This window comes from Polyodon spathula, chromosome 31 (genome assembly GCF_017654505.1).
Source record: "Polyodon spathula isolate WHYD16114869_AA chromosome 31, ASM1765450v1, whole genome shotgun sequence".
Classification (NCBI taxonomy): Eukaryota; Metazoa; Chordata; class Actinopteri; order Acipenseriformes; family Polyodontidae; genus Polyodon; species Polyodon spathula.
In genome coordinates this window covers 2,027,081-2,097,521 of record NC_054564.1, presented here as the reverse complement: position 1 = coordinate 2,097,521, position 70,441 = coordinate 2,027,081, and the positions used below count along the sequence as shown (strand labels likewise).

The following is a 70,441-nucleotide window of genomic DNA, read 5'->3' as shown; positions in this document are numbered from 1 at the left end:
AGCTTCTTCTGCAAGTTTGTTTTTCCCTTTACCTTTCGCGTTTTGTAGTTTATTGATTTTCCTAAAGTCACAATTGAACAGCCGTGTTCCCAAGTAAAAGGACCGCTTTCATCTATCTGAACACCTTCACCAGTCCTGCGTTTAAACTCCTGAGAAGAACACGGTCCCCTGAAGGTACCCGACTCTTCATATTTAATTTTTCACGTTTTATTTTACTTGTTAATGTTTCCACTTCGTCGGTTTGTTCGCTCGCCTCTTCCTCAATCTTTTTTTTTTCAACACAAGTTTTTGTTCTGCGTCGCAGCCAATCACACGGCTCGCAATCTTCAGCGGCTACAGGCCAACGAACTGCGCACCAATCAAAAGCGGGATTACCGGAGCCTGTAACCTATCAGATAAAAATGTTTTAAAATAATGCGCCACTCCCCCAATCATAAATTGACAGGGTTGTTACTGCTCCTTTGACCAATAGGAGGATGAATAAAATAATAGAATTTGCAGGTATTCACCCTGCCAATCAGTGGGACAGAATAATAACAGCAATCAAAACCGACCAATCGGACAACTAGAGAAACGTACCTTTTTTTTTTTTTTTTTTTTTTTACCTGTCACTCATTGTGCTGGGTCGTGATCGGTCGTGTTTTCAGTTCTCAATTCAGTTATATACTGTTTTATACACGAAATATATAATTTCTAGCTCATTCTAAAACGATTCCAACATAGTCTTTTAAGTCAGTACCGAGTTATATAACTGCACTGTATTGAATTAGCTGCTCTCAGATCCCCAGTACAGCACTGAGTTCTCTATACTAGACTGTATTGAATTAGCTGCTCTCAGATCCCCAGTACAGCACTGAGTTCTCTATACTAGACTGTATTGAATTAGCTGCTCTCAGATCCCCAGTACAGCGCTGAGTTCTCTACACTAGACTGTATTGAATTAGCTGCTCTCAGATCCCCAGTACAGCACTGAGTTCTCTATACTAGACTGTATTGAATTAGCTGCTCTCAGATCCCCAGTACAGCACTGAGTTCTCTACACTAGACTGTATTGAATTAGCTGCTCTCAGATCCCCAGTACAGCACTGAGTTCTCTACACTAGACTGTATTGAATTAGCTGCTCTCAGATCCCCAGTACAGCACTGAGTTCTCTATACTAGACTGTATTGAATTAGCTGGCTCTCAGATCCCCAGTACAGCACTGAGTTCTCTACACTAGACTGTATTGAATTAGCTGCTCTCAGATCCCCAGTACAGCACTGAGTTCTCTATACTAGACTGTATTGAATTAGCCTGGCTCTCAGATCCCCAGTACAGCACTGAGTTCTCTATACTAGACTGTATTGAATTAGCTGCTCTCAGATCCCCAGTACAGCACTGAGTTCTCTACACTAGACTGTATTGAATTAGCTGCTCTCAGATCCCCAGTACAGCACTGAGTTCTCTATACTAGACTGTATTGAATTAGCTGCTCTCAGATCCCCAGTACAGCACTGAGTTCTCTACACTAGACTGTATTGAATTAGCTGCTCTCAGATCCCCAGTACAGCACTGAGTTCTCTATACTAGACTGTATTGAATTAGCTGGCTCTCAGATCCCCAGTACAGCACTGAGTTCTCTATACTAGACTGTATTGAATTAGCTGGCTCTCAGATCCCCAGTACAGTACTGAGTTCTCTATACTAGACTGTATTGAATTAGCTGCTCTCAGATCCCCAGTACAGCACTGAGTTCTCTATACTAGACTGTATTGAATTAGCTGCTCTCAGATCCCCAGTACAGCACTGAGTTCTCTATACTAGACTGTATTGAATTAGCTGCTCTCAGATCCCCAGTACAGCACTGAGTTCTCTATACTAGACTGTATTGAATTAGCTGCTCTCAGATCCCCAGTACAGCACTGAGTTCTCTATACTAGACTGTATTGAATTAGCTGGCTCTCAGATCCCCAGTACAGCACTGAGTTCTCTATACTAGACTGTATTGAATTAGCTGGCTCTCAGATCCCCAGTACAGCACTGAGTTCTCTATACTAGACTGTATTGAATTAGCTGCTCTCAGATCCCCAGTACAGCACTGAGTTCTCTATACTAGACTGTATTGAATTAGCTGCTCTCAGATCCCCAGTACAGCACTGAGTTCTCTACACTAGACTGTATTGAATTAGCTGCTCTCAGATCCCCAGTACAGCACTGAGTTCTCTATACTAGACTGTATTGAATTAGCTGCTCTCAGATCCCCAGTACAGCACTGAGTTCTCTATACTAGACTGTATTGAATTAGCTGCTCTCAGATCCCCAGTACAGCACTGAGTTCTCTATACTAGACTGTATTGAATTAGCTGGCTCTCAGATCCCCAGTACAGCACTGAGTTCTCTATACTAGACTGTATTGAATTAGCTGCTCTCAGATCCCCAGTACAGCACTGAGTTCTCTATACTAGACTGTATTGAATTAGCTGCTCTCAGATCCCCAGTACAGCACTGAGTTCTCTATACTAGACTGTATTGAATTAGCTGCTCTCAGATCCCCAGTACAGCACTGAGTTCTCTATACTAGACTGTATTGAATTAGCTGGCTCTCAGATCCCCAGTACAGCACTGAGTTCTCTACACTAGACTGTATTGAATTAGCTGGCTCTCAGATCCCCAGTACAGCACTGAGTTCTCTACACTAGACTGTATTGAATTAGCTGCTCTCAGATCCCCAGTACAGCACTGAGTTCTCTATACTAGACTGTATTGAATTAGCTGCTCTCAGATCCCCAGTACAGCACTGAGTTCTCTATACTAGACTGTATTGAATTAGCTGCTCTCAGATCCCCAGTACAGCACTGAGTTCTCTACACTAGACTGTATTGAATTAGCTGGCTCTCAGATCCCCAGTACAGCACTGAGTTCTCTATACTAGACTGTATTGAATTAGCTGCTCTCAGATCCCCAGTACAGCACTGAGTTCTCTATACTAGACTGTATTGAATTAGCTGCTCTCAGATCCCCAGTACAGCACTGAGTTCTCTATACTAGACTGTATTGAATTAGCTGCTCTCAGATCCCCAGTACAGCACTGAGTTCTCTACACTAGACTGTATTGAATTAGCTGCTCTCAGATCCCCAGTACAGCACTGAGTTCTCTATACTAGACTGTATTGAATTAGCTGCTCTCAGATCCCCAGTACAGCACTGAGTTCTCTACACTAGACTGTATTGAATTAGCTGCTCTCAGATCCCCAGTACAGCACTGAGTTCTCTACACTAGACTGTATTGAATTAGCTGCTCTCAGATCCCCAGTACAGCACTGAGTTCTCTATACTAGACTGTATTGAATTAGCTGCTCTCAGATCCCCAGTACAGCACTGAGTTCTCTATACTAGACTGTATTGAATTAGCTGCTCTCAGATCTCCAGTACAGCACTGAGTTCTCTACACTAGACTGTATTGAATTAGCTGCTCTCAGATCCCCAGTACAGCACTGAGTTCTCTATACTAGACTGTATTGAATTAGCTGCTCTCAGATCCCCAGTACAGCACTGAGTTCTCTATACTAGACTGTATTGAATTAGCTGCTCTCAGATCCCCAGTACAGCACTGAGTTCTCTATACTAGACTGTATTGAATTAGCTGCTCTCAGATCCCCAGTACAGCACTGAGTTCTCTATACTAGACTGTATTGAATTAGCTGCTCTCAGATCCCCAGTACAGCACTGAGTTTTCTATACTAGACTGTATTGAATTAGCTGCTCTCAGATCCCCAGTACAGCACTGAGTTCTCTATACTAGACTGTATTGAATTAGTTGGCTCTCAGATCCCCAGTACAGCACTGAGTTCTCTATACTAGACTGTATTGAATTAGCTGCTCTCAGATCTCCAGTACAGCACTGAGTTCTCTACACTAGACTGTATTGAATTAGCTGGCTATCACATCCCCAGTACAGTATTGAGTTCTCTGCTTTACTGCATTCAATTTGTTAAGGTGACTGCAATAAACAATTCAGCCAGCAGGCGACTCACTTGGCCCATTAGTGTCAACCATTACAAAAATAGACTGCAGTTTAACCAAACTCATTTACTGGTGACTTCAGCAGCCACATGCAGACTGAAGCTCCTGAAATGCATGACAGGCTCCTGACCAAGCCCGCCCCCCGCGTCACTGAACACCTTCAATAAAGAGAGAAGAAGACCACTTTGTCGAATGAACCTTTATTTCATTGTCGTGGACACTGGGAAGAATCAGGTACAGAAAGTGAAGTCAATCCCAACAGATCATTATCCACCCCGAGCTGGCCTCACATCACAAAGACAAGCAGCACTGCGGGTTCAGCCTCTTATATTTCATCACAGTGTGGGTGACAGTATGACTCCAGATTCACTGGGACAGTTTGTGGCAGTTCAGGTATTCTAATGCATTCAGGTGCATTGTACCGGTCTCTCTTTCTTCTTCTTTAAGAGATGAACACCACAAGTACCAGATTGCATTATCTTAAAAAGGAGGTGTTATAAAGGATGTGTTTGTGTACAGTGTTCCTGTGTCCCTGTGTGTATGTCAGTGTGTCTGTTTGTATATGTTTGTCACATTGTGTGTGTGTGTCTGTGTTTGTGTCTGTTCGCATGGTATGGCTGTGTGCCTGTGTGTTTCTGTGTAGGTTGCTGTGTGTCTGTGTTTGTGTCTGTTTGTATGGTATGGCTGTGTGCAAAACATGTTTCTGTCTGTTTGCACGGACACACAAAGACTGTGTGCTGTGGTACCATCTGTGTTTGTGTCTGTTTGACATGGTATGGCACAGACAAAACGTGCCATACCGACACACGTGTTGTTTGTTTGTACTATTACCATGGCTGTATGGCTGTGTGCCTGTGTGTGTCTGTGTTTGTGTCTGTTTGCATGGTATGGCTGTGTGCCTGTGTGTGTCTGTGTTTGTGTCTGTTTGTATGGTATGGCTGTGTGCCTGTGTGTTTCTGTGTAGGTTGCTGTGTGTCTGTGTTTGTGTCTGTTTGCATGGTATGGCTGTGTGCCTGTGTGTTTCTGTGTAGGTTGCTGTGTGTTTCTGTGTTTGAGCCTCCATTCTACTTCTTGACCTTGCCCTGTGCTGCCACGGCCTCCATCGCCTTGCGCACTGTCTCCTCGTCTCCCAGGAACTGCATGGGTTTGATGGGCTTCAGATTGGCGTCCAGCTCGTACACGATGGGGATGCCAGTGGGCAGGTTGAGCTCCATGATTGCAGCGTCAGACATGCCTGTGAGAGAGGGGGAGACAGAGCCACAAACCGGGCAGAGCATTAGAACACCACCAGAGGGTCCACCCCAGCTCTCACCAGCAACAAGAACACTGGAGCACTGCACTGGAGCACTGGAGCCCTGCACTGGGTCTCACGGTTCATTGGGCAAGTGTTGCTGAAATACTAGCCACTTGATTTGTAAATCACAGCAAAGGTAAAAAAAACAAGCTTGATGAAAAGCAGAGGAAATGAATATGAGAAAAGGAAGGTCAGCTATGAGGCCAGCATTCAACACAACAGCATTTCAAGACAGAGCTAATCTGAACGATCAAACAGATACGGGGACAAAGGTTAAGTCGTTTCAAGATCACTGAAGAAAGCGTAACTGGAGAAGAGTGTTTACTTCACTTAGATTCACTATCTTTTAGGATTGTCCAGACGGGCAGAGTGGTCTCCTCTGCTATACCTCATAATTTTGCTTGCTTGTTTTGAAGTTGCTGATGATAAAAACAGATCAATCTTTTCTTCAATTTGGATTTGGAGTGTATTACTCAGACTGCTACTAGCAGTTCTTTGTAAATGTGGTCCCTTCCTCCCTGTGCCTGCACAGACTCTTCTGCTTTGCGCCCTCACTCTCAGAATGCACTGCCCTTTCAGCGAAGGTCACAGCCGCAACCCAATCTCCGGTGTGCTCTTTATTGAAGAGCGGGGTATTTATAGAGCCAGCCGTCAGCTGGGAATGTGAGGGGCTGTAAAGAACAAACCACTCTGTACTGTAACTAGCACTGCTGTACAGTATAATACACGACACGTACAGCTGACTCAAATGGTGCAGGAGTGTTTTATTGTGAGCGCTTTGGATGGGCAAGTGGTTAGAGAAACAGGCTTGTAACCCCAAATCTCGGCTCACTCACTGACTCTGAGCAAGTCACTGAAACTCCTTGCGCTGCGTCTTTGGGGTGAGACGCTGTTGTAAGTGACTCTGCAGCTGATGCATAGTTCACACACCCTAGCCTCTGTAAATTCATAATAATAAAAAAAGCACACCTATACCATACGAGAGGCGGCCTACTGTGCATACTGACTGGATATGGGGAAACTAAAAAAGAAAGATCTCGTTGACCCTTTATCCACGACCGTGCGCAACATAAAAAGATGCACAGGACTGTTCTGAAATGGTGCGGAGACTGGCTTCCTGATTTACAGTATGCGCTGCAGTACACTATTGGAAGCTATCAGGTTTCTGTACAGCATACGGTATTATAAGTGGGTTGTAGCTATGTGAATTAGGGCCCACTGTTTCAATCTATCTTTCCTGGTGATGTTGTTATGGTTGCATACCCTCCAGGTGCTTGACGATGCCTCGCAGGCTGTTGCCGTGGGCAGCGATGAGCACTCTCTTGCCCGCTTTGATCTGCGGGGCGATTTCCTCGTTCCAGAAGGGTAGCGCCCGGGCGATCGTGTCCTTCAGGCTTTCACAGGTGGGCAGCTCACCCGGCTTGAGCCCTGCATAGCGCCTCTCCTGGGGGGGGGGAGGACAAACGTTACATCCAATCACACACACACGCACACACACGTACCATGTTCATATGCAATCTACAGAGACTCAAGCTACCCGTTCAAGGATTCTCACATTTGGAGCACCTAATTATTATATCCCTGATTTTCTCCCCAATTTAGAATGTCCGCTCACAGAAGCAATTCCCCACATCACTCTTTACACCCAGGAACTTGAGAGCAGACGTCAGCAAGCTACCAGTCTCTGGAGGAGAAGGTCTAGCCCTACAGGTGTCTGCCCGGGATCACCAGGCTCCTTGCCAGCAGGGTGGGCTGTAGCATGATGAGAAGTCACAGTCCCTGCAGGGTGCATCACAGCCATAGCGACGCTCCCTCTGGAATTCTGATGCATCACCTCGGATGTTTCCGTCCGCAAAGAGAACCAGCAGCGTGCAACACACTCTGCAGAAATGGCTTGGAAATAAAACCCTCACAGACACACACCTTCGCACTGGCATTATACCAACATGGGAGACGTTTACTTCCAACTCAGCCTCAGCCTTAGCTCCGCCACCCACACACTCTCACCCCCCTCAATCCCTTACCAGAGCACCCTCGGCCTTAGCTCCCCCACCCACACACTCTCACCTCCCCCTCGCCCCTTCTCTCCTCTCTTCCTTCCTCATACCCTTCTGCTCACTCACCATGCTGATGCTCTGGTAATAGGCGTGCTCCTTGTCCATGGGGGGAGGCGGGATGTCGAAGGAGCGCCTCCAGATCTTGACCTGCTCCTCCCCATGCTTGGCCGCAGTCTCTGCCTTGTTGAGGCCGGTCAGACCCCCGTAGTGGCGCTCGTTCAGCCTCCAGGTGCGAATCACCGGCAGCCACATCTGGTCGGTGCCCTCCAGGATGGCCCAGAGTGTGCGTATCGCCCTCTTCAGGACGGAGGTGTAACACACGTCGAACTGGTAGCCTGCGTCCTTCAAGGCCTTAGCACCGCGCTTGGCTTCCTCCGTGCCCTTCTCGCTGAGGTCCGCGTCGAACCAGCCGCAGAAGCGGTTCTCCTGGTTCCAGCTGCTCTCCCCGTGACGCACGATCACTAGGCGGTGGGCGGCTGCCATTGCTGTCTTGGAGTTCAAGCTTTAGAAGTTTCTGGAAGGGTGCGAGGTCGCAGCGCTAGCGTTTTATCTGACAAGCAAGGAAGCCTGGTTGTAATAAAACTGCTCAGCTCCTTTGATTTGCTTGCTGTAATGGAAAGGAAGTCTGCATCAATCCTCCACAGTGCCTGCAACCCTCTGCTGCCCTTGTGTCTCCCGAGCTGCCAATGAGCTCACAGACAGCCTGCCTTCCCTTATATACCAGCAAAGTTACAGCCGTCTGGGAATCCAGCCAATGAACTGCCAGCCGTAGTCTTTAAAAACTCTCTCAACCAATCATGGGCCGCCCTAGGCAGGGAAGGTCAGGGGTCTCCTGCAGGGTGAAAATAGCAACTTGACTTTTAAACGCCAGGGAAATCGAGACCTGGGTGCACATTACAGAAACATCCTAGCTGCCAATCCTATCTTAGAGACAGGGCGTCCCAAGTATGAGTTTAGGGGAATTCGTGTTACAGAACAAGGACTCCTAACTCGTTTTCCTCTCAAGATAGGAAGTAGTGTATTACAGAACGTTGCTAACTTGTTCTTTTCCTATGTTTTTTTTTCCCTAATATTTAGGACACACACATATAGTGTCATGATCAGACAGATACTTCAAAATACAATATTAGTTTACAAACACATGCTAACTAGTTTTAGGCTACAGTAACGGTTGTTAATCAAAAAGCAAACAATATCTGGTTAAAATGCATTCATTTATTTATGTAGCTATGTATTTATTTCTTTTATTTTTTGTTATACACTGTAGGCCTACCTTCAGTAAATGGGATAGATGCATCACTTATCCTTCCTGAGCTTTGTAATTATTTTAAACAGATGGAGATTTCATAAAAGACCTAGGAGTTTTTGTTGACTCAGAAATGTCTTCATCTAGACAAAAGGCCAACAAGGTGCTCGGATACATTGTGAAAAGTGTTGAATTTAAATCAAGGGAAGTAATGTTAAAACTGTACAAAGCACTAGTAAGACCTCATCTTGAATACTGTGTGCAGTTCTGGTCACCTCGCTATAAAAAAGATATTGCTTGTCTAGAAAGAGTGCAAAGAAGAGCGACCAGAATTATTCCGGGTTTAAAAGGCATGTCATATGCAGACAGGCTAAAAGAATTGAATCTGTTCAGTCTTGAACAAAGAAGACTACGTGGCGACCTAATTCAAGCATTCAAAATTCTAAAAGGTATTGACAGTGTCGACCCAAGGGACTTTTTCAGCCTGAAAAAAGAAACAAGGACCAGGGGTCACAAATGGAGTTTAGACAAAGGGGCATTCAGAACAGAAAATAGGAGGCACTTTTTTTACACAGAGAATTGTGAGGGTCTGGAATCAACTCCCCAGTAATGTTGTTGAAGCTGACACCCTGGGATCCTTCAAGAAGCTGCTTGATGAGATTCTGGGATCAATAAGCTACTAACAACCAAACGAGCAAGATGGGCCGAATGGCCTCCTCTCGTTTGTAAACTTTCTTATGTTCACTTTAGGGTTAAAATTGTATAATGAACATAAGTTCTTAAACTTTTTATAAGCTACTCTATTTAAAAAGCTCAGATTAGGCAAATTATGAGTTCAGTTAAGGGTTCGATTATGTAATTGAGAGCTTGGTTGGAACAAAAACCAGCAGGGCAGTGGACTGGGATTGAGAGCCACTGACCTAACGCACCCAGTAACACCGTTGCGTCTTTTTCATTGAAACACCCCCTCCTAGCTTGACAATCCAGCCTGTGAGTGCCATCTAGTGGATTTAACGAGAATTGCAGCTCAATTAAAGGTGCTATTGGACAGGAGGCGCAAGAACAAAACGGCAGCCCGCAGCTGACTCTGTTCAATAAACTGAATGATGTAATTTGCACGCAAGAGATTATTGCACTAAACCCCTCCGTGTCCACAGCACTCAGCAAACAACAGCAGATGCACGCCTTTAACTACCCAGCCCTGGGGTTTAAAAAGTGCTGGGGCCCCACCTCTCTCTCCCTCTCTTCAGTGGTGTTAGATTATGTTTAATTGTCTTGACGTTTAATTATTTCTACTTGAACCATATTGGGAACGTTTGCAACCAACCAAAGCAGTCGTCATGAGAAACCATCCGTTAGACTGCTGTTCGTTTCTTATCACACGATTACAGATTGTAATGTTGTTGAAGCTGACACCCTGGGATCCTTCAAGAAGCTGCTTGATGAGATTTTGGGATCAATAAGCTACTAACAACCAAACGAGCAAGATGGGCCGAATGGCCTCCTCTCGTTTGTAAACTTTCTTATGTTCTTATTAATGTGAAGGAGACTCCTGGATTTAAATATTGAATACAATAACCGTGCACTACACACACCCCACTGTACAAGCTCAGGACATATTTGACATGCACACAATAATAGATGGGCTTCAGCGAGTTACAGGAAAATAATTACCATCTACTGTGGCGTCATAAATCCCCTTGCGATGCTGATATTAAAGAAGACGCGGTTCAGCGGGTCACTCGGGTGTTTTCTTAGGCGTTGTGTCTCGTTATCCGTTAGCGCTTCAGCTTTGTTTGTTTGCTTGCCTTTGCCTTGTTTTAATTTCCCGGTCCTCTCCAGTTTCTCTGAGATACCAACGCACCGGCTTCACATCTGTTTTTAAACGTGTTCTCATTGTGTTGATCCTTAATGAACATTTCTGTGCTGTGGGTGTGTCGAGTGATTGAAAACGAGACATTGTTGTGTTTGAATTGAAAGTGTCGAGGAGTCCAGCTGGTCACAGTTCAAGTATTACTTTTTGACGTAAAATAAAATCGAGAAATATTCAAATTTCAGCATCACAAGAGCCTATCAATTCGCGTCACATTCACAGTGTTTTTGAAGTCATAATGCCAGTGTAACTGCTATTTCCCTATAAAACCCTATTCTTGATTCTATGATTACAGGCTACTACTGACGACAGCACTATCCTGTAATCCCGATTGTGACGACAGCACTATCCTGTAATCCCGATTGTGACGACAGCACTATCCTGTAATCCTTATTGTGACGACAGCACTATCCTGTAATCCCGATTGTGACGACAGCACTATCCTGTAATCCCGATTGTGACGACAGCACTATCCTGTAATCCCGATTGTGACGACAGCACTATCCTGTAATCCCGATTGTGACGACAGCACTATCCTGTAATCCTTATTCTGACGACAGATAGGGATGACATTTCTAATTACATTTCTAATTTTTTTAACTTTTTTTAAAATAGCTGACAGTTTTAAAGTGCTTTGAAAGTTCAAGAAGGCAATTTTCAAACGGAAAGCTTATTTGTTAAAATAATTATTCATGCCTTGCTGAACACAAGCAGCGATGGAGCTCTGAAATTGTGGTCAGTACTTCCTCCAAACTGCAAAACCATGCCGGTAACAAAAACAGCGGAGAAGACAGCGAGGAAGAAAGTCTGTGTTGCAGACCCATCCAAAGGCCATTCACACGAAACGCAGCCTCCTGCATTTTTAACATAAAAGTCAGAGTGAAATGTTATGAATCCGATGACAGCCAAAAGAAAAATCCAAGATACTAACCGACAGCGCCTAATTATTATTAAAAAATGAATCGTTTGTGATTTTTTTTTGTAAATAAAAGATTTGTTTAATTTGTGTGTGTGTTTCTTTTTGTGCTGGTATTATACAAAATAAAATAGACGCTACTGTACTGACAAATTCAGATAGTAAAAAGCGCCTGGATTTGCGTGATGTCACAGATCTCCTTGGTATTTTTACCATGCGATTATGTACAGTCGCTGGTTATTCTCTGTATAATACATGTGTGAAGGCTGTATCTGCATCCTGAGCCATTAGAAGAAAAAACACAATGCCACAGTAGTGACGTCAAAAAGTGACAAGTCCCCTAGTGGAAAATATACTTGAACTGTGACCAGCTGGACTCCTCGACACTTTCAATTCAAACACAACAATGTCTCGTTTTCAATCACTCGACACACCCACAGCACAGAAATGTTCATTAAGGATCAACACAATGAGAACACGTTTAAAAAAAGATGTGAAGCCGGTGCGTTGGTATCTCAGAGAAACTGGAGAGGACCGGGAAATTAAAACAAGGCAAAGGCAAGCAAGCAAACAAAGCTGAAGCGCTAACGGATAACGAGACACAACGCCTAAGAAAACACCCGAGTGACCCGCTGAACCGCGTCTTCTTTAATATCAGCATCGCAAGGGCATCCGTGGATTATAAGAAACAACAGACTGGCTTCTTCAGAGAGTTACAGGAAAACAACCCCATCTCGGGTTTCTGAGAGAGTTTAGAAACTCTGCCTTCACTCTCGTAGTTTAGGACGTCACAGAAACCCTAGATGGAATTATTTTCTTGTAACTCACAGAAGCCCATCTATTGTATTTATTAATATCCCGCCGACTCGAGAAACTCGATTATATATATATATAATAAACCGATATATTATTATATTATATATATATATATATATATATATATATATATATATAGCGTGATTTAATTGGACTCAAAAAGTTTCTAGATTGGGACAGACAGACAGATAAAAAAAGTATTATAATCTTAAGATTGTGATTCAAAATTGGTATTTTTGTTAAAGTTCTGATGCCACCACCTTTGAATGTAAACATCAACCTCTCTTTTCAACTTTCACCCGAGGAAGCCTCGGAGGCTTTGAGAGCTTGCGATTTAACAACGTTTTAGCTAGTGCAATAAAATGTAGCACCTCTCCTTCGCTTTGTCTGAAGATGTTTCTAAAATACAGGAACAAATATTAACCGCTTTACCTTCAATGAACGTGGAATCTCAGGCGGCGCTGTACCACCGGTCGCCAGCAGAGGTCGCGACGGTGTTCAAATCATAACATGAGAGAGAGAGAGAGAGAGAGAGAGAGAGAGAGAGAGAGAGAGAGAGAGAGAGAGTTGTTTTTATAACGTATAATATAGTACGTGACGATGCTACCTCATAGCACAAGTGTTACATAAATTGATAACCTTAAAAAAAAAAATTAAAAAAAAAACAATTGGAAACTTTTGACAAAAGGAAATTAAAAGTTCTAAAAGAACACAACAGGGGACCGTTGCGAAACTTTTTCTAAAAAAGATACCTTTCCGCGATATGTTCATTAACTAACTAACTATCTAATATCTTATGTATAAAAACAGAAAACCAAAACAAACAAATTGTTTGTTTTGGGGGTTTTTTTGGGGGGTGGGGGGGGGGGAGCTTAGCAGCGATTGTATGCGGCACGAACGCGAGAGCCAGCTGTATCTTGTTTCGCTATGTTTTTGTAAATATGTATATCCATTGTTTTATAATCCGCAGATGTTATTGATTATATGTTAAGGGTGAGAAATCAGGCAGAATTGTGTGTTTTTAAATATGTGAGTTAAGTGTAACGTACCCAATTTATTACTCATAGCAGAAAGAGAGCTAATTAGCTGACATTCACACAAAGCGGCAGGAAATATCACGTTGCTTTTTCATCTCCACGAAAAGCCAGATTTTCCACAACATGCCTGCATATTACGAGTCGCCTACGTGTTTGCCATGATGTCACCGTGTCATGTGACCCTGCCCACCAGCCAATGGAAAGAGGGAGAGCGACAAACAGAGAGTGCGTGTTTCTGTACCTGCAGCTGAAGCCAGTGAACCTCACGGGACTAGCAGGCGAGCATCAACGTCTAGCACTTTGAAACGTGTTAATACCATTGAATCACAAACGTGTTAATACCATTGAATCACAATATACACTCAGGAATACAGAAAGGCACACTGATAGATATACAGCTAGGAATACAGAAAGACACACTAATAGATATACACTCAGGGATACAGAAAGACACACTGATAGATGTACACTCAGGATCACAGAAAGACACACTGATAGATATACACTCAGGATCACAGAAAGACACACTGATAGATATACACTCAGGAATACAGAAAGGCACACTGATAGATATACAGCTAGGAATACAGAAAGACACACTAATAGATATACACTCAGAGATACAGAAAGACACACTGATAGCTATACAGCTAGGATCACATGACACACTGATAGATATACACTCAGGGATACAGAAAGACACACTGATAGATATACACTCAGGGATACAGAAAGACACACTGATAGATATACACTCAGGGATACAGAAAGACACACCGATAGATATACACTCAGGGATACAGAAAGACACACCGATAGATATACACTCAGGGATACAGAAAGACACACCGATAGATATACACTCAGGGATACAGAAAGACACACTGATAGATATACACTCAGGGATACAGAAAGACACACTGATAGATATACACTCAGGGATACAGAAAGACACACCGATAGATATACACTCAGGGATACAGAAAGACACACTGATAGATATACACTCAGGGATACAGAAAGACACACCGATAGATATACACTCAGGGATACAGAAAGACACACTGATAGATATACACTCAGGGATACAGAAAGACACACTGATAGATATACACTCAGGGATACAGAAAGACACACTGATAGATATACAGTGAGGATCACAAAAAGATAGATGGGTTCATAGCCAGACAGCAATGTATGGACTGACAGACAAGTAGACTGACTGAGAGACAAATGGTTACATAGATAGATAGATAGAAAGATAGATAGATAGATAGATAGATAGATAGATAACATTCATACATAACATTTAGATAGATTTTAAATGTTAATAGCTAATAATTAGTCACAAAAACTTATTCATCATAGGAATCAATTGAATTTTTAAATTAATGTTAGCATGAAACATTTCTACAAAAGAAAAAATAAACATTTCAGCACCTCAAAACTGAGCCCACGGTACAAATGCATTCAAACTCCTGCAGCTGCCTTTTCTGTTCTGTATACCTTGCAAAACTTACTCTTCAGTTGTGGATTCAACATATTGTAATTTTATTAACACTGAACACACTTTTTACATCTGCCAGCAGAGCGATCACATGACCTTAACACTGCCCTATCGTCAGAGCTCTTGCTGTACATAAAATGTCATTGCTCCAGAACACAGTTTGGGAAGCCGTGTTCTAGAGGATCCTTGCTTTTAATTAGGGAGATGAATGCCATGCTCATAGTATTAGGGAATACAAATTTAAAATACAAGATATAAATGAGACTCTGCCTGAAGGTGACTGGGAGAGCATCTGAAAAAAATCACATTTTCAACCTCTTACTTAAGACAGAAACTTATTCTGTTCAAAATGATTCATCAGAACTATTACATGCCCTTCAGAATGAAAGTCTCTACACCAGACACTTGTTGGGGGTGTCAAGGAAAGATAGGTTGTGTGTTTCGTAATCTATGGGAATGTCAGGAGATAAGGTCCTTGTGGAATCAAATTATTATTCATACATAATATGATACAAATCAAGATTCCAGAAAGACCATCTCTATTAATATTGGCACGTACATCTAACCTGAATTTGCATAGATATTTGAAAGGGCAATGCTTTCACCAGCATAGTGGCAAAGACAATTATTTTGTGTCACTGGAAATAATCCAAACCTCCCTGTGCTGCAGAACTGTGGAATCATCTGATAGCAGTGACATCACTAGGAGGCATGTTTGAGAACCCCTGTGACATCACAGGGGTCATTTCATTTCTTTTTAAAGTCACCAGGATGTAATGACTGAACCTGAACATTGAGGTATGAAGGTACACCGCCAGCATGAAGACTGCTTTGCTGAAGATGCCTGTATATTTCAGAGCTCTATCAAACCGCTCTTTAAGAGACACTGCTCACACTGACCTGCTCTATTATGCAGTCACATGAAGCTCTGAGTGGGATACAGCAGATGATGCAGTCTGGGCTTGAAGCATTTAGCAACACACACACACACACACATAAACACACACATACAGACACTGACACACACACACATAAACACACACACTGACACGAACGCACACACACAGACACAATGACACACGCACACACACATAAACACACACATACACATAAACAGAGACACTGACACACACACACATAAACACACACATACAGACACTGACACACATACACATAAACACACATACTGACACGCACACAGACAGACAGACACAGACACACACTGACACTGACACATACAGACACACACACAGATACACACACTCTGACACACACACACACACACACACACACACACACACACACACACACACACACACACACACACACAGTGTCATGACAGTGCGTGTGGTGGATTGTGGTCAGTGACTGGCCGGTTGACCGCAGACACCACAGATTTTGACCTCTCTACCAAAGGGGGAAATCCCTGTAAACAATGACTGATAAACCCCCGTGCAAGAGAGGCGGGATTTTAAAGGTGTCTTTGTGATAGCAAATGCATTCAGCAACACTAGAGCTTATAGTCCCAAAGTGTACATGAATACTTACCTGGCTTTATTTTAAAGGGCACTTTTTATTATGAACTGCTAGTTTTTGGTTGATGCTAATGTAGTTAATCTCCCCTTCAGCATAAACGCACCCACTAACCTCTCAACTACAAGCTTGCTCTTTGGCTGAGCGGAAAGGCATTAATCTTTGAACCATATTGATTTGGGGGTTTGTGTCCAGCACTTGGCTTCCCATTTAATTCAATGGTCTGAGATGCCAATTCATTCCAGTTAGCTGGTGCTAAGTACATCGGTAAGAAATACCACATAGATGAAACGGTGGCAGTGTGTTCCAGGGGACAGGTTAATGGTTACACACTGAGGCAGTGTGTTGCAGGGGGGCAGGTTAATAGTTGCACACGGAGGCAGTGTGTTGCATGGGGACAGGTTAATAGTTGCACACTGAGGCAGAGTGTTGCATGGGGACAGGTTAATGGTTACACACGGTGGCAGTGTGTTGCATGGGAACAGGTTAATAGTTGCACACGGAGGCAGTGTCTTGCAGGGGGACAGGTTAATAGTTGCACACTGTTGTACCAGCTGTATTTCAAAATTACACATTGAGGCCACAGAGGAGTTTTAAATTTGTTTCTTTAAAGCCACCAGGATGTGATAACTGAAACACTGAAACAGAACATGATGTTCAAAGCGAGTCTAGGCAACAAGAGAGATGTTTGTAATACCCTGAACCAAGTGGGTCTTTCAGCGTTACTGTGTTCCTCTGAGCATTGCTGCATGGAGGTCTTGTGACATCAGAGCTGGGGGTGGAACGCCCTCACCACGTGAGCAAGAGGAAGTGACACAGGGTTGCTTCCTGTAGCAGAAACCACAAGCCACTTCCCATGTGCGAGGGAGGAAAATGTGAGCGAAGGGAAATGTGCTGTGATACCTAACTGATCTGATATAAACACTGTGAGCTCTGCACAGCAGCACTGTTCAAATCAGCAAAACAGGAGCCACCCTCCCACACCTTACTCATTTAGATTGGGGTTGATTTCTATAACTGTCACACAGAGGGCTCTGTTTTAATTAGTTGGGACAAATATACAGATATTCTGACAAACGCTGATTAAAGTGTGTGTGTGAGTGAGTGAGAGAGGCTGGGTGTGTGTGTGTGTGTGACTAAGAGAGAGAGAGAGGCTGTGTGTGTGTGTGTTGTGTGTGTGTGTGTGTGTGTATATGTGGTGTGTGTGTGTGCGTGTGTGTGTGTGTGTTTGTGTGTGTTGTGTGTGTGTTGTGTGTTGTGTGTGTGCGTGTGCGTGTGCGTGTTGTGTGTGTTTTGTGTGTGTGTGTGTGTGTGTGTTTTGTGTGTGGTGTGTGTGTGTGTGTTGTGTGTGTGTGTGTGTGTGTGTGTGTGTGTGTGTTGTGTGTGTTTTGTGTGTGTGTGTTGTGTGTGTGTGTGTGTGTGTGTGTGTGTGTTGTGTGTGTTGTGTGTGTGTTGTGTGTGTGTGTGTGTGTGTTGTGTGTGTGTGTGTGTGTGTGTGTTGTGTGTGTGTTTTGTGTGTTGTGTGTGTGTGTTTTGTGTGTTTTGTGTGTATCTAATATGGTACCTAATTATAATATTATTTACAGTCCGAATTCAAAAATTTTAATTACTTTCAAATGTTCCTAAACTTTTGAAAGAATATTCAAGCACGAAAACCCATGACGTACTATAGCGGCACATAATGGCTTACCGTACAGTTATAAATCAGTTCCAGGCCCTCCATCATTATTGACAGACTCCTGGAACGCATTATAAAGTATCGTCTACCAGTTAAGTCAGGTTGTACTAATGACTCAATAGGTTTGACAGACACATCTGTGCTTGTTACTTATACACTGGGGCGAATCAAGCTCATTGTAAAGCATGGAATGGGTGAAACTGCAATTTAATAGGAGTCTTATTTCTATCCCTGAAGTCTACAGTTTAACAGAAAATGTGTTTAACGGGTTAATAGCAGATGCCCATTTACACAACAGGTTTAAACATTAATTATATTAGATCACAGCCTAGAATTCATCACAGCATGGTAAAGCTCAAAGGAGAGTGAGAATGGAGATATTGAGAGGTGAGAAAATACTGTCTGAAGACTTGATTAATATTGCATTTTAGATGAGCTCAGATTCAGTTTAACAATGAGGAGAGAGATAGAAGAAACAGACAGAGGAGAGGGGTGAGCTAAGATTAGAGAGCGAGGATAGAGAGAGGGGAGGGGGTGAGCTAAGATTAGAGAGCGAGGATAGAGAGGGGAGGGGGTGAGCTAAGATTAGAGAGCGAGGATAGAGAGAGGGGAGGGGGAGAGCTAAGATTAGAGAGCGAGGATAGAGAGAGGGGAGGGGGAGAGCTAAGATTAGAGAGCGAGGATAGAGAGAGGGGAGGGGGAGAGCTAAGATTAGAGAGCGAGGATAGAGAGAGGGGAGGGGGAGAGCTAAGATTAGAGAGCGAGGATAGAGAGAGGGGAGGGGGTGAGCTAAGATTAGAGAGCGAGGATAGAGAGAGGGGAGGGGGAGAGCTGAGATTAGAGAGCGAGGATAGAGAGAGGGGAGGGGGAGAGCTGAGATTAGAGAGTGAGGATAGAGAGAGGGGAGGGGGAGAGCTGAGATTAGATAATGAGGATAGAGGGGAGGGGGAGAGCTGAGATTAGAGAATGAGGATAGAGGGGAGGGGGTGAGCTGAGATTAGAGAATGAGGATAGAGGGGAGGGGGTGAGCTAAGATTAGAGAATGAGGATAGAGGGGAGGGGGTGAGCTAAGATTAGAGAGACAGAGAGGGAGGGAGAGATAGACATAGAGGGAGGGAGAGAGTGAATGTGTCCTTTATTTCCACCTCACTTACATGCTTGAGCTCAGATTAGATAATGGTGAGAGAGAGAAAGTGTTGTGTTGTTATTTACTTCACCTCAGCTGCCAGGGATGAGCTCAGATTCTAGAACACATCAAGGGACGGGAGCGGGGGAGAGAGGAAGGGAATGCAAGAGCGGGGAAGGAGAGAGAGAGAAGGAAATGAGAAAGAGAGAAAGTGAATGAGACGTCTGTCCTCTCATCTCCCCACGTTAGTCAGGCATGAACTCAGATTAAAGGATGAAGAGGGGGACCAAGATAAAGCAAGGGATGGGGGTAGAGAAAAAGGAAGACGAAGAGTGGGAGAGAGAATGAAAAAGGTGAGGAAAGAGCATGGCTCAGGATAGTGGGGGAGAGCACGGCTCAGGATAGTGGGGGAGGAGAGAGGGGGGAGAGCACGGCTCAGGATAGAGAGCATGAAAGAGGGGGGAGAATGATTTGAGGAAGTGGGGGAGAGAATGGAGGAAGGAGAGAGACAGGGGGTGAGAGTCTGTGTTTATGATGCAGAGAGGTGAGATGCTGTGTGTGCAGAACAACACTGTGCACACTAGTGCACCAAGCACAGGGGTAAAGCCCTACCTCCCAGCGCAGTGTCTAGGGCTCGGCTTAATAATTTCAAAAGCAGTTGTTTGGATGATGCTGATATTTTTGTTTTGAATTACATTTTTTTTGTTTATCAAAAAACAGTCCTGGTCTGGCATTGCTTCTGCACCTACACACAGAGTAGTACAGGAGGTAATGTGGCTCTTTCTTATCTTGCAGTATAACTGTCTGCCGTTTAAAAGAAGTCAGGGTGCTACATAAACATCCGCACTAAACAGATGCAGGGCATTCCTTCGGTTCCGAGTTCTGAAAACCCCACTGCTGCCGTCCAATCACTCTCCGAATGAGTGACGTCAGAACACCACACGGGGTATCCCCAGAGCTCTCCGAGCAGCTAGGGAGGCGGGGGGAGGAGAGCGGGTGGGACTGTGACATCACTAGCCATATAAAGCAAAACCGGGGAAAGCCAGCTGCGCCCTAATATGGAGATCCGCCTATTAAACGTCATTCCTTCTTTGGAACAAGAAGGCGGGGGTTCTGGGAAAAGTTGCGTTAAAACGCGAAGGATTTAAAGCGATGACATCAGTAACTGCCGAGAAAGCAACGTTTTTACGTATATACTGCGGACATAAAGAAAGATATCTTCGTTATTTTTTGAAGGTACTATTAGTCAAAACTAATTAGAACGGTTTTGCACTTGCAACAAAAACACCCCTTTTTAAAGAAAATTAATTAAATTTCAGTTTTACAAACTTTTCTTTTTCAAGCTTAACTTTTATACACATAACGATTTTGTTTGCTATCGAATATAAATAATCGAAAACTGGGGCGGGCACAATTCTATATTTTAAACTTCTGAGAAAGTCGGAATACAATCTGTCTGAATTTGTACCGAACAAATCCATTAAGAATCGGCTCTGCCCTGTTTATCATTCATATCATTGTTTGAATAACGATTTTTAAACTGCAAGAATGGGAGTGACAGATGTGCTGGAGATCGGGAGCTGTGACTTCATTCAGATCCTAGCTACTGACCGAGATGAGTTCAGCTCCAGCACCGGCTCCTTGGTTCTTGACTGCCGACCCTTCCTCTCCTATTCCCGCGTCCATGTGAAGGGGTCCCGCAGTGTGAACTGGAACTCGGTGCTGCGGCGCAGGTCAAAGAGTTCGACCGTGAGTCTGGAATGGCTCTTCCCGGACAGAGCGCTCCTGGCCCGGCTGAGAGGAGGGGAGCTGTCCTCTGTGGTGGTCCTGGACGAGGAGAGCCGATCTGTCGCCGATCTCAAAGCCGACAGTCTGGCATGTATGCTGCTGAACGCCTTGGCAAGCGAGGTCCAGCCTAAAAAAACGCAAATCTGCTTCTTGCAAGGTAAATAAATAAAAGCTTTAACTGTGAACACAGAGGCACAATTGTAGGTCTTTCTGTCTTTACCTTTTTCCTGATAACAGCAATCTCCCATATTCCCTATATAAACACTGTATTATAAAGACAACACAGCAGAGACCGATCTATTAATAATATTCCCTGTTGATAATATCACACCTGTCACAATGTTAATATTTTAAGACAGATCAGAGTACCCATGCAGTCAGGTTGTGTTACTGTATAAATCAAACTGCTTTATAAATGTGGATGTACAGAACGCTGATTTAGAAAAACGGGCTTGCCGATATAAACACATCTGTTGAGCTGTTATTTAAAAAAAAACGAAGCATGAATTGATAGACCCGAAATAAGTTTTCATAATTTCATTTAGAAAAAGAATTCTATGATCGCTTTATGTTTAAACGTTAACCATAAATCTTATGCAACGGGTTTTAAACACATGTTGTATTTTTATTCTTTACATCTGTAAGATTTTGGCAATGCTTGAAATTCTTCTAAACATTTTCCAAGCAGCTGTTTACAATCTGCTGCATACGAGTTACGAATTACGGGATGGAAACATTTGATAGCAATGGAAAAAATATATATGTTGTGTTTATATTCAAGTCTTTTTGGACAGCTCGATTAATTCATATTGTTTTGTTTCAATTCCAGGCGGGTTCGAAGGTTTTTTTTCCCTGTTTCCAGAGCTCTGTCTCCAGAGCCCGGGTCTGTGCTTCTCTCCCGCCCTCAGTGACCCGGAGCCCGGCCTCACCGGCAGGAAAACACCGCTGTACGACCAGGTGAGCACAAGACCACAGAGAGAAAAGCAATTCAATCATTTAAAACTAGTCAAATCACCGGCGTTAAATTGTTCAAGAGAATCCATTATTATTACCTGTTATTAATTGTTATTATCATTTGCCTTTACACTATGTTCCTTACACTAGACAAACCTCGTATTACCCTTAATGTGATGCTTTTTAAAATTATAATTGACATCATTGATCAAGCTTGTGTTTTGAATGTGCTGTTATTCTACCATAACATGGTGGTGACACATTTGAGTAAGATTTCAGTTTTTGTTTGTTGAAATATACATATATTGTAACTTCCTGGAATATGGTGTAACTTCTAGTAAACTGAGATCATTGCTTATTGAAAGTTCTGTTATATTCTTGGCACTTTAAATAAGCCGTTAGCTCTTGTTGCTGTTACACGTGTTCACATCTGCAATCATTTCTTCTTGCTGCTGTGCAGGACGGTCCCGTGGAGATCCTGCCCTTCCTCTTCCTCGGCAGCGCGCACCACTCCTCTCGCAGGGAGGTCCTGCAGGCACTCAGCATCACGGCGGTTCTGAACGTCTCCTCTTCGTGTCCCAACCTGTTCGAGAGCGAGCTGCGCTACAAGAGCATCCCGGTGGAGGACAGCCAGGCGGCGGACATCAGCGCCTGGTTCCCCGCGGCCATCGACTTCATCGGTACGAGCAACACCGCACCACGCACGCATGATGCACACACCAGAGGAACACACGTATTATATTATTACCCAGGTCACTGGTGGGCTCAGGCGGTCAGTTACCGAGTTGAGCGGTCATTACGCGCACAAAAACTCGCTTTTTCAACGCACGGTTGCCATTAAAAAACGTTGCCTCAAAGTCTAGTACAAAGTATAAATGGCAGCATGCATACTTATAAATGGCAGCATACCATACTACACGGTCTCAAATATATTACATTTGTGTCCATCCTAGATCCATAATCTTTACTCTGACAATACTTTATTTCTATTTTAACAGACTCCGCGAAGAACAGCGGCGGCCGTGTTCTGGTTCATTGCCAAGCCGGAATCTCCCGCTCAGCTACCATCTGCCTGGCTTACCTCATTTGGTCCCGGCGGGTCAGACTGGAAGAAGCCTTTGATTTCATCAAGAAGCGCCGCGGCGTGATCTCTCCGAACCTCGGCTTCATGGGACAGCTGCTGCAGTTTGAAACGGACGTGCTGTGTCACTGAGCCAGCCCGCGGCGTGATCTCTCCAAACCTCGGCTTCATGGAACAGCGGCAGCAGTGTAGCTGAGCCAGCCCGCGGCTGAAGAAAAGCGCAAGACTTGAACAGGGACGGTGCGGTTGAAACGGTGGTGCGTCTCCTTGCACGAACTGAACTTTAAACCTGAAGTTTACAAGAAATAAAAAAGGTTCACTATGAGTTAGTTTATTTCTAAAATGAATAATACTATCCATTTTCAATATGCAACTGGAATACGAGACTAAAAGAAATCTTTGTAATCGCGGTGTGCCTGAACTTTTTCAAAACTGACATTTTTATCTTAAATTGTGATGCAAAAGAACAAACATGTTAGCAATGGGTTACACGGATGCAACATTTAACACTCAACACGAATTCATCAAAACTGCCTGGGGGAAAAAAGCCTACATGTTTTAAATATGCTTTTAAATGCAATTTTTGAAATGGCTTCAGATTTTTTTTTAATTTTTTGCAAAAATGTCTGTTTGCAAAATCTATTGTTTACAGCGTGCTCGCAGTTTCCTTATGAAAAAACATATTCCTCACGCAAAAACCTCCATTTGTGAATTTTAACATAACTTCAATGATTTTTTGCACTGCAAAACGTGACGTCACCGAGCCGCTGAGAGAATTTCATTTCATCACAGACGGAACACTTTTTGATGCTGCATTTCTCATACACAGTGCTGAACGTGTTTGCTTGTTATTTCACGCGTGGGTTTTTTTGATGCTGCATTTCTCATACACGGTGTTGAACGTGTTTGCTTGTTATTTCACGCGTGGGTTTTTTTGATGCTGCATTTCTCATACACAGTGTTGAACGTGTTTGCTTGTTATTTCACGCGTGGGTTTTTTTGATGCTGCATTTCTCATACACAGTGTTGAACGTGTTTGCTTGTTATTTCACGCGTGGGTTTTTTTGATGCTGCATTTCTCATACACGGTGTTGAACGTGTTTGCTTGTTATTTCACGCGTGGGTTTTAGAAGTATTGCACTTTATATTTATAACACATTCCAAACTTGGTGGGAATCTGTATTGTTTTATACAAATAATAAAAATATAAATTATTTAAGAAAGTGAAATTGTTTGTCTGTTTCGTTTCCACGCTTGTCAGTATCGAACAATCTACAATTCCTGTGCTGAGCTCTTTATTTGAGACCGATTCTGTTGAAATGAAAGTGTACCACATGCAACCTTTAAACTGATCCCGACCACCACGCAGCGAGGCATCACTGCTGAGACCGGTCAATTTGAAACAGCATTCATTCGCGCAGGCTTTGCTACAGAAGCATCTGCCCACCAAACACCTGCTATCAGTCGTAGGCTATTATCTGCTGTCTTGCATGTCGTGACTTTTTTTTTTTCCTTATTTAACTTAATGTAAAGACGTTGTAATATGAATACATGTCTTTCTTCAGTTCATGAGCGAATCCCATGCCAGGCATGTGTAGTTTACAATGACATTTCAGTTATTGCTTCGGTTTCATACACTGTATAGGATGATGCGAAACGTTTGGCCAAAGCTGTATTCAATGTATATGGTTTAAACGTTCATAAAACTTAACCACAAGCCAGTCGGCCACACTGTAGCTACGCTAGTGCTCCTTAATAACACTATAAACACCTTCCACGCCTTTTTCAATTTGTCAAAACAAGCACTAAAAAAAAGTTCAGAGGATTTTTTCGCACACTGCTTTTTCATGTAAAAAACAGTTCAGACTGTTATCTAGATTATTATTATTATTATTATTATTATTATTATTATTATTATTATTATTATTATTATTATTATTTCATAACAGTACCAGTACTGTATTTTGACTCTTTCGCTAGTTTTTCCTTTTTAAAAACAAGTTTAGCGTCATTGTGTTTATGTGTCAGAGATAAAAAATAAATAAATCTCACTGCAGCTACTCCATCCCTCCGAACAAACCAAAAAATATTAGCAGTAAAATACAACTACATAAACCCCATGAGGAAAAGCCATTTGTTTTCAAGGTCCTTGTATTTTTCATCAATAAATTCTTGTTCATATTCATGGCATTCTTAAACAATGCGCAGATTCTTAGCACCTCAATAGTGGTTATTTGTAGCCGAAAATCTGCATCTCCTGTTATGTTTTCAACTATTTTACGTACCGAGTCTTTACAGTTATTGATCGATTGCCAATCAAAAAATGTGCACGATTTCTACTGTCAATTTGAATTACCAAGAACAGATTGCTTACAAACTTGCCCGTGTGTCTCCGACCTTATGAATGTAAGGGTAGCCAACGCCCGCTCTAAATGATCAAGACAATTAAACCACAAAGTGTCGCGTCTTGCTGTCTAATCAAGCACATACTCAGCTGTAAGGCGTTACCAAGCCCTGTGTTTAATATACACATCGGCGTGAACTCGTGTCAGCTCCCGGGCTAATTAGGGATTGTCTCCACCTGGTTCGGGCTGAGTAATTGGCAGCGGTGCTCGTACAAATACGCTGCGATTTGCTAATCTGATCTCGCACTTTTTCTTCGCGTTTGTTCTCTGAAGGGCTTGAGGTTGTTTGTATATCCGTATTGTTTATTCAGTGCTGCTCAGCTAGCTGCTGGAATGCGCGTCTCTAATGGAGTGCTGCCCTGCTTTTTGCAGTTGCTGTGGCTGGTGAGCGGTGAGTCACATTATTATTTTAATTTACCGTCTGAAATCCCCATGCATTGTCTTCACCTGCTTTCCCATCTCACTGCGTCTGCCATGTGCTGGAACAGTGGGGTACTCTGTATCTAAACCCTTGCTTCTTGCTATGCTAAGACCAATTTTGAAAACAACGAACGAGAGTTGAACTCTTTGAAACTATATTTAAATATATATATATATATATATATATATATATATATATATATATATATATATATATATATATATATATATATATATATATATATATATATATATATATATATATATATATATATTTTGAACGGTTCTTGTTTCTAGCTCTTAAATTGCTTTTTAAACTCTGTACACAGCGCCACCTGGCTTTTAAATAGCCATTTTCATTTTGCTAAATGGACTTGTGCTCTACTTATCACGTGTTAAATTGATGTAGTCTGACTTGTAGCTTTTAATCCTTTGTGTGTTTGCTTGGTGGAATTCAGCTCTATTTGCTAGAATCTCACTGCTAGTCTTGCTTGTTCTGTTTCAGTTTTTGGAGCCCATATTGAGCACACAGACTTGGGGCGCTCCAGGGCTGCAGTTGTGTCCAGGGCAATGAATGAAAGCAATGATGATATCCTTCAGATCAATGGAGGTAGGGGTTCAAATAGATCCTTGCATGTAGAATGCTGGTTAGTTCAGATCCTGTCCCATTGATCATTCTTGCCCCCTCTTGTAATCCATTCCACCCATTCTGTTACTGAGTCTACCTTTTAACAATAAAGGTGAAGGTATATATCCAATGTGCTCTACAGAGGCCTAATGTCACTAGTCAGTCTTCCTCATGTCTTCCAGATGGCAAGAACACTGACTCCCATCTTTTGTTGGAAAAGCCACTGAGAAAATCTCAGAGGGATGTTGTGCAGCTTGGCACCTCTGCAGCTACTCCAGTCTCTGCATCTGGCAAAGAGACCACTGGCACCGCCTCCACCACTCTGGTCTCAGCCTCGCCCGCTTCTAGTACTCTGGTCTCGCAGGCCTCCAGCCAAGCAGACTTGTCTGTTCATACTTCTACAAGATATGACCAGACCACTCTCCAGGCCAGTGAGGTCACCCAGTCTCTGCCTCCCACACCCTCCCCTCGACCTGCCTCTCTGTTCTGTGACTTTGAGCTTGACCTGTGTGGCTGGGAGAACTGCCGCAGCGGGGACTTCAACTGGCTACTAAGGAGGGAGAGGCCGGCTGAGTTTGAGACCCAGACTCTGCCTGATGGCCATGCCAACTGCCGCAACTTTGCAGGCGAGTCTGGTCTTGCAGACCAATCTAACAGAATGAGTGTCTGTATGCGTTGTTAATCATCACCCCTTACTCCATACCCATGTTAAACTGTTCACTCATGCAGGGCAGTACCTGTGTAGACTGACTCCATCACTGTAGTTAATGGTCTGTAGCTGGAAGGTGACTCTTTGGTCTCTGTTGCAGGGCAGTACCTGTACATGGAGGCAGTGTATCCCAGGGAGAGTGGTCAGACTGCAGTCCTCATCAGCCCAGCCTTCAAAGGACCCAAGTGCCTCTCCTTCTGGTACAGCCTGCTAGGAGATGGTGTGGGTAAGTTGCAGACATCACCTGGGGAGTCTCTACTATGAAGCCAAAGAGCTATCTGTGTTCTGTAGTTCTGGCTATGTAGCCCTAAGGCAATGATTTGCTGTCTCCTGTGTTCTTTGCAGAAGCTATCGCTGTATATGTGCAGTATGTGAGCTCTCCAGACAGCTGGCACAAGCTGTGGTCTGCTAGTGGTGCCATGCCCAGGAAGTGGTACTTTCAGCAACTGGATCTGTTTGTCAAGGCTGAGGAGGAGTACCAGGTCAGATGAAACTTGTAGTGTATCTAGAGCATTGTACAGCAAAGGCATTGGCCTGAATCTCTTCTAGTTGCCTGGGCAGCTTTGCAAGTGAGATTTGCAAGATTTTGTGCCAAACCCTAAAGAGTAAGTTTGGGCACCTTGGTTTGCTCGCGTACATTGTGACAGCAAAATCCTGCTCAGGAAAGTGAGCAGAACAAACTGACTTTTTATCATGGTGTTATTTGTATTCAAAAGACACCTTTTTGTTTTGCTGCTTGTGTAGATTCTGCTGGAGGGAACCATCCGCAACAACTACTGTGGTGACGCTGCAATAGATGACCTGTCTGTCTCGGAGACCCTCTGCATGCCTCTCCAGAAGAGGATCCACAGGCGCCGTGAGCTGCCAGCTACCCCAGCACCTGAAGGGAGTCCCTCTGTCTCCATTGCCCCAGTGCTGCCCCCTCCAGAGGTGCTGGAGACGCTGTTCTGTGACTTTGAGAAGGGGCTGTGTGGCTGGTCCCAGTGTACCAGTGATGAGTTTGACTGGGAGCTTCACCAAGAGAGACTGCCTCCCCTGCTCAGTGCCATGCAGCCAGACTCCCTGGGGAGGTGTCACAACTTGGAAGGTACAGTATGGTGGGAGGTTCTGGAAAGGACTTCATTAACCTGAAGGGTACATGCAGCTGTTAATGAGGACTTGAACCATTTCCATTGTGAACATGGCAGTCCTAAACTAGCTCTGATCTGTTCTAGTGGTGCATCTAACAATTCAAACTTCCAGATGGGCAGTTTGTAGCTGGCCTATGCAGAGCAGTGCCTACATAGAGGCTGTATTCCTGGTCTGCAGCAGGGCAATGTGTAGCTCCAGTCTACATTGCTACCTCCCTCTGGTCTGTTGCAGGGCAGTACCTGTACATGGAGGCAGCATATCCCAGGGAGAGTGGTCAGACTGCAGTTCTCATCAGCCCAGCCTTCAAGGGACCCAAGTGCCTGTCCTTCTGGTACAGTCTGTTTGGAGATGGTGTGGGTGAGTAATCCTGCTAGTGTTGGCTGTTTTACCTGATACTCCTTTTCTAAAAGGGAGTGACCTTGCCCAGTTTGGAAATGGCAAAGTATGGGACGGTTTTACTGTGTCCTTTCTTCCCCAGGTTCTCTCAATGTGTACGTGCAGTATGTGAGCACAGCTGGTATCTGGCACAAGCTCTGGTCAGTCAGTGGGGACAAGAGCAGGAAGTGGCATCTGGCTGAACTGGAACTGTTTGTGGATCCTAACGAGACATTCCAGGTGGGAATTAGAATGTCTTTCCCATCTTGTTTCAACTTTTGTGTATCTGCATACCACGATGTGCATTTTGAGATTCTACAAAATAACACCATGAAATTACTTTGTACAACTGCAGATTAAAGCGAAGCTGCTTGTCTTCACTAAGCTGGATGTCATTTGGCATGGCACCACAAGTTCTAGTAACTAGCTGCTTTCAATTATTGGAGTGGCAGTGCCCTATGCTGTACCAACAATGTCTTTAGTGTATTGAATTCAAACTGCAGCTTATCACTTTGAACCAAACTGTCTTTCTTCTCTAGATGATTCTGGAGGGGACCATTGGAAACAATCTCTGTGGGGATGTAGCTGTTGATGACATATTTGTGACGGGACACCATTGTAGCAAAGAACAGCATGCCCCCTGCTGGGAAGAATAATGTTTAAACTACTCTGTTACTACATTAAGAAGGATCTGTACAATCTGTCCATAGGCAAGGCTCAATGTTTTGGCTTGTCAATTAAACCTTGATCTCAAGTCATTTCAATAGAACTCCTGTTGAGTGCTTATTCTGGAAATTGCTGATACTGTGCTAGGGAGAGGGTGTTCCACCAGTAGTTCTTGTGTAAGGAGATGTACCCACATGCACTAATACATTCCTTCTAAATAACACTTCAGTGTGTGGTTGAGGCTCTGATTTCAACAAGGAGCACCGCGTGATCTCTCTTGATCTTTTCTTGGGGGCAGGGGACAGCTGCTCCAGTTTGAAACCGATGTGGGCTGGCTCAGTGACACTGAGCCAGCCCACAATGCGTGGAAACTGAACATTACAGCACACAACTGGTTTACTATGATTTAATTTCATTAGAAAAATGAATAATACCATTTACATAGAACAAATATAAATGCAACAGGTGCAGTGTTGGTTTCATGAGCTGAAATAAAAGGTTCCAGACTCTCAAATTTTGTGCACAAATTTGTTTATCACTGTTAGTGAACATTTGTTAAGATAATCCATCCACTTGCCAGCTGTGGCATGTCAAGAAGCTGATTCAACAGCATGATCAGTACACAGGTGCACCTTGTGCTGGGGACAATAAAAAGCCATTCTAAAATGTGCAGTTTTGTCACACAACACAATACCACAGGTATCTCAAGTTTTGAGGGAGCGTGCAATTGGCATGCTGACTGCAGGAAAGTCCACCAGAGCTGTTGCCAGAGAATTACCATAAGCTGCCTCCAATGTTGTTTTAGAGAATTTGGCAGTACGTCCAACTGGCCTCACGACAGAGCAGGACCTCCATATCCGGCTCCTTCACCTGCGGCATCATCTGAGACCAGCCACTCAGACAGCTGATGAAACTGTGGGTTTGCACAACCGAAGAATTTCTGCACAAACTGTCAGAAACCGTCTCAGGGAAGCTCATGTGTATGCTCGTCATCCTCACCGGGGTCTTGCCCTGACTGCAATAATCAACTTCAGTGGGGAAATGCTCACCTTCGATGGCCACTGGCACAATGGAGAAGTGTGCTCTTCACAGATGAATCCTGGTTTCAACTGTACCGGGCAGATGGCAGACAGTGTGTATGGCATTGTGTGGGTGAGCAGTTTGCTGATGTCAGCGTTGTGAACAGAGTGCCCCGTGGTGGTGGGGTGACGGTATGGGCAAGCATAAGCTACGGACAACGAACACAACTGCATTTTATCGATGGCAATGTGAATGCACAGAGATCCCGTGACGAGATCCTGAGGCCCATTGTCGTGCCATCTATCCACCACCATCAACTCATGATAATGCATGGCTCCATGTCGCAAGGATCTGTACACAATTCCTGGAAGCTGAAAATGTCCGAGTTCTTCCATGGTCTGCATACTCACCCATTGAGCATGTTTGGGATGGTCTGGATCGACGTGTACGACAGCGTGTTCCAGTTCCCGCTAGCAACTTCGCACAGCCATTGAAGAGGAGTGGGACAACATTCCACAGGCCACAATCAACAGCCTGATCAACTCTATTCGAAGGAGATGTGTCACGCTGCATGAGGCAAATGGTGGTCACATCCTTTGTGAATTTGAACACAACTTCAAAGATTTTTTGCACTGCAAAATGTGATTGTCATTTCATCACAGACGGAACACTTTTTAATGCTGCATTTTTCATACACGGTGTTGAACGTGTTTGCTTGATATTTCAGGCGTGAGTTTTAGAAGTATTGCACTTTATATTTATAACACATTCCAAACTTGATGGGAATCTTTATTGTTTTATACAAATAATAAAAATATAAATTATTTAAGAAAGTGAAATTGTCTGTTTCGTTTCCACGCTTGTCAGTATCGAACAATCTACAATTCCTGTGCTGAGCTCTTTATTTGAGACCGATTCTGTTGAAATGAAAGTGTACGACATGCAACCTTTAAACTGATCCCGACCACCACGCAGCGAGGCATCACTGCTGAGACCGGTCAATTTGAAACAGCATTCATTCGCGCAGGCTTTGCTACAGAAGCATCTGCCCACCAAACACCTGCTATCAGTCATAGGCTATTATCTGCTGTCTTGCATGTCGTGACGTTTTTTTCCTTATTTAACTAAATGTAAGGACAATATAATATAAATAAATGTCTTTCTTCAGTTCATGAGCGAATCCCATGCCAGGCACGTAGTTTACAATGAAAATGCAGTTAATGCTTTGGTTTCATATACTGTAGAACAAAATGTGGTCCCCTGGTGTCAATCATGTGTAAATGCAAGACTAGATGTGCAGAGAGCGTTACAAATGCGCTTTTCTGAGAAACAGCACGGTAAGCTGTGACAGTCCAATTGATCTCATTTAAAGCTATACAGGTGAATTTCAAAGAGAATTTCAAATTTATTTTGTTTATTTGTTTGTTTGTTTATTTGTTTTTCCAGCTCCTTTCCAGCCTGTTTTTTTCTTGCGTAAAAGCGCACCCTCCCACAACACATATCAGCATGCGCGGGGCGGGACGGGAAACCCATTGAAAACTATAATCATGACTTTAAATAAAGCTTAACGGTTATTTACTAGAGCGCGTCAATGTCAAATAATGCTTAGCGCAGGAAAACACTATTAGCGAACTATCCATACCTTACAAGTTACAAGAACAACGTTTTACGAGAAACGAAACCTCATTAGTCGCATTTCCAGCATGGTAACTGTACATGTTTCCCAGTCCTATCTGTAAGCTGTTAGCTAATTTGAAAGCGCATAATAAACTTTACATTCAGTTGTACACAGCTGCAGGCAAAACTAAGCCCTGGGTAAGAGAAGCTAGCATTGCATTTAGTCTTTAATTACAAATAATATTTGGTAATAATGATTACAAAATATGTAGCCCTAAAGACAAGACATGAAAAAAGAAGAGCTCGGTATGAAACATAAGCAGTAAACGGCGCTGCCGGCAATGCCAGGCTGAAAGATAATCTGAGTTATCTTTAAGTTCAAGGCTCTGGAACGAGGCGCTCTTCTGGCATTGCATGGCATTCTAAACACGCGGATTTAACCTCATCCATTCTGTATTTGTGTAAAGATATATATTTTTAAACTGTGTTTAGCTGGCGGTTAACGTATATCCAGCCAATCAGAATACTTAATAGCAAGTGGCTGGATCTTTTTTTTTTAAGAAACTGTATTTTGGAGTGCGTGGTCCCCCTGGGTGAGACAAGGGTATCCAGCCAATGAGATCACTGCTATACTGACACCTCCCCAAGAAACCGGGCCAGGAAAATGCTTTGTAAAAATAAAATTGCATCCACACTGTAGCTACGCTAGCGCTCCTTAATAATACTATTAACCCCTTCAACACGTTTTTCTTAATTTGTCAAAACAAGCACCAAAAAACAAACAGAAAAAACAACTACATAACCCCTGTGAGGAAAAGCCATTTGTTTTCAATGTCCTTGTATTTTTCATCAATAAACACCACAGTGTTCATATTCATGGCATTCTTAAACAATGTGCAGATTCTTAGCACCTCAATAGTGGTTATTTGTAGCCGAAAATCTGCATCTCCTGTTATGTTTTCAACTATTTTACGTACCGAGTCTTTACAGTTATTGATCGATTGCCAATCAAAAAATGTGCACGATTTCTATTGTCAATTTGAATTACCAAGAACAGATTGCTTACAAACTTGCCCGTGTGTCTCCGACCTTATGAATGTAAGGGTAGCCAACGCCCGCTCTAAATGATGAAGACAATTAAACCACAAAGTGTCGCGTCTTGCTGTCTAATCAAGCACATACTCAGCTGTAAGGCGTTACCAAGCCCTGTGTTTAATATACACATCGGCGTGAACTCGTGTCAGCTCCCGGGCTAATTAGGGATTGTCTCCACCTGGTTCGGGCTGAGTAATTGGCAGCGGTGCTCGTACAAATACGCTGCGATTTGCTAATCTGATCTCGCACTTTTTCTTCGCGTTTGTTCTCTGAAGGGCTTGAGGTTGTTTGTATATCTGTATTGTTTATTCAGTGCTGCTCAGCTAGCTGCTGGAATGCGCGTCTCTAATGGAGTGCTGCCCTGCTTTTTGCAGTTGCTGTGGCTGGTGAGCGGTGAGTCACATTATTATTTTAATTTACCGTCTGAAATCCCCATGCATTGTCTTCACCTGCTTTCCCATCTCACTGCGTCTGCCATGTGCTGGAACAGTGGGGTACTCTGTATCTAAACCCTGCACTTCTCTCCTGTCTAAAGCAGCGTTTCTTGCTGTGCTAAGATCAATTTTGAAAACAACGAACGAGTGTTGAACTCTTCAATATATATAATCGAACAGTTCTTGTTTCTAGCTTTTTCAATTTATTTTAAACTTTGTACACGGCGCCACCTGGCTTTTAAAAAGCCATTTTCATTTTGCTAAATGGACTTGTGCTCTCTATCACGTGTCAAGCTGATATAGTCTGACTTGTAGCTTCTAATCCTTTGTGCGTTTGCTTGGTGGAATTCAGCTCTATTTGCTAGAATCTCACTGCTAGTCTTGCTTGTTCTGTTTCAGTTTTTGGAGCCCATATTGAGCACATAAACTTGGGACGCTCCAGGGCTGCAGTTGTGTCCAGGGCAATGAATGAAAGCAATGATATTCTTCAGATCAATGGAGGTAGGGGTTCAAATAGATCCTCACATTGATCATTCTTACCCCCTCTTGTAATCCATTCCACCCATTCTGTTACTGAGTCTACCTTTTAACAATAAAGGTGAAGGTATATATCCAATGTGCTCTACAGAGGCCTAATGTCACTAGTCAGTTTTCCTCATGTCTTCCAGATGGCAAGAACACTGACTCCCATCTTTTGTTGGAAAAGCCACTGAGAAAATCTCAGAGGGATGTTGTGCAGCTTGGCACCTCTGCAGCTACTCCAGTCTCTGCATCTGGCAAAGAGACCACTGGCACCGCCTCCACCACTCTGGTCTCAGCCTCGCCCGCTTCTAGTACTCTGGTCTCGCAGGCCTCCAGCCAAGCAGACTTGTCTGTTCATACTTCTACAAGATATGACCAGACCACTCTCCAGTCCAGTGAGGTCACCCAGTCTCTGCCTCCCACACCCTCCCCTCGACCTGCCTCTCTGTTCTGTGACTTTGAGCTTGACCTGTGTGGCTGGGAGAACTGCCGCAGCGGGGACTTCAACTGGCTACTAAGGAGGGAGAGGCCGGCTGAGTTTGAGACCCAGACTCTGCCTGATGGCCATGCCAACTGCCGCAACTTTGCAGGCGAGTCTGGTCTTGCAGACCTATCTAACAGAATGAGTGTCTGTATGCGTTGTTAATCATCACCCCTTACTCCATACCCATGTTAAACTGTTCACTCATGCAGGGCAGTACCTGTGTAGACTGACTCCATCACTGTAGTTAATGGTCTGTAGCTGGAAGGTGACTCTTTGGTCTCTGTTGCAGGGCAGTACCTGTACATGGAGGCAGTGTATCCCAGGGAGAGTGGTCAGACTGCAGTCCTCATCAGCCCAGCCTTCAAAGGACCCAAGTGCCTCTCCTTCTGGTACAGCCTGCTAGGAGATGGTGTGGGTAAGTTGCAGACATCACCTGGGGAGTCTCTACTATGAAGCCAAAGAGCTATCTGTGTTCTGTAGTTCTGGCTATGTAGCCCTAAGGCAATGATTTGCTGTCTCCTGTGTTCTTTGCAGAAGCTATCGCTGTATATGTGCAGTATGTGAGCTCTCCAGACAGCTGGCACAAGCTGTGGTCTGCTAGTGGTGCCATGCCCAGGAAGTGGTACTTTCAGCAACTGGATCTGTTTGTCAAGGCTGAGGAGGAGTACCAGGTCAGATGAAACTTGTAGTGTATCTAGAGCATTGTAGAGCAAAGGCATTGGCCTGAGTCTCTCCTAGTTGCCTGGGCAGCTTTGCAAGTGAGATTTGATTTTGTGCCAAACCCTAAAGAGTAAGTTTGGGACCGCAAAGTCCTGTTCAGGAATGTTGGCAACCGGCAAAACAAACTGACCTTGTCTTCCATATTAGATTTTTTTTTTTTATCATGGTGTTATTTGTATTCAAAAGACACCTTTTTGTTTTGCCGCTTGTGTAGATTCTGCTGGAGGGAACCATCCACAACAACTACTGTGGTGATGCTGCAATAGATGACCTGTCTGTCTCGGAGACCCTTTGCATGCCTTTCCAGAAGAGGCTCCACAGGCGCCGTGAGCTGCCAGCTACCCCAGCACCTGAAGGGAGTCCCTCTGTCTCCATTGCCCCAGTGCTGCCCCCTCCAGAGGTGCTGGAGACGCTGTTCTGTGACTTTGAGAAGGGGCTGTGCGGCTGGTCCCAGTGTACCAGTGATGAGTTTGACTGGGAGCTTCACCAAGAGAGACTGCCTCCCCTGCTCGGTGCCATGCAGCCAGACTCCCTGGGGAAGTGTCGCAACTTGGAAGGTACAGTTTGGTGGGAGGTTCTGGAAAGGACTTCATTAACCTGAAGGGTACATGCAGCTGTTAATGAGGACTTGAACCATTTCCATTGTGAACATGGCAGTCCTAAACTAGCTCTGATCTGTTCTAGTGGTGCATCTAACAATTCAAACTTCCAGATGGGCAGTTTGTAGCTGGCCTATGCAGAGCAGTGCCTACATAGAGGCTGTATTCCTGGTCTGCAGCAGGGCAATGTGTAGCTCCAGTCTACATTGCTACCTCCCTCTGGTCTGTTGCAGGGCAGTACCTGTACATGGAGGCAGCATATCCCAGGGAGAGTGGTCAGACTGCAGTCCTCATCAGCCCAGCCTTCAAGGGACCCAAGTGCCTCTCCTTCTGGTACAGTCTGTTTGGAGATGGTGTGGGTGAGTAATCCTGCTAGTGTTGGCTGTTTTACCTGATACTCCTTTTCTAAAAGGGAGTGACCTTGCCCAGTTTGGAAATGGCAAAGTATGGGACGGTTTTACTGTGTCCTTTCTTCCCCAGGTTCTCTCAATGTGTACGTGCAGTATGTGAGCACAGCTGGTATCTGGCACAAGCTCTGGTCAGTCAGTGGGAACAAGAGCAGGAAGTGGCACCTGGCTGAACTGGAACTGTTTGTGGATCCTAACGAGACATTCCAGGTGGGAATTCTTGTCTCTGATTTCTATCTTCTGTTTCAACTTTAGGCTATCCGCATACAATGATGTATATGTGAGATTTTACAAAGTAACAAAGAAATGACTCTTTGTACAAACTGCAGACTAAACTTTGAACCAAACTGTCTTTCTGTTCTAGATGATTCTGCAGGGGACCATTGGAAATCTCTGTGGGGATGTAGCTGTTGATGACGTATTTGTGACGGGACACCACTGTAGCAAAGAACAACACGCCCCCTGCTGGAAAGACTAAAATGTTTAACCTTAAATGTAAATAAAGTCTGATCTACTCTGTACGGACTTTAATGTAGTAACTATCTATCCATATACACGGCTTAAACATCGACGGTCACTTCAATCTATAATGAATGAGAGAGGATTTGTTCTGTAAAAATGTAATATTGTGCTGGGGGAGGTGGATTATTTATTTTTCTAACCACTTGCACTACTCCACGCCTTCTAAATAACTGAACTGTGTGCTTAGTTTAAAGGCATGAGGCGATCCTGCAGCTTCGAGGTTTTTCTTACCTCAAAGTGCAAAAACAGACTGTAGCCGTCTGACGGTTTTCTGCTGCAAGTAACAACACAACCATGTTTCTGTTCGTGCATCTGATCAGTCATTACAAGCTTAGTGAAGCTGCTCGAGTCTCTTAAGAGCCCTGCAACAAGCGCCGAACACAAGACGGTGCAATTCTCCCTGCTTGCATGTGGTGGCGACATTTCCTGTTTCTTGACACGGGTGCCCGCAGTCCTTAGAAAGAAGGGATCCAAGCCCATATGCAGTTATCTTGTACCGTGCATACCAATCATTTTATATAATACAAAAACAATGGCCTACCTTCCAAAACAGGAGAGGGGTTCTACCCACAGGTGTCACTGCGCAGGCAGGGGACGCGGAGGGGTTCGAGCAATGTGGTTGTACAGTGTATATACTTCGCGTTTCTATGTGCAGATGTTACACACGTGTATCACGGTAGCTGCCGGTGTGCGGTGCCAGTAATTCAGATTGTATCCTCTCTAATTTCAACAGGTATCGCTATCGTTTTAATTACCCTAACCTTTGCTACCCCGGAGGCTGGTACGAAGCACGTCTTCATAGAAAGCTTTGGGGGTTTTATTCAGGACAGACATTTGCGGTTATGTTTTGTGTGACCGATTCATCCTGTAGTTTAGACGGAAGCTGTTGGGTACTGCTGCGGGCATCAAAATAAACTACAGCCAATCAACATGCGTGCATTTCTGATTTAATAATAATAATAATAGTTATAAACGGTTTCCTACGCGAGACAATGTCTGCAAAAACCTGGCAGAATTCTGTAATAATTTCTGTTATCACAGAACTGAGGAATCGTGGGGCCACTGGATCTGCAACTCGTTTACAAAGGGGTCCTGGTCTTGACACTGAGGGAGTTACAAAAAAAAAAAAAAAAACATGACATGACATGACATCCACATCGTTAATTACAGCACAGCACAACACACACGTTTAAGTGGCTACAAGCCCTGTGTTTAACAGGCACACGGCACGTTACTCGTGCACAGACTGGGTTCATTGGTGATTGTCTTCACCTGGTTCGGGGCTCAGTCATTGGTAGCGAGGGTTTGTATAAATACAGCGGCTTTGCTGCCCTGCTAACCCGATTCTTTTTTGGCTGCTGAAATGTGTGCGTCTAGGGGATTGCTGTGCTGTTTCGTGCAGTTGCTTTGGGCTGTAAATGGTAAATTCCCTTACACAGTCCTCGTTTGAACCCCCATGCGTCAGTCTTGCATTGACTCCACCTGCTCTCCCATCGACCTGCGTTTACTCTGTTTGCTTGAGCATTGTAATATAGGGTTTGCTTGCATGCAAGGCGTTTGATAATTGCGAGCTGAAGACGTGAAAACCTTGAAACGTGCTAATGCATAGCAAACCATGATTTATATCAAATGTTTTTAGATTTTTTTTTTTTTTTTTTTAACACATGGGTAGAGCAACTTGCAGTACATGAAATACAAAACTTGAATGATCCGAAGTTTGATCGATACAATCAAGTGCTGTGCGCGTCTGAAGTCATTTGATATTTCTTACTTTCGAACATTAGCAAATGGAACGCTTTTAAACTAGCAATATAGTACAGGCTGCATTGCACGGCTCATGTATTCAGCTATTTAAATTGTTTGTAAACTGCCACCTGGAGGCCCAAAACGAAGTTTGTCACATTTTCCTTAACTTGGCGCTTGCTTAAAATGAAAGGCATGCACACTAGTTGCTAAATAATTCATCTCTCTTTGATTCAGGCACACTATTTGTAATTCTATCTACCCTTCGTTTATAATGCTCTTTGAATTCGTTGAGTAGATTTCAGCTATAGTATTGTGTATTTATTTGCTAGAATTTCTCTGCTGGTGTAACTCGATGGGCTCTGTTTCAGGGTTTGGTTCCCCTATCGATCACATAGGCCTGGGGAGCTCGCAAGCTGCTGTTGTCTCAGAAAGGGATCAGAAAAGTCATGGCATTCTTCCGAGCAATGGCGGTAAGTGCTCCATTGGAAGCAGTGCTGGTTTGTTGACTGACGGTAATCTAAACTCGAGAGCTGACTTTCTACAAAGTCTGTAGCCAGCGCTTCAGATAAGGTTTTGGGTCTGCGAGTAACTTACCCTCCAAATAACACTGAGAGAGTAAAATGTATCTAAGGGGTAAAATGCAACATTTTTTGAAGCCATGAGTAATCTCGGTACATCCTGCACAGCCTTTAATGGTGATGGGGTAGGCATTAAAAAAAGAGCCTTCCATTTTAACTGCAATATTACTTTTAACTACTGCGCAACCACTAAGGTATCACACTGACTGCAGATTAATTGCGTTACTTATATTTAATAATTACAAAACAGTTCGTTCAGTATTACAGGCACTTATTTTAGCGTTTGCCTCCGACTACGGTTCCAGTTGAATTTGTAGCTGGACTGGGGCGTTTACCCTTCAAACCGTGCAGCTTTGAGTTCTTATTCTTACTGCGATAGACAACAGGGGTTAGCCAGAGATTGGATAATGTTTGTAAAGTAGTTTTTTCTTGTGTACAGTTTCCTAGTAACTGAAGACATTGTATTCTGGGAGGTGTAGTTAGTGGAAGTTTTTGGGAAGGGAGGCAGACAAGCTGTGCAGCAAAATTGCTATGCGTTTTGGGTGCCTATTTGTACGCGTTAAATTTAGTGCGTATTTCGGATTTTAATGCTTTAAACAGCAGGTACATAGTTTATCTACACCGCGCATTTTAACCTTCTGCATTGAAACATTGGTGTCGGCCCCATAGGCTATTCATATAATACACTAAAATATCACTTGCAACCTGGATCTATCATCCTTGTTTCTAAAATACAACGTATGTGTTTTCAGAGTTTCTGTCATCCACCGATACGTTTCTGGAAGAGGGGGATGTTATGAAAGAGGTAAGTGTGCAACATATCAAGAATCAGTGACAGACAGTGTAATAACAAACTTGGCGATTGTGGCACCATGGGGCTAGATTCTATGACTTCTGTGTAGGACAGCAGTGTTGGTGCAGAAAGGCTGCCTGTGGGAGGAGGGATTGGATCTCTGCCTTATACTGACTTTCCCCTCTTTGAAACTGAAACCCTTAACTTATTCCCCCCCACCCCACCCCATCCTAACAGATACCAAGAAATGCCCCTGACGTGAAAGAGATAAAGTGGGCCAAAGATGGCAACACCGTTAAAATCCCATATTCTGTGTCGAAGCAATACGGTAAGTACTTAAACCAAATCCCTGTGGTTCTGCAATGGGAGTCCTTGGAGTCCTTATAAACCAATGATAAACTGTGTACAGAGCATTTATGGCTACCGAGAGAAATGGTCAACCCTTTTTTGTACATTACAGGTGTAAACACATGTTGCCTCCTAGATCTGTTATCAAGTTAAGTTTGTATTTGTTTTGTTGGATGTTCGGCTTCAGCTGGATGCAGGAGAGCGTTGCTCTGCATGTAACTTCTCCTCCTCCTTTCCCTCAACTCCTCCGCGTCCACCTCCTGCAGACGAGCACAGCCTGGCCCTGGTTAAGCAGGCTTTCTCTGGATTTGAGGAGCAGACCTGTGTCCGCTTCGTCCCAGTGACCACCGAGGAGGATTACATCGTCATCAACCCTGTCACCGGGTGGGTTGCAAAGATCTGCTAAAGTTAAAACAACACGTTCGATGTACGTGGAAGTGAAATGAGCTGGCTGTTTAAAGGCACTGTCGACCGGTATATCTCTACTTTTTTGCACTATGCTAGGAAGGTTGTTTCTTTGGTTGCTGCTGCCATGTTATAGATTGCATATGCAGTGATACTTTTTTCTATATCTTGCGTACATGTAATTGAACTTCACACCCACTGTAATTGTTTTCCCCTCGACTGCGTGTTTGCCAGTAGTGTTTGCAAAATTATTTATAATTTATTTCATGTTAGTTTAGTTGTTCCATAGTGTGTTCAGGAAACTTATTTTGTGCACCTTCCCCCCCCCCCCCCCCCCCCCAAGAATTACACTTCTCAGAACTGTAACCGGTCCCTTGCTCTCGCGTTCTCGCTCGCTCTTGCTCTTGCTCTCAGGTGTTACTCATCTGTGGGTCATGCTGGCGGTGGCCAGTTGGTTTCCCTGGGACTGAACTGCATCAAGCGAGACATGGGAGTTGCTACACATGTGCTCATGCATGTCCTGGGCTTCTGGCATGAGCACACCAGGGTGAAGCGTGACAAACACATCGCTGTGAAGCGGCAGAACATCTCGCCAGGTGAGGGTCACTACCAGTAGCCAATAGTATGATCCAGTTATTTATTGCCACCATAGTGGCCAGTTTTGATGAAAGGCAGCACAGGAATGTGTTAGGAAATGATGGGGATGGTGGTACTGACCTCTGTTAAATACTGGGATTATCTGGCGGTGTGCATTGTGATTCTGACTCGTTTTTGCTTCCTATTTTCAGAACTCGCCGGTAACTTCAAGATCCGTGCTGAAAACACGCTAAAAAATGAATACGACTACAATTCCGTATTGCACTACAGCCAGTAAGTGTTGCAAGACTTAATCATGAGTGCTGGAAGTTTATAACTCCAGAACCAAGCAAATGTTTCCTGTGCAAAACATTACGTCTTTGTCAGGTTGTGATTGTGCAAGATGAGGTGATTTGGACATCTGCTTGAATCTCCATTCAGATTTGCATATAGAAAGAAACTTGTGTCTTGAATGCAGAAATGGCTTTTTTTTTTTTTTTTTTTTTTTTTTGGCAGTATATAGCCGTCTTTGGGGAAACGTTTTCTCTCATGGTGGATCCAAATGGCTGTAATTTCAGCAGGCTTGCGGTTGATGAATTACTCTACTCTAGTGTTGTGTTTAATTCCAGGTATGCCTTCTCTGTAAACCAGCAGCAAGCTGCAACTCCCATTCCTGACACCAGCGTTCCTATTCGTTGGAGGAAAGCTCTGAGCGAGAGCGATATAAAAAGAATCAACACGTGGTACAACTGTGACAATCATCTAGCAGGTAAGACTGCTCCGCTGTGTATGCTCTTACACCAGGCAGGCTGCTCCGCTGTGTATGCTCTTACACCAGTCAGGCTGCTCCGCTGTGTATGCTCTTACACCAGTCATGCCTCCTTATGTTGAGATCCTGCCCCAGACATGCTACCCCTGAGAGACTGCAATTTCGAATTGGCTACTTTTCATAATAAATCACAAATAGTTAATTTGCCAGTTGTCATTTTGTGCAGTTTGAGTTTTGGCTTCATGGCTCAGACTCTTTGGAACTCTCTCCTAGCTTTGGTGTGTGATGCTCCCACCGTCACTCGCTTTAAATCAACTCTCAAGACCCACCTGTTCTCTTGCTTTCCATGCTCTTTAAGCCTGATATCTGCTATTAGCTGCTGTGTTGTTGCTACTATATCATATCATTATGCATTTTGTCAATGTAATTAATGTATTATGCTTTTTTTTTACTGTAAATCATGTATTATGCATTTCTCTCTATTTCAAGTATTATGGATTTTCTTACTGCAGCTTGTAAAGCGCTTTGTGATGGTGCTCTGATATGAAAGGCGCTATATAAAACAGATTGATTAATTGATACTCCTCACTGATCTCGTTTCAACCTGCTCTGAATAGCATAGCCCCACTACCCTGTAACTTCTTATTAGGGCAATCCATAACAATACAACTTAGGTTAGTTGTGTACAACTTAGGCTAGTGTCTTTCGTCTGACAAGGCTTTGAGGACAAAACTTCAGTAAAAATCAATTTCTTAATGCCTTTAAGATGGCGACCAGGGCCACAAGAATGCTGACTCCCATCTTCTGGTGGAAAAGCCGCTGCAAAACTCGGAGAGGGACGTCCTGAATCTTGGAGTCTCTCCCCCTGTGGCTGCCCCAATCACTGCAGCCGCCGGAGACACCACAGGCCCTGCCTCCAGCACTCCTTTCTCAGCCTGGCACACAGCTAGCACGCCGGCCTCGGCCTCGCCGGCCTCCAGCACGCCGGCCTCGGCCTCCAGCTCGCCGGCCTCGGCCTCCAGCTCGCCGGCCTCGGCCTCCAGCTCGCCGGCCTCGGCCTCCAGCTCGCCGGCCTCGGCCTCCAGCTCGCCGGCCTCGGCCTCCAGCACGCCGGCCTCCAGCTCGCCGGCCTCGGCCTCCAGCTCGCCGGCCTCGGCCTCCAGCTCGCCGGCCTCGGCCTCCAGCACGCCGGCCTCGGCCTCCAGCTCGCCGGCCTCGGCCTCCAGCTCGCCGGCCTCGGCCTCCAGCTCGCCGGCCTCGGCCTCCAGCTCGCCGGCCTCGGCCTCCAGCTCGCCGGCCTCGGCCTCCAGCTCGCCGGCCTCGGCCTCCAGCTCGCCGGCCCCGGCCTCCAGCTCGCCGGCCTCGGCCTCCAGCACGCCGGCCCCGGCCTCCAGCTCGCCGGCCCCGGCCTCCAGCTCGCCGGCCCCGGCCTCCAGCACGCCGGCCTCGGCCTCCAGCACGCCGGCCCCGGCCTCCAGCACGCCGGCCCCGGCCTCCAGCACGCCGGCCTCGGCCTCCAGCACGCCGGCCTCGGCCTCCAGCACGCCGGCCTCGGCCTCCAGCTCGCCGGCCTCGGCCTCCAGCTCGCCGGCCTCGGCCTCCAGCTCGCCGGCCTCGGCCTCCAGCTCGCCGGCCTCGGCCTCCAGCTCGCCGGCCTCGGCCTCCAGCTCGCCGGCCTCGGCGGTCTCCAGCACCCCGGCCTCCAGCCAAGCAGACTTGTCTGTTCGTACTTCTACAGGATATGACCAGACCACTCTCCAGTCCAGTGAGGTCACCCAGTCTCTGCTTCCCAACCCTTCCCCTCGACCTGCCTCTCTGTTCTGTGACTTTGAGCTTGACCTGTGTGGCTGGGAGAACTGCAGCAGCGGGGACTTCAACTGGCTGCTAAGGAGGGAGAGGCCGGCTGAGTTTGAGACCCAGACTCTGCCTGATGGCCATGCCAGCTGCCGCAACTTTGCAGGCGAGTCTGTACTCAGTACACCCTGAGCCTGGTTTTGCATGGTCTTTCACACTGGTGTGGTGGTGCTTTGCATTTCTGGTCAAGTGCTTGTATGTATTCGGGACATGACTTCATTTACCTGCACCCATTCTGAACAACGCTCCATCTTATATTTTTGCACGGTGCTAAATTGCTTTCCTTTGCTGCAGGACAGTACCTGTACCTGGAGGCAGTGTTTCCCCGGGAAAGTGGTGAAACTGCAGTCCTCATCAGCCCCGTCTTTGAGGGACCCAAATGCCTGTCCTTCTGGTACAGCCTGATCGGAGATGGCGTGGGTAAGTTAGAGGCACGGTCTAATCAAGTGCCTTGTTCTCAGACCAAGAGGTATGCCTACTAATGAATGTTCTACTGTGTACTTGATTACAGTGATTCTAAAGCTACAGTGGCAGAGACTGTAGGATAGTGGCCATTCCAGTGACTTTTGGGTAGCAGTATACCAAGGATGGCTTGTTGTGGGGAAAGTCTTAAACATTCCATATACATTGCCAGTGCTCTTTGTTTCTTGAGATACTGGCTGGGAGTAAGGGCACTATTGTGTTAACAACATTTAAGCATTTAGTTAAATCTATTGGGGGTGCAGATTTGGGGACTTGTGGCCTCTGGGAAGCTTGAGACCTGTTTTTGTCTGCAGGTGCTCTCAATTTGTATGTGCAGTATGTGAGCTCTCCAGACAGCTGGCACAAGCTGTGGTCTGCTAGTGGTGCCATGCCCAGGAAGTGGTACTTTCAGCAACTGGATCTGTTTGTCAAGGCTGAGGAGGAGTACCAGGTCAGATGAAACTTGTAGTGTATCTAGAGCATTGTACAGCAAAGGCATTGGCCTGAATCTCTTCTATTTGCCTGGGCAGCTTTGCAAGTGAGATTTGATTTTGTGCCAAACCCTAAAGAGTAAGTTTGGGCACCCTGGTTTGCTCGCGTACATTGTGACTGCAAAATCCTGCTCAGGAAAGTGAGCAGAACAAACTGACCTCGCTCTCTATATTAGACTTTTTATCATGGTGTTATTTGTATTCAAAACAGACACCTTTTTGTTTTGCTGCTTGTGTAGATTCTGCTGGAGGGAACCATCCGCAACAACTACTGTGGTGACGCTGCAATAGATGACCTGTCTGTCTCGGAGACCCTCTGCATGCCTCTCCAGAAGAGGCTCCACAGGCGTCGCGAGCTGCCAGCTACCGCAGCACCTGAAGGGAGTCCCTCTGTCTCCATTGCCCCAGTGCTGCCCCCTCCAGAGGTGCTGGAGACGCTGTTCTGTGACTTTGAGAAGGGGCTGTGTGGCTGGTCCCAGTGTACCAGTGATGAGTTTGACTGGGAGCTTCACCAAGAGAGACTGCCTCCCCTGCTCGGTGCCACGCAGCCAGACTCCCTGGGGAAGTGTCGCAACTTGGAAGGTACAGTTTGGACACTGGTCTAATATTCAAGGATACTGGTTCTATTATGGTAGTGAATTAAACAGAGCTTCCAGAAGGGCAGTTTGTAGCTGGCCTATACAGAGCAGTGCCTACATAGAGGCTGTATTCCTGGTCTGCAGCAGGGCAATGTGTAGCTCCAGTCTACATTGCTACCTCCCTCTGGTCTGTTGCAGGGCAGTACCTGTACATGGAGGCAGTGTATCCCAGGGAGAGTGGTCAGACTGCAGTCCTCATCAGCCCAGCCTTCAAGGGACCCAAGTGCCTGTCCTTCTGGTACAGTCTGTTTGGAGATGGTGTGGGTGAGTAATCCTGCTAGTGTTGGCTGCATTGTTTAATGATTTCTTTCCGGGGACCAAAAACAGTTCTCCTACAAACTACGCAAGTAGAAAGGAGACACTTTTGCATTGGAACATTTCTCTCAATTTATGTTTGAACTGTATCTTAAGAGTGCCTTGCCTTGGGTCATAGAAACCCTCCTGTAATTTTTTTTTCTTCCTCTTGGAAAAAGCTGTAACTGCAAAAAGCAGCAGGCAGTTTTTGTGCTCTGGCCAAGTGTCTGCCTGTCTCCTCTTTCTTCCCCAGGTTCTCTCAATGTGTACGTGCAGTATGTGAGCACAGCTGACCGCTGGCACAAGCTCTGGTCAGTCAGTGGGAACAAGAGCAGGAAGTGGCATCTGGCTGAACTGGAACTGTTTGTGGAACCCAACGAGACATTCCAGGTGGGAATTATTTGGGCATCCGAGTTGCCTTTCTGTAAATGCTTAACATTGGGATGTTTGTATATTTTAATGACTGGCCTACTTAAGATTATACAAAGCGCTATATATATATATATATATATAAAAAAACAGGACAGCTAAACTGTTTACCTGTTAAACAAAAATAAAATAAAACAGTTTTTAAATCAATAACACAAAAAGGCTTCACACTGTACTTTTGTCTTTATACTCTTGAGCACACTATCAAGCGGGCTCTCCACACAGCAGCAGCCCTGAGCAGACTGACTGCTCTCCTTAAACACCCTGCACCTGGCTCTAATTTACAATGATAGCCAGGTGCAGGTGATAATTAACAATAATTAACAAAACCAATTAATAAACAAGTGTGCATTTGCACATGTTTATCTAAAGCAGATTTATCAACCTTTATCAATCGATCTATCAGTATGTGTGTATATATATATATATATATATATATATATATATATATATATATATATATATATATATATATATATATATATATATATATATATAATTACACACACACAATCTTGCATCAGCAACAACCTGAACTTTAGTTCAATAAATGCAAAATACTAAAACTAAACTTTTGTCTTACAAATCTAGAAGGCATATGGTGTGGCAGCAGAAGCTCCAGTAAACACTTCCTTTCCACTCTGCAGTGGTCGTGACCTGTGCTGTAACTCTGTCCTACACCTGTAGTTTATTGAAACCTAATTGTGTTTCTTCTCTAGATCCTTTTGGAGGGGACCATTGGAAACAGTCCCTGTGGGGATGTAGCTGTTGATGACGTCTTTGTGACGGGACACCATTGTGTCAAAGGAGACTCTGCACACACCCCTGTTGCAAGAAATAAAACTTAAATATATTTTGTATTGACTAATACATGTATATGTGCAGTAATGCTCCACTATACACTGCTCCAAACAATTAAGCAGTTGTATGTGTATGTATAAAGCATTATTTTTCAAAGAAAAGTTTTGATTTCTGGAAGGAAATGTAGCTGGTTCCAGCCTAACTTTGCCACTTTCAGCAGAAGGACGTTAAATAACAAAGGACATATGCTTTTCTCGGTTCCTACAGGTAATGTTTTTAGTGTGTATGCATGACCAAGGCAAGCTCATTGCACGGGCAGTTCTTGATACTACCATGCGGTGGCGACATTTTCCACTTATCACTGTCCAAAGTTCTGCAACTGGATCTTGCTGCCATGCGCTATCGGAGATACTTGTCCCTGTTTGGAAGTATGAGTATTTTTGTAAATGCACTCTGGTCAGTAGATGGTGGTGAACACTATTTAAAGTATTGGAAAAATTATAAAATGCACCGCCCTAGCAAATTCAGGTTACACAAAAGCTATCACTTGAATCATAAAAAAAAAACCTCTATTCTTTTACAAGTACTAGATTAACCACAAGAGTTGTTAGAGGAAGTTATGGGATAGTATATGTATGCTGTGCCTAATTTGATGAATCACATATTTTACTAAATTTATTTTCCTAGTTTGTGAAATTGACAAGTGTGGTGCATAGTCTATATACTAGGGTGTGTGTTTTTGCTGGTCATTTTGTGTCATTTGACATAAACCGTGGCATAATTTGCAAAACAGGATAGTGGTCTTGCTCATTTTGTGAAGTACGCAAAGCTTATTATACAAATTAGGAATCATATTTGAACAGTAGGAACCACATGGCAGCGTTGCGTCACCTTGAGTCTAACCCTAACCCAGCGTCGCCTCGAGTCGATCTGTAACTCGCTCTACCTAGCGTCACCTCAAATCTAACCCTAACCCAGCATCGCCTCGAGTCTAACCCTAACCCAGCGACACCTTGAGTCTAACCCTAACCCAGCGTCACCTCGAGTCGATCTGTAACTCGCTCTACCTAGCGTCACCTCAAATCTAACCCTAACCCAGCATCGCCTCGAGTCAATCTGTAACTCGCTCTACCTAGCATCACCTTGAGTCTAACCCTAACCCAGCGTCACCTCGAGTCGATCTGTAACTCGCTCTACCTAGCATCACCTTGAGTCTAACCCTAACCCAGCGACACCTCGAGTCTAACCCTAACCCAGCGTCACCTCGAGTCTAACCCTAACCCAGCGACACCTCGAGTCTAACCCTAACCCAGCGTCGCCTCGAGTCTAACCCTAACCCAGCGTCACGTCGAGTCTAATCCTAACCCAGCGTCACCTCGAGTCTAACCCTAACCCAGCGTCACCTCGAGTCTAACCCTAACCCAGCGTCACCTCGAGTCTAACCCTAACCCAGCGTCACCTCGAGTCTAACCCTAACCCAGCGTCACCGAGTCGCGTCACCTCGAGTCTAACCCTAACCCAGCGTCACCTCGAGTCTAACCCTAACCCAGCGTCACCTCGAGTCTAACCCTAACCCAGCGTCACCTCGAGTCTAACCCTAACCCAGCGTCACGTCACCTCGAGTCTAACCCTAACCCAGCGTCACCTCGAGTCTAACCCTAACCCAGCGTCACGTCGAGTCTAATCCTAACCCAGTGTCACCTCGAGTCTAACCCTAACCCAGCGTCACCTCGAGTCGATCTGTAACTCGCTCTACCTAGCGTCACCTCAAATCTAACCCTAACCCAGCGTCACCTCGAGTCGATCTGTAACTCGCTCTACCTAGCATCACCTTGAGTCTAACCCTAACCCAGCGTCATCTCGAGTCTAACCCTAACCCAGCGTCACCTCGAGTCGAGCTGTAACTCGCTTTACCCAGCCTCACCTCGAGTCTAACCCTAACCCTGCGTCACATAGTCTAACTAGAACTTGAGCTCTACCCAGCGTCTTCTCGATTCTAACTGTAACTTGCTCTACCCAGGGTCACCTCGAGTCTCCGCTCTCTAGTAAATTAACCAATTACTTCATTGTTATTATCAGCACAAAGGGAACATGGTTGAGATGTTAGTGTGTGGTCAAACTTGATTTTGAAGCATAATCTTATTATTTTGCAAGTAGTAGCCTGTCCAAAAAACAAACAAACAAAAACTCCAACATTGAACATTGCTGTGTACGAATGCCGTGCTCCTCTGAAAGCATGAAGCAGTGTAGAGACTTGCAGGGCGCACACGCAGCTCCACATGTCAACTGTCACATCCAGGACGCGAATCCGCTCTCGATAGCTTACCTGTCCGACACCCGACCATCTCCACCAAGCCACGCTATAAAAACGAAACCTGGGCTGTAGACGTTTTCACCGAGAAAAGCATAGGCGCATTTGTTTACTTTCCTTGGTTTTATCTTTACTGGCGTGTTTACAGCAGGTTTAAAACACTAAACCGAATCTACAGCGTGCTGTGGTAATGCGTGCCTTATTCACAATCAAATCCGAACCGTGCATGTGCAATGAGTACACCACATTTTCTATGTTGTATACTGAGGCACAACTTGTAAATGAGAACAATTGGCCAGATGTATTTTTAAACCGGCAGTGTGAATTTAGATAACACGGGTTTAGAACTCATAGCACAGTGTATGTATGCAATATTCAAAAAGATTATACAAATATTATAAAATGAGTTCGGCACAGTAGATGAGTTCTAAATATATATATGATTATATATATATATATATATATATATATATATTCGGCACATATATATATATTAATATATTATATATATTAGTTAATATATACATCAATCTTTGTGTGTTTCCCGTACAAAAGGGCATATGCGCATATATATATATATATATATATATATATATATATATATATATATATATATATATATATATATAATTGAGTGTTGAGTTTGCACTTTTACCCCAGGGTATTAATTGTTTTTTTTCGTAGTCCCGGTGTTTTAGTTGCTACAGTATTGACTATTGATGTCATACTATGTCCCTGACTATCGGGTGTGTCGGCTCGCCATCTCGGTTGGTGACCAGCCTTCGGTCAGTACTGGGCCGGAGTCGTTACAATCGTTCAAATAGCAGGCAGTTCTGGCCTGCCTCTGCCAAAGCACTTTTTAAATATATGTGTTTATTGATTTTTTTTTTTTTTTTTCGGTTGGTACACCCACTAATTTTGTTAGTGTATTTTGTAAGTGGGCGACCGTATCTTCTTATTATTGAATTATTATTCTTCATTCCCATCGAATGCTTCTGTACATGTACAGTATATAAACAAGCACAAACTATCAATCAATAAATAAATAACATGGGCTGTTCAAGCAATAAGCATGAACCCTCTCCCTCTTGAGACTCACGAGAAAAAGCTTTTCCTTCGTATTGCTTTCCTCAGGATTAAGCCTGCCGTCTCACTTAAACTGCTTCTCTCTCGCAGAATAATCTGTCTCCCCTCACCCGTGTAGGGTACAAATACATTTTCAATAATGTAATTGTCATCATGTGTAGTAATGATTAACTGCACACTTAGTTACACAAAGTCACATAAGATTTTCATTCTACCAATGACATAATTATCAAAGTAATATTTATAAAAGGAAGGGAAAATGCCCTTAAGCTAAAACATATGATCCAAACGCGAGTCTGTTCAAACTTTACGTCAAATCAATTTGTTTATTTAACATTTCTAAGTTATTACTAATAAGCTAAATTCACAAAGCTAAAATATACATAATCAAACAGACTGTTGGAGATTTTAGCTTTGTGAATACGTAAAAACAACAACTCAAATTCAACAAATCAATCCCTGCCAGGCTCGAGATCAGCGACAGCGCTGGCAGGAGAGAGATATACAATTATTATTATTATTATTATTATTATTATTATTATTATTATTATTATTATTATTATTTTATTATTATTATTTAGCGCTTCCGCACATTTTGGAGGTAACCAGCCAGAAAGAAGTCAAATTCTGCTGCACAAATACATTTTACACTTCATTCTGAATAAAACGTGTGTGGAAAAACAAATGTGAGGAAACGGCCTGGCGAGTGCTCGGCAAAACATTCAACGATTTGACCAAACGTATAAACTGGACTGGAGTGAAAGGCAAAAGACCCCTCAGAGATCTGGCGATGAAGGATGTTGTTCTCATTGGTTTACGTGTTCATGTATTGATGAAATGGTGTATTACTGCACTGATAGTTTTAGATCTGTTCCGCTGTTTACGCACATGCCGTGTTAATCAATTTATTACATTTGTACATACAAAATAAACTATAAAATAGATTCAACTGATATGTTCAGTGGTTTGTGCAGTTAAATAATATTGGTATAGAAGCGAGAACAGGTAACATGGGCAGTCTTAATCAGGAGATACTGACGTTCATGTCTGAATTATTGGGTTTATTGGATAATTGTGCAGGTGCAGTTAGAAGGAACAGATTATCAGCAAAAGCTGCAGATGGGGAAATAGAAGCTTTCTAAAGAGATGGGACCAGTTGGTGGGAACAGCAGGAGGACGCAAAGCTGGGGAACTGCTAAAGCATGCAGCTCTGAAGAAGCAAGAAGCATTTAAATCTGTGATGCGTGTGTGTGTGTGTGGTGCTCTTACATCCTTTGTATATAAACATAACTTTCTCTTTTTCTGTTCTCTTTAAGTAAACGTGAATATTTGTCTTCCTTGTTCAGTGCTTTTATGTTCATAAATCTTTTATTTTTTTCAGCATACACAAGTCCTTCAGATACATGGACTGTTATACAGAACAGCCCGTCAAAGCTGACTGTGCGGGACTAAAATAGTTAATCAGTGTACGCGTGGGTTGTTGGTTTGTAGAGGTTCAAAATAAAGACACGGTGTTTATTTGATTCTAGACTGTTAGTCTATACAGGTGTCAATTTAAACACGTTTCACTGACCCAAGTATGGGTCGCCATGCAAGGGCTATTTGTTTTTGGCTTGACATTTACAATTCAAAGCTGCTTACATTTGCTGGGCTGCGGGCCAGTACCGTTGGACCGCTTCCGGGCCGTAATACAGTTTGACATTGGGCTGGTTTCGGCAGCGGTCATTGGACCCGAATCACAGCCGTAATTGGGCTGCTACTGGGTCTGGGTATGTTCTCCACTCTTAAACATAGTGACACCATAAAAACACACACACACAAATAACAAAGCATTCAAAAACAGTTAAAGCAATCATATGAACAGTAATACAAAATAAAACCATAGAAAAGCAAACAATTCCAATATACATGATCGAGGTCATAGTCAAATTAAAGTGTTTGCATCCCTGGTTAGATTTTAAAAGAAATATTGTAAAGAGATCATTTTTATCTCTGTCCCGCAGCTCTGAGATTCTGTTGTAATCAGGACGCTGTGTGTGAGAGAAAGAGAGAAGGAGATGTGAAGCGGAGAGCCTGGGTAAGTAGCTCTGTAGCCTCTATTTGTAGTGTGACGATGGGGTTACATCACTTTTCTGGGCAGGGAATTGGCACACATGTTCGTTTTAAAGGCAGTGCGAGCGAGTGAGCAAGTAGGAGTTATCCAAGCGATGCGCTGGGGACCCGACAGAGCCCGGTCGCTGAGCTGTAACGGGAGACTGCACTAGTTGCGACACGGAGCTGGACTTGAACGAAGACCAACCGAGGCGCACCTACCAGTCCTTACCGTTTCTTTGTTTTATGCCATTATGGTTTGAACTTTGCGTTCCTGTGATTCTTAATCTACTAAAATGCTGTCAGAATTTGGACCTGGATTCTGGGGAAGAAAACTCCGCATTTAACTGAACCCAATATTTTTGCCTCTTCATCGTCTGACTTATGAGAAGCTTTTTTTTTCAAAACCAGCAAAGAATACACTCGGAGTTTTATTCATTATAACAAACAAACAAAAACCACAGAGAACTTCCTATCTGTTAAACATATTTAGTATGATTTTATTTTTTTTCGAATGACATTTGACCTTGTGAGGTTTTTGGCAGACGGCTGGTCATCTGTGGGGATTTGGGGATTACACTTTTGGGAAGCACTTAATATGTGGAAATCACTGGACCACGTATTTAAAGATACCTTTTAACAGAATACCTTGAAAAAAGGATCTCCCGCAGAGTGATAAGTGATCCACCTCCATGAAATTTGATTAGATAAAAAAAAAACATGTTTTTTTAATCTAAGCACAGGATCAATTAAAGAACAGTGTCTCACCCTAAAGCCCTTGAGTGTCAATACTTTGTATTAACTTCACGACCTGTCATTGAAGGAAAAGACTGCACTTTTCGTTTTTGTTTGTTCAATTTGTTCTCTGAATGTGGATTCTTTGAGACTTGCAAAACTGTATTTGGAAACCAATCTTTACCCCATAGCTTGCTTGCTAACAGTGAGAACAGGAGAGAAGATTTTATCACAACTAAACTGAAATTTCTTAGTTGAAAGGCAAGTGTACTGATTCAGCTATTTTTCAGCAAATATTACTTTTATTAACAGGTTGTTTTTTTTTTTTTTAAATTAAACTAAAATCTTTCAGGGGATTAGGAAAAAAAAACACTCCATCTTGTTATCATGAGGAAAACAAATCGCAGAAGTTGCAGATTCACTGCAGAGCTTGGAAGAAGTTTGGACATGCATTTATCATCCTGTCAGTAGAAGTGGTTTTAAAGACAGATTTAAAGAAAAGCTTTTGTGACAGACTGACACCTCCATCACTTATCCCCATAAAACAGTATCAGCAGCCTGGCAGCAGTCCCTTCTCTGATCATCCTTCCAATAGATTAGCTGTTTGTGTGACAGTCCAGCATGGCTTCTTGGAGTGAGCAGGCATGTTTTCCCATCACCAGTGGTGGTCCCATCAATGTTAACAACAACATCAGCTTCTGCAACCGGAAGACAGCTCCCTATTCCCCCGAAGCTACTGCTGTCTTCGCTACAGTGGTCACCTTTATGATCTTCTTCACAATCTTTGGGAACGTTCTGGTGATTATCGCCGTGCTGACAAGCCGCTCCCTGAAAGCCCCGCAGAACCTCTTTCTGGTCTCGTTGGCCGCTGCTGACATCCTGGTCGCCACCCTGATCATCCCTTTCTCTCTGGCGAACGAGCTGATGGGCTACTGGTACTTCAAGACTGTGTGGTGTGACATCTTCCTGGCCCTGGATGTCCTGTTCTGCACCTCCTCCATCGTCCACCTCTGTGCCATCAGCCTGGACCGCTACTGGTCTGTCTCACAGGCCATTGAGTACAACTCCAAACGCACCCCTCGCAGGATCAAGTGCATCATCCTTATTGTGTGGCTGATTGCTGCCTTCATCTCCTTCCCTCCCCTGATATCCATGAACAAGAAGAAGGCCCAGCCCGGGGAGGATGCATACCCTCTGTGCGAGCTCAACGATGAGAAGTGGTACATCCTCTCCTCCAGCATCGGCTCCTTCTTCGCCCCCTGCATCATCATGATCCTGGTCTACATCAGGATCTACCAGATCGCCAAGCAGAGGACCAGGCAGCTGCCCGGGGAGCACGCCAAGGCCGGTGCAGCGATGCAGAAGCCGGCCGGCACGGAGGACAAGATCAATATTGTGCCCGACACCAACCAAAACGGGCACCACCACAACCAGCACCTCAAACCGAGCTCCTTGCCAGCACAGGACGAAAGTGCAGTGCTGCAAAACGGACATCAAAGAAGCTCCTCCTTTCCCCCAGCCCATCTCCAGGTGCCCACTCCAGAAATCCAACTACAACAACAGCCCCCAGTGCCTTCCCACCTTTCTTACTCTCCAAAGGAGGGTTCCATGAAACTCCAGGAAGCTCCAGGACCTTGCATCGAACCGGGGTGCCTTTCCGCCGGTGGCCAGCAGGCAAGCACAGGGAGTGGAGTTGGAAGAGAGGGAAGGGGGTGTCAGGTGGTGGCCCCCAATAAAAAAGGGGAGAACTTAGATGATTCCACTTCCAGTTCAGAGCCAGGCGACGCCGACCTTGTCGAGGGAATTAATGGGAAAAAAGGGGATGTCGTACATGAAGGGGTTGACGGCGATATCTCCCCAGGCAACAACAGAGTCGAGGGCACCCCACCAACCCCCATCAAAATCGGGGACACCATCGCCACAGCAAGAGGGGAGATCATCCTGGTGAGCAAGCAGGCTACCCCGAGCGCCATCCGCCGCAAAGCCATGCAGAACCGGGAGAAGAGGTTCACCTTCGTGTTGGCAGTGGTGATCGGGGCATTCGTGGGCTGCTGGTTCCCTTTCTTCTTCCTCTACAGCTTGACGGCCATCTGCCCTGCTACCTGCCAGGTCCCAGAGGCCGTCTTCAAGTTCTTTTTCTGGATCGGGTACTGCAACAGCTCCCTGAACCCCGTAATCTACACCATCTTCAACCAGGACTTCAGGAGGGCTTTCAAGAAGATCCTCTGTAGGGGAAACATCAAGGGAACCTTTTGTTGACAGTTTTCTGCCGATATGAAACCTTATGGGTCACCTGAGCTAGGCTGACAGTCATCTATCTGATCTGCATTCCATCAGACAGCCAGTAAAGAGAATATTACCGTTCTGTTTTTGCAGTTCAAAGAATGACAAATGCACCTCCATAGGCAGACCTTTTTTGTGAGAGCTGGTTGGTTCATCTTTTACTGTAGGTATAGGAGACAGTGATACACAGACCAGAATCTAGATTGCTTTTCTGGAAAGAAGGGGACATGTGTGTTGTGAGGGTGCCCTGGAGACTCTGCTTCATTGCATGTGCCATGCGTTCGAAGCCTGTTTTAAGGAGAGCTGACCAATGGTCTATTAGCTCTAGCAATGTGTCAGTATCCCCCATTTTTCTTCTGTTCAAGATCGTTTTTTGTTTTTTGTTTTTTTTTATTGTGTGTTTTTATTTTGCTCAATTTGGAATTACATTGTAGATGAAAAGTTGCTGCTGTTGCTTCCTGGTACCTAATCATGTGTTGTAACTGAAATTCACACCATTGGCCCAGCTGCTGTCATCAGACCATGTGATCATCAGCAAGGGTACCAGGATGCAGCAGTTTATTAATAGATTTTTTTTTAAACTTTTTTTTTTTTTTTTTACTTATCCTGAATTTAGGATTAAAAAACAAAGTGAAAAAAAAAAAATTATATTATATATATATATATATATATATATATATATATATATATATATATATATATATATAGACACTGCACAAAAAAGGGTATTCAATAATACCTCTAATAAAGCAAATGAGTGTCAAGTACAGGAGTCTTTTTAGTAAAGAATTTACAAATGGGGAATTAAAAAACTCTAAGGTTTGGCTTAGAAAAACTATCATGTTTTCTAGAAGAAGTACCCAATAATGAACATTTTTGAAAGATCTAGAATGTGGAATGTAGTCTGGTTGTTAAAGGAGTTGTATGTCACTGTTATAGCATGCAGAATATGGTATGAATATGGTCTGTGAAGTACATGGTATAATACCACATCAATTCAATTAGAGAGTTGGTACGAACAGCGTATCCCCAGGATAAGCAACAGCTGTTTTTCAGAAATCATTTACCGCTGAAGTGAATCACCCTGGCTTGCATCAATCCCACAATAACTACAGATGGGGGCTTGATGCTATCCAGGGTGATTCCCCAGTGCTGCAAAATGCTCTAACAGAACTCTGCTTATGCAGGTGGGTTGTGGGTCGATCAAATCAATCCCTTAGCGCACTTTTAAAATAACAGGGATTGGCCAGTATTCAGTGCCTGAAATATTTTGGACAGGAGCCAGGTTAAGGAGAATGAGATGCACAGTGTAGTTAGTATAGGATGTTAAGGAATATAAAGGCTAGCTCCGGGAGAATATTGGAGCGCATCTTTGAATAGGTCATCTTGCACGATCTTTCTCTGAATAGTTTTTTTGTGCATTGTTGCATTGTGGCTTAGATGCAAAGTCGACAATGAATCACAAGCGATCCAACAGACTTTTTATATTTTGTTACAATTTGCATACTATGGCTACAATCTACAGATGTGTTTTTCCTATGGATGATGATGTTGTGTATGGGTTTATTTTGGAGTTCTGGTATTCAAGCATTGAGATAACCGTGTAGTAACCAAGACTTTAAACAGTGTGCATGCTATTTTAATTATCTAAACAGTGGCAGATCTAAATAACACAGCTCTTTTACGCCATATTAAACTATCTGTTGCAAAGAAATGTCACTAGGGACTAGCGCGCTGATATCAGGGTCTACACAACATGACGTATTGTACTGGATAGAGTGTGGATTTTTGAAAAAGCTTTGGTTACTGTATCATTACAAAGTGTTCTTTTCCATGTATTTTTTGCAATATGTCAGCAGGAGGGCTGGGCTCGAGCTTGTGGATCATTTCATATATAATATCTGGGGGCGGTTTTTGTCTGTATGTTTCAGTTTTGATTAAATAGAACGCTTTGCCTCCACGCTGGTTTATGTTTACTCCTGATAAGTTTACCGCCTCCACTAAAGTTCCTCTATATTCCTGACCTCTTTTTTTTATTATGGAATGATTAGAACAAGTACAGAATCTCCTGGCGGCAGTGTGTTTGGGGTTTCCCATTACCAGTACCTACTCTACTGCCAGTAAGAAGCCAGACAAAGACAACTGCCTATAGTTTAACACCATCAGGGCTGAAGAAAGAGAAATACTTCTATTGTGTTGACTTCAAGTTTAGAGAGAGTGAAATGGGTGGCTATATAAAGATTTTGTTTTGTGCAGCTACTGGCAGCAGCTGAATCAGCTGCCTTAGTGTCAGTAGCAATCCTATGGGTAGTAACATTTGCATTATTATTATTATTATTATTATTATTATTATTATTATTATTATTATTATTATTATTATTATTATTATTATTATTTAGTTTTCAAAATACTCAGAAGCCACCCATTTTTACAGCGAAGAACAGTTAGTCTGTTTGGTCTGATTCAATGCAGCTTAAGGGCCCTTTAAGATAAAATCATTGCAAAATCAGATGAAATGACACAAGCTGGAAAAGCATCACAGGAATCGGACACGGCGAGGGAGACGCCCATTCCACACAATCAGTAGGTTCTTTGATACTCCTTCGATTATGTTTCGGTTGTATTTGACCCAACGCTAGTTTCCATTTATTTTCAATGTTACTGTTTACCCCTATAATAATATTTGATGATTTTTCCTAGGTTGGGGTCATGAACTCATAAACAGCAAATAAGAACATTGAGGTGTTTTTTTGTTTGTTTGTTTTTTTTTAAACTGAGTTTGTATACAAACAAAATGCCTCGAGTCAGTATGACCCAGGGTATTTATCTATGTAACTGTGTATGCATGTAGAAAATAAATTTAAAAAACCTTTCAAATGGTATTATTATTATTTATTATTATTATTATTATTATTATTATTATTATTATTATTATTATTATTATTATTATTATTATTATTATTATTATTATTATTATTATTATTTTGTAGGGGCAGCAGGGTGGCGTGGTGATTAATGCTGCTGCCTCACAGCGCCAGGGTCCTGGGTTCGATTCTGGCCTATCTGTGTGGAGTTTGCATGTTCCCCCCCGTGTCTGTGTGGGTTTTCTCTGGGTACTCTGGTTTCCTCCCACAGTCCAAAGACATGCTGTTGATGTTGATTGATCATTCTAAATTGCCCTGTGTGTGTGTGTGTGTGGTGCCCTGCGATGGACTGGCGTACCGTCCAAGGTGTAGTCCTTCCTTGTGCCCTGTGTCTGCCAGGTTAGGCTCTGGCTCACTGTGACCCTGTAAAGGATTAAGCAGTGATGGATAGATATTTGTGTTATGACCATGTCTCTCTCTACAAGCCAGAGGTGAGTAGCGGCTCACCGTCTCTACAGCATAAAAGAGTGAACGCTTTGTAAAGAAAACAATATGTACCAGTTTGTTTGTTTGTTTGTGAGCTGAAACATCACAGACGTACCTGAATTCTGAACATAACAGTTAAACACCGCCCTGCTGCCCTTCAGTAGCGAGGGTAGCAATGTCCTGCTGTTAGACTGTACCACAGTACCTCTCATTTCATTCTGTGTAATAGTTAGTAGAACAGGTTTGTTTGTGTTGCAGTGAGTGGTTTCATGGTGCGCTGTTTTGAGTATAACATGAATAACAAGAGGCTTAGTTTAATAAAACTGCATGAATTCTCTTGCTTGGAGAGATCCATCAGGAATGGGGTTATCTATGCAGCGGGTATAAATAACGTTTGAAGGACAGAGAATGAGAAAAGGGTACGCTAGCGCTGTACATCTCTTAACACTCCTGTTATTGTTGTTATTATTTTATTATCTTTAAATGGTCTTTTTATTACAATGTGGGTTTTTTTCAGTTAATAGAGTGAGCTGAAATAACTGATCTTTATTACTATTTAGTTGTTTTTTCTTCTATTAACTGTAAGTAGCTCAGAATTAAATTAAGTTGTTCTTTCTTACTCCCCCTTACACCTCAGAAGCTGCTCTGTGTAGCAATTTACATTAAGGGACAATTACTGTGTATTTACAGTGGTTACCTAGTCAATACATGTGCATTCACACATAATTGCAATGTTACTATGCACAGTTACAATGTACTGAATGTGTAACTCTTTTTGCACGATATATGCAAGTGCACAATTGTATAGAAAAGGGTTAGGATTAGGGTAAAGACCTGGTCACACGGGCAACTTTTGTCGATGGCAATAAGAGGAGCCCATTTGTTGCCTTCGTGTCGCTTTGCAGGTTGCGGTGGGCACACGAGAGACAATCATAATGCACGATGTTGCCACGAGACGTAAACATGCTGTGAAGGAAGACTACGATATAAAAATGTACTAATTGCAGTATGACAAATCTGTACTTCCTTCTTAATTAAATACAAGCTGTACATTAGTAGAATCATTTAGTTAGTAGGTCTACATATTTAATATGCCAAACATAATAAATATATCGGTGTTCATTAACCCATAAGGTGTGTTTTATTATTGTAAGATACATTTATTCATATCTTAAATATGTTATTGTAGTAGACATTAACATTCGCTTATCCACATACACACTGTATTGCTGTTCTATGGACTACAATTAATTGGATGAAATGCAGGAATCAGAATGTATCATACGCTGCCTGTCTGACATTATGGTCTAGCCTTATCATCATGTGACACTACTGTTGCCGGTGTGTCGTCGGGGTGTTACTGGGGTGTCAACAGTGTGTTGCCAGTGTGTGGCCGGTGTGGCCGGTGTGTTGTCGGGGTGTTGCCGGTGTGTTGCTGGTGTGTTGTCGGGGTGTTGTCGGTGTGTTGCCGGGGTGTCGACAGTGTGTTGCCGGTGTGTTGCTGGTGTGTTGTCGGGGTGTTGTCGGTGTGTTGCTGGTGAGTTGCTGGTGTGTCGTCGGGGTGTTACTGGGGTGTCAACAGTGTGTTGCCAGTGTGTGGCCGGTGTGGCCGGTGTGTTGTCGGGGTGTTGCCGGTGTGTTGCTGGTGTGTTGTCGGGGTGTCGACAGTGTGTTGCCAGTGTGTGGCCGGTGTTGTCGGGGTGTTGTCGGTGTGTTGCTGGTGAGTTGTTGGGGTGTTGTCGGGGTGTTGCTGGTGTGTTGTCGGGGTGTCGACAGTGTGTTGCCGGTGTGTTGTTGGGGTGTTGCCGGTGTGTTGCTGGTGTGTTGTCGGGGTGTCGACAGTGTGTTGCCGGTGTGTTGCCGGTGTGTTGCTGGTGTGTTGTCGGGGTGTCGACAGTGTGTTGCCGGTGTGTTGTCGGGGTGTTGCCGGTGTGTTGCTGGTGTGTTGTCGGGGTGTCGACGGTGTGTTGCCGGTGTGTTGCCGGTGTGTTGCCGGGGTGTTGTCGGTGTGTTGCCGGTGTGTTGTTGGTGTGTTGTCGGTGTGTTGCTGGTGTGTTGCCGGTGTGTTGTCGGTGTGTTGTCGGTGTGTTGCTGGTGTGTTGTCGGGGTGTCGACAGTGTGTTGCCGGTGTGTTGTCGGGGTGTTGTCGGTGTGTTGCTGGTGTGTTGTTGGGGTGTTGTCGGTGTGTTGCTGGTGTGTTGTCGGGGTGTCGACAGTGTGTTGCCGGTGTGTTGCCGGTGTGGCCGGTGTGTTGTCGGGGTGTTGTCGGTGTGTTGCTGGTGAGTTGTTGGGGTGTTGTCGGGGTGTTGCTGGTGTGTTGTCGGGGTGTCGACGGTGTGTTGCCGGTGTGTTGTCGGGGTGTTGTCGGTGTGTTGCTGGTGTGTTGTTGGGGTGTTGTCGGTGTGTTGCTGGTGTGTTGTTGGGGTGTTGTCGGTGTGTTGCTGGTGTGTTGTTGGGGTGTTGTCGGTGTGTTGCTGGTGTGTTGTCGGGGTGTTGACAGTGTGTTGCCGGTGTGTTGTCGGGGTGTTGTCGGTGTGTTGCTGGTGTGTTGTCGGTGTGTTGTCGGGGTGTTGCTGGTGTGTTGTCGGGGTGTTGCCGGTGTGTTGCCGGTGTGTTGTCGGGGTGTTGTCGGTGTGTTGCCGGTGTGTTGCTGGTGTGTTGTCGGGGTGTTGTCGGTGTGTTGCCGGTGTGTTGCCGGTGTGTTGCTGGTGTGTTGTCGGGGTGTTGTCGGTGTGTTGCCGGTGTGTTGTCGGGTGTTGCCGGTGTGTTGCTGGTGTGTTGTCGGGGTGTCGACAGTGTGTTGCCGGTGTGTTGTCGGGGTGTTGCCGGTGTGTTGCCGGTGTGTTGTCGGTGTTGTGGTGTGTTGTCGGTGTGTTGCCGGTGTGTTGCCGGTGTGTTGTCGGTGTGTTGCTGGTGTGTTGCCGGTGTGTTGCCGGTGTGTTGCCGGTGTGTTGTCGGTGTGTTGCCGGTGTGTTGCCGGTGTGTTGTCGGTGTGTTGCCGGTGTGTTGCCGGTGTGTTGCCGGTGTGTTGCTGGTGAGTTGCCGGTGTGTTGCCGGTGTGTTGCTGGTGTGTTGTCGGGGTGTTGTCGGTGTGTTGCCGGTGTGTTGTCGGGGTGTTGCCGGTGTGTTGCTGGTGTGTTGTCGGGGTGTCGACAGTGTGTTGCCGGTGTGTTGTCGGGGTGTTGTCGGTGTGTTGCTGGTGTGTTGCTGGTGTGTTGCTGGTGTGTTGCCGGGGTGTCGACAGTGTGTTGCCAGTGTGTGGCCGGTGTGTTGCCGGTGTGTTGTCGGGGTGTTGCCGGTGTGTTGCTGGTGTGTTGTCGGGGTGTCGACAGTGTGTTGCCGGTGTGTTGTCGGGGTGTTGCCGGTGTGTTGCTGGTGTGTTGTCGGGGTGTCGACAGTGTGTTGCCGGTGTGTTGTCGGGGTGTTGTCAGTGTGTTGCTGGTGAGTTGTTGGGGTGTTGTCGGGGTGTTGCTGGTGTGTTGCTGGTGTGTTGTCTGGGTGTTGCTGGGGTGTTGCCATTGGCATAACATTGTAACTATGTCTGAGTACACATGTATTTATTAAGTAACTACTATGTAAATAAACAGTAATTAGTGTTACCCTTACATTTTTTAAATGATTCGCAGGCAAGAACCAAAGTCCAACCCTTCCTCCAGTGCTGTGCCATGTCCATCTCAGAGATTTTCAGAAATTGCACGACTGCTTGAGGTTTTTTTGTACGTTTTGTAATATTCTAACAAAATAACCACTTGGAGAGAAAAGGCGATCCTATATTCCTTGTGGAGGATGCATATTTTTAAGGCACGTCCTTAGAAAAGTTTACCATGGTATTTGTGTTGTTTTACCATGCTTTTCCCATGGTTATACTATGCATGTACCATCATTTACCTTGGTTTGCCATGTTTAATAATATGCTTTACCAGACCTCACTATGCTTTACAATGCTCACCTGTGCTTCAGCATGGCTTGACTATGCTTTGTTACGCTTTGCTCTGCTTTTACTATGAGAAACCTTTATAAGGGACCCTGATGCCTGAAAAAAGAAACAAGGACCAGGGGTCACAAATGGAGTTTAGAAAAAGGGGCATTCAGAACAGAAAATAGGAGACACTTTTTTACACAGAGAATTGTGAGGGTCTGGAATCAACTCCCCAGTAATGTTGTTGAAGCTGACACCCTGGGATCCTTCAAGAAGCTGCTTGATGAGATTTTGGGATCAATAAGCTACTAACAACCAAACGAGCAAGATGGGCCGAATGGCCTCCTCTCGTTTGTAAACTTTCTTATGTTCTTATGTTCTAACCCTGATGCACATTCTCTAGCAGGTTTTATTGAGAGTCTCAGTGTTGATATATGCAGGTGACTGTCTGCCCTTTTTACAGACAGTATATCTAGGTTCACATGCTGAGATAAAGATGCATTACAGGATGTGGTCATTTGTTTTAAGTAATATCCCTCCACCCTCCCATAGTGGGTTTCAAGATTAAAATCTGATTATTCAAATATTGATCCTCTTCCAGTAACTTTATAATATGCAAAGTGTTGTTTGCATCATATTATACTGAGCTGGTAAATCTACACATTTCCCGGTTAATCTATAGATGTACTGATTCACATGAAACGTAACATACGCTGTGCCTATAAAAAATGTACACCCCCTTGAACTTTTTTCACATTTTATTGTGTCAGTGCCTCAGAGTTTCATGCAGTTTCATGCATGCATGACTTTTTTTCCTCTTGCTCCATTCATGTTTCCTTCTATCCTGACAAGTGCCCCAGTCCCTGCCAATGAGAAACATCCACATAACATGATGCTGCCACCACCATGCTTCACAGTAGGGATGGTGTTCTGATCTGTACCTTTCAACAACTTTGTCCCAGAGTTCTTTTGAAAGCGTCTTGGTGCTCATGGTTGAGTCTTTGCTTTGAAATGCGCTACCCAGCAGAAGAACCTACAGGAGCTGCTGAATTTATCCTGAAATCATATGAATCACTACAGTTTAACACAGGCGGAGGCCACTTAACTTGATGTGTGATTTTGAAGGCGATTGGTTACACCCGAGCTAATTTAAGATTGCTATTACAAGGGGGGTGGACACTTATCCAACCAAGCTATTTCAGTTTTTATTTGTAATTAATTTTCTACAAATTTCTAGGATATTTTTTTTTTTCACTAGGAAGTTGTGGGGTAGGATGTGTAGATAAATGAAAAAAATATATTTTAATGCATTTTAATTCCAGGCTGTAAGGCAACAAAAGGTGAAAAATTTGAAAGGGGGTGTAGACTTTCTATAGGTACTGTGTGTGTGTGCGTGTCTATATATATATATATATATATATATATATATATATATATATATATATATATATATATATATATATATACACACACACCTTTATGCCACACTGTGCTTTTTGCAGATACTGTATTTTGACAACAAGGCTATAGAATTACAAGTTATTGCTGCTTATTGGACCCTCATCACTCCCTGTGCTGTCTGTCAATTTCTGCTCAGTGATTTATCTGTAACCCGATCAGGTGTCACACTGCACTGGAAGTGACTTGGGACCAGGAAGCAACAGTAACATTCTTAGTAATCCTTTCAATTGGGAGATCAATTAATTGGATGAAATGCAGGAATCAGAATGTATCATACGCTGTCTGTCTGACGTAATGGTCTAACCTTATCATCATATGACACTACTATGAAATTTGATTGGCTGGTATTGAAAATGTTGCCCTTGTGTTGCCTGAATAATAGAACATCGTCCCAAGTGGGAGACATGTTGCAGGTGTGTTTCTGGTGTGTTGCAGGTGTGTCACTAGTGTGTCATTGGGGTGTTGCTGGTCTGTTGCTGATTTGTTGCTGGTGTGTCATCGGGGTGTTGCTGGTCTGTTGCTGATTTGTTGCTAGTGTGTCATCGGGGTGTTGCTGGTCTGTTGCTGGTTTGTTGCTGGTGTGTCGCCAGCTTGTCCTACGAGGTGACAAGCTGGCAACATCTGTCGCCCCCTTGTTGCCATCAACAAACGTCACCCCTGTGACCAGGCCTTTAGGGTTATATCGTGCAAAAAGATTTGCATAACATTGTAATTATATGCGAGCACACATGTATTTATTAAGTAACTACTATGTTGTGGTGAAGTGCCCCGCCCCTTTATGTTGATTAGTGTTTTATGTTGTCTGTAGTGTGTTAATGTTGGTGTTTAGGTATAAAACACACGGGATATAAATATGGGTTACGAGCACAAGTGTTTAAAATGTAATTTGTATTTAGGCACGAGGATTGCACAGCACTTCACGTACAAGTAAAAAGTAATAATATGTGAGCATGGGGAATTGCACTTTTATTAGTGCACGTGCAGTTGTACCGAGACTCCAATTGAATGATTGATTAGCAATGGAGTCTCGGTACAGCTGCATAAAAGCAGCATGTTTTCACTCACTCGGGGTTGTGTGTTCGTGGGTGGAGAATGGGATTGCAGACGGAGGGTAATAGTAGAAACAACTGATACAGCGTGCTGGGAGATCCAGCACAGTACTTGTTGGGTTTGTCCACATTTGTTTTGTCTGTCTGTTTGTTTGGCCAACATGCCCTTTGTTTTGTGTGTTTTGTTTAAAACTTTTTCCTTGTGATTATTATTTACAATAAAACTCTGGATGGCGTAGCATCACAGACTCACCGCCATTCCTCACTGTTTGGAGTCTGCATTTCTGGTCTGACGTCACCCCTGCAAAGCCGTCCTGTTCACATATGTAAATATACAGTAATTAGTGTTACCCTTACATTTTTTAAATGATTCGCAGGCAAGAACCAAAGTCCAACCCTTCCTCCAGTGCTGTGCCATGTCCATCTCGGAGATTTTCAGAAATTGCACGACTGCTTGAGGTTTTTTTGTACGTTTTGTAATATTCTAACAAAATAACCACTTGGAGAGAAAAGGCGATCCTATATTCCTTGTGGAAGATGCATATTTTTAAGGCACGTCCTTAGAAAAGTTTACCATGGTATTTGTGTTGTTTTACCATGCTTTTCCCATGGTTATACTATGCATGTACCATCATTTACCTTGGTTTGCCATGTTTAATAATATGCTTTACCAGACCTCACTATGCTTTACAATGCTCACCTGTGCTTCAGCATGGCTTGACTATGCTTTGTTACGCTTTGCTCTGCTTTTACTATGAGAAACCTTTATAAGGGACCCTGATGCACATTCTCTAGCAGGTTTTGTTGAGAGTCTCAGTGTTGATATATGGAGGTGACTGTCTGCCCTTTTTACAGACAGTATCTCTAGCTTCACTTGTTGAGATCAAGAACCATTCCAGGATGTGATCATTTGTTTTGACTATTGACACCCCACTGATAGGTTGGGTTTCAAGATTCAAATTTGATTATTCAAAAGTTGCTGCTCTTGTTGCAGTAAATGTATAATATGCAAAGTGTTTTTTGCATCATATTTTTTCCCCCTTACCTGCATAATATTGTTTTGTGAAAAACAAACATGCTGGCAAATGCATTGGTTCATCCACAAAAGACGTCAGTGCAGGCAGCATGTCTTTAGCAATGGGATTTTTATTACCATTTTCCCTCCTTTTAAAATAATTTATAGTGAATGAAATCATTCTGGTCGCCACGTGGAGTTTTGAAAGAAACACGTTTTATCCGGCAAAGTGCATTTATATATATATATATATATATATATATATATAAGATATATATATATATATATATATATATATATATATATATCTATTAGAGTTAATATATTGTGTGTGTACAGTTCATGTGCAAAATCTTTTAAATCTATATATTAACCAGTAAATGTGTAGATTTACCAGCCTCAATTGGTCAATGTACAAAATAAATAAGGATCGATGGCAGTTATAACGTTATAGATTCCTTTGAGGTCAATATTGGCAAGTAACAATAAACTACCACTTAATTTCAAAAAAGTCCTAAAATTAAAAGAGATGTTAATTATTTTCTCTAACATCTTATAGGTACATTACTAGGGTAAATGTAAAACTTCCATTTAATTCCCTTGATAAATTAACTTCACTGCATCCCTTCTTATTATTATTATTATTATTATTATTATTATTATTATTATTATTATTATTATTATTATTATCCCCAGGATGACAAGTGCAAGTGCAGTCCCAGGATAAAAAAAGCAGAGCCAGGGAAATCCCACCCAACCCCCCATCAAAGGGCACCCTGCCCCTATCCTGTCATTTTATTGTAAGAATATGAATTAAACAAAGTAACAAAAGCACAGCGTAGTTTAATATGTTTGGAAGATCATTGCGATTCTTCATTGCTCAGACCATTCGTCACGTGATCACACTGCATGGAAGACTCAGCTCGCTCCCTAGGGCTCCTACAAACCTGCTAGTCATTTAACCAGACAGTCATTAACAGCACAGGGACAGACAGGGACTCATCAGTCTTAGCCAGGCTGCTCTTGTGTGTGTGTGGGTGTGTTTGAGAGACTCTGTGTGTGTATGTGTGGGTGTGTGTGTGTGACTGTGTGTGTGTGTGTGTGACTATGTGTGTGTGTGTGTATGTGAGACTGTGTGTGCATGTGTGTGTGTGTATGTGAGACTGTGTGTGTGGGTGTGTTTATGTGTATTTGAGACTGTTTGTGTGATTGTGACTGTGTGTGTGGCTATGACTGTGTGTGTGGGTGTGTGTGTTTGTGTGTATTTGAGACTGTTTGTGTGATTGTGACTGTGTGTGTGGGTGTGACTGTGCTTGTGTGTGACTGTGTGTGTGGGTGTGTGTGTTTGTGTGTATTTGAGACTGTGTTTGTGATTGTGACTGTGTGTGTGTGTGTATGTGTGTGTATGTGAGACTGTGTGTAGGTGTGACTGTGTGTGTAGGTGTGACTGTGTGTGTGTGAGTGTGACTGTGTGTGGGTATGACTGTGTGTGTGGGTGTGTGTGTTTGTGTGTATTTGAGACTCTGTGTGTGATTGTGACTGTGTGTGGGTGTGGGTGTGTGTGTGGATATGACTGTGTGTGGGGGTGAGTGTGTTTGTGTGTATTTCAGACTGTGTGTGTGTGTGTGTGTGTGTGCGTGGGGTGATGCAGTGAGCTGGGTGCTCCTCCACTACAGCTCCATGAGTTTTATAAAAGTCCTGCTAGTGCTGTTATGGTATTATATTATATCAGATTATAATATTATATAAAAGCTCTGCTAGCGCTGTTAACCCTTTTGTGGACAGCAAGGATTTAGGAATGGTTCAGTCTATAAGGAGTCATAAGGAGTCAATTTTAATGATCGCAATACAATCACCCTCTTGATTTTAAATAAAAAAAGAAAGTGTGATGAAAAAACGCAGGTTGGGTGGGGAACGCCCTAGAAAAAAAGAGATATTTGTGTACAATCATTCTATTTGATTCAACAGCGAACATGGGGAATAGACTTCTAACCCTCTCTGAAGGAGTTTCTAAAGTTTTTGTGAACTGCAAACGTAATTAACCAATAAAACAGTCCTTAACGAAACATTCCTATAAACAGTCCTTAATATGACTGCTTAATCCCAACCAAGCACACCTGTTTTAAAGCTGTACCGTCCCATAGTATAGAAGGCTCAATGCATCACAATGTAAATGCTATTGTATTTTGACTTTAAAAAGTACCTGTATTTCACAGTACTTATTTGGGTCTTTATCTGTATTATTACTGAAATATGTATTCATTCGCAAATTGTATTATATTTTAAAATCAATAAAGTAAAAATGTTTTTTTAAATACTTTGGTATTATTATTATTATTATTATTATTATTATTATTATTATTATTATTAATTCTTATAATTACTTTCTGCATTTCAGTACGAGTTTCTTACAAAAGAGTTTTTATTTATTTATTTATTTATTTATTATTTCATTTTTTTATCCCAGTGCAAAAAATTACACCTGATTTTTATCAAGGGAGCATAAAATCGCTCTCTCTGCGTTTCTTCTGTCGGATGTGCCAGTTGAAAATATACAAGACTCAGAGAGCGATGGACAATTACTATCAATAAAAAACAAAATACACTACAGTGCACATTTTTGTCAAGACTTCTAAATTCGAGCAATCTGTCCTGCTCGTTGTTTGTGTCAATCTGTCCTCTCGGCAGGTGTCTTCCTGCGACAGAGACAGACATCACACTGACGCACCAGCGCCCGGTAACCACACACACGCTCCGGGCAGAAATGACTGTCGTTGTATTTGTGCAATTGTGGTTCTTTTGACGAAGTAATGACTTTCTTTTTAAAATAACCCACGGCCGTGAAAGGCTATTGAGACGAGCCAAGCGTGCTCTTTCTGAAGCAAAGACACACGCACGAAAAATATGGCACACACAGGTACGCGCAGGGAGAGAGGCGCGCACAGCCAGCAGCACTTTCGGTTTGAAAGAGAGCAGAATAACCGTGAAAATAAAGTACCTTTTCAGAGTGAGAAGAAAAATAGTCAAATGTATCGTTATTTCGTTTTTTTATAATTTTTTTTTTTTTATAGGATTGAGCTAAATAGGTCCGGTGAGTCTCGCCCCAAGTGAGTGAGATCAGACAGGTCGGAAATTGTATTAAAACGGGTTTAACAGTGCGACTACCCATTCACCCTGCTGTACCCGCACTATAAGTCCTGTCTGGCTGTGCTGCATGACAGGTATTGCATTGGTTTGGCAGGGCTGGCTGGCTGGCAGTGTGGATTTATTTAAGAAGTGAGCGGGAGTAAGCAGTTTGATAAACAGAACGTTGTTCCCTTGGCATGCTAGTTTATATAAATAGAACACGATGAACCAAGCCAACTCGAGCTAATGGCAGTAATTAATTGTTACAGCATATTATCTGCCAATGTCATTTAAAAAAATCACAACGAAAACCTTATCAGCCTGAAATGCTCAGTGTATTTCCATATTCCTCTGTTATATATGGGAGGCTTATCTTTTGCATATCAACTCCTGTCTCCCGAAGACGTGGAATTGGTCCCAACTTCCCGGAATGGTTTAAAACGTCCTGCCAGTGCTTCTCCTCCAGTCCACGTTGACAAATAGATCCATGTCTTATTTATTCTGGTCTTGGTGTGCTGCTGATTCACTTTGAACCTCGCGTGCTTTTATGGCGTTTTTTTATACATTGCAATTGTCTTTTTTCTTTTCTGGGACCCCCTTGTAAACGAGACCGCTGTCTCAATCTCCTGGTTAAATAAATAACATAAATACTGTAAAAACCATCTCTCTATTTTTAGCCCGATCGCATTCAGCTGTATTTCTAAATGCAGGTTTCCCATAATCCTTGCTGAACTACTGCACATATGGACAGATTGTATGAGAAATGATCACGGAAACTCTGTGTTCTTGTTATTAAAATGTCACAATGTCTCTGGAACCACTCCCCTCTCTTTGGAAGTCAGTGGATGCTGTTTTGCACTGTTTATTATGATTATTACTCGGTTGGATCACGTACAATTATTGATCATGCATTGTACACCCGATTTAGCCAAAGCAAATTTTCATCGGTAGTCCCAAAAGTTCAAGGTCTCTGGAGGAGAAGATGAGTCAGGCTGTCATAAGCACCTTGTCCTGGGACAGGCGGCCTCTGCGCTCCCGTGACAGCGAGCAAAAGCTGAAAGTGTTCAATGTGCAATTCATGCAAATTTAAAACAGCGACAGCAATTCAATTAGGTGTCTTCATTTCAAATAAATAATGCATCGTGAATTACACTACACACCCCCCCCC

At 43.7% G+C, this 70,441-nt stretch overlaps 6 protein-coding genes across 8 annotated transcripts in view; 4 read left to right on the top strand and 2 right to left on the bottom strand.

The window, feature by feature from the left end:
- Positions 1 to 270, bottom strand: part of LOC121303235 (germ cell-less protein-like 1) — a 16,029-nt gene extending 15,759 nt beyond the window's left edge. For 2 of the 3 annotated variants that reach the window (XM_041233812.1, XM_041233811.1), the window contains exon 1: positions 33 to 270. The gene's annotated coding sequence lies outside the window, so the exon portion shown is untranslated. The remainder of the gene's footprint in view (positions 1 to 32) is intronic. The other variant, XM_041233813.1, reaches the window with a different exon arrangement.
- Positions 271 to 5,034: 4,764 nt separating this feature from the next.
- pgam2 (phosphoglycerate mutase 2 (muscle)) lies at positions 5,035 to 8,061 on the bottom strand. Its single transcript, XM_041233798.1, has 3 exons — positions 7,421 to 8,061; positions 6,561 to 6,741; positions 5,035 to 5,237 (listed from the first exon to the last, which is right to left on the bottom strand). Exons 1-3 carry the CDS (start codon positions 7,835 to 7,837, stop codon positions 5,068 to 5,070), a joined length of 768 nt encoding a protein of 255 aa, XP_041089732.1. The 5' UTR covers positions 7,838 to 8,061; the 3' UTR covers positions 5,035 to 5,067.
- A 12,142-nt stretch (positions 8,062 to 20,203) lies between these two features.
- dusp2 (dual specificity phosphatase 2) lies at positions 20,204 to 24,100 on the top strand. Its single transcript, XM_041233762.1, has 4 exons — positions 20,204 to 21,031; positions 21,704 to 21,831; positions 22,289 to 22,508; positions 22,827 to 24,100. The coding sequence occupies exons 1-4, from the start codon at positions 20,635 to 20,637 to the stop codon at positions 23,039 to 23,041; spliced, it is 960 nt and encodes a 319-aa protein (XP_041089696.1). The 5' UTR covers positions 20,204 to 20,634; the 3' UTR covers positions 23,042 to 24,100.
- A 1,926-nt stretch (positions 24,101 to 26,026) lies between these two features.
- LOC121303032 (MAM and LDL-receptor class A domain-containing protein 1-like) lies at positions 26,027 to 36,619 on the top strand. Its single transcript, XM_041233427.1, has 11 exons — positions 26,027 to 26,344; positions 26,545 to 26,988; positions 27,172 to 27,297; positions 27,417 to 27,553; positions 27,816 to 28,158; positions 34,705 to 34,830; positions 34,950 to 35,086; positions 35,350 to 35,692; positions 35,968 to 36,093; positions 36,215 to 36,351; positions 36,506 to 36,619. The coding sequence occupies exons 1-11, from the start codon at positions 26,305 to 26,307 to the stop codon at positions 36,617 to 36,619; spliced, it is 2,073 nt and encodes a 690-aa protein (XP_041089361.1). The 5' UTR covers positions 26,027 to 26,304.
- A 1,973-nt stretch (positions 36,620 to 38,592) lies between these two features.
- Positions 38,593 to 47,168, top strand: LOC121303031. The gene is made up of 14 exons (XM_041233426.1): positions 38,593 to 38,879; positions 39,740 to 39,792; positions 40,018 to 40,108; positions 40,395 to 40,512; positions 40,948 to 41,129; positions 41,322 to 41,403; positions 41,739 to 41,878; positions 42,645 to 43,838; positions 44,027 to 44,152; positions 44,509 to 44,645; positions 44,925 to 45,267; positions 45,462 to 45,587; positions 45,871 to 46,007; positions 46,766 to 47,168. The coding sequence occupies exons 1-14, from the start codon at positions 38,762 to 38,764 to the stop codon at positions 46,892 to 46,894; spliced, it is 2,976 nt and encodes a 991-aa protein (XP_041089360.1). The 5' UTR covers positions 38,593 to 38,761; the 3' UTR covers positions 46,895 to 47,168.
- Positions 47,169 to 52,451: 5,283 nt separating this feature from the next.
- Positions 52,452 to 55,931, top strand: adra2b (adrenoceptor alpha 2B). The gene has a single exon (XM_041233461.1). The coding sequence runs from the start codon at positions 53,692 to 53,694 to the stop codon at positions 55,327 to 55,329; it is 1,638 nt and encodes a 545-aa protein (XP_041089395.1). The 5' UTR covers positions 52,452 to 53,691; the 3' UTR covers positions 55,330 to 55,931.
- Positions 55,932 to 70,441: the final 14,510 nt, after the last annotated feature.

Excerpts from the sequence above, each read along its gene's own strand:
- dusp2 (XM_041233762.1), top strand. The coding sequence starts at position 20,635 with ATGGGAGTGACAGATGTGCTGGAGATCGGGAGCTGTGACTTCATTCAG. Across the intron at positions 21,832-22,288 it reads AAACACCGCTGTACGACCAG|GACGGTCCCGTGGAGATCCT; the intron begins GTGAGCACAAGA and ends GCTGCTGTGCAG. Across the intron at positions 22,509-22,826 it reads CGCGGCCATCGACTTCATCG|ACTCCGCGAAGAACAGCGGC; the intron begins GTACGAGCAACA and ends CTATTTTAACAG.
- adra2b (XM_041233461.1), top strand. The coding sequence starts at position 53,692 with ATGGCTTCTTGGAGTGAGCAGGCATGTTTTCCCATCACCAGTGGTGGT.
- pgam2 (XM_041233798.1), bottom strand. The coding sequence starts at position 7,837 with ATGGCAGCCGCCCACCGCCTAGTGATCGTGCGTCACGGGGAGAGCAGC. Across the intron at positions 6,742-7,420 it reads ATTACCAGAGCATCAGCATG|GAGAGGCGCTATGCAGGGCT; the intron begins GTGAGTGAGCAG and ends CCCCCCCCCCAG. Across the intron at positions 5,238-6,560 it reads CATCGTCAAGCACCTGGAGG|GCATGTCTGACGCTGCAATC; the intron begins GTATGCAACCAT and ends CCTCTCTCACAG.
- LOC121303032 (XM_041233427.1), top strand. The coding sequence starts at position 26,305 with ATGAATGAAAGCAATGATGATATCCTTCAGATCAATGGAG. Across the intron at positions 27,554-27,815 it reads AGGCTGAGGAGGAGTACCAG|ATTCTGCTGGAGGGAACCAT; the intron begins GTCAGATGAAAC and ends CTGCTTGTGTAG. Across the intron at positions 36,094-36,214 it reads TCTGTTTGGAGATGGTGTGG|GTTCTCTCAATGTGTACGTG; the intron begins GTGAGTAATCCT and ends TTTCTTCCCCAG.
- LOC121303031 (XM_041233426.1), top strand. The coding sequence starts at position 38,762 with ATGGGCTCTGTTTCAGGGTTTGGTTCCCCTATCGATCACATAGGCCTG. Across the intron at positions 39,793-40,017 it reads AGGGGGATGTTATGAAAGAG|ATACCAAGAAATGCCCCTGA; the intron begins GTAAGTGTGCAA and ends CCATCCTAACAG. Across the intron at positions 41,404-41,738 it reads TCCGTATTGCACTACAGCCA|GTATGCCTTCTCTGTAAACC; the intron begins GTAAGTGTTGCA and ends GTTTAATTCCAG.